Raw genomic sequence first — 72089 nt, forward strand, 5'->3', positions numbered from 1 at the left:
ACCACCAAGTCGTTGTTTGCATATGTTGTTCCATCGCGTTGCTGCCCTTGTTGCGGTGTTAATGCTTTTCCCATGCGACCGCCGTTCCACTGCCGCTGTTCGCGTACTGCCAAGACCGAGCGGTCTCATCTTGGCACCCCATGGCACGCTCCTTCTAAGCCTCACTGTGCGGATGCTCCCGCTCATTTAACATAGCCTTGGTCGAGGTTGTCCAAGCCTTGAGGCCGCTGCCCCGTCTGCCTTGCCACCAATGGAGCCGCGCCGCTTTGCAAGCCTATACGTGTGGTTTGTGATACCTCGCCTCGATTCAGTGCTCTAGCAGCTAGGATTAGAGACTTGCTAGCAGCTTGACCCTCACTTTAGCACAATCAAGCACTACTGGCCACCAATTTGGTGTTTTCTCGCCGCCGGCCAGGTGCGCCGCCGTGCCAGTGAAATTGGGGTAAGGTCCGAATGGGTTCAATTGTTTGTATCCATGAGCATGCTTTGACCTCCTCTATCTGGTGCTCACGCCATTTGGCCAGGGTGCTTGCTGGAGATGTGGTGACACATGGGTGTCCATCCTGGAGCACCGTCGCCCTGGTGGCTCACACGTGGCCAGACCGGCACAACACTCCCTGGCTTCAATCGTCACTATAGCGTACACCACGGTGAGCTGCTAATGCTTCTTTGCCATCTCTAACTTTCCGTGAGGGCATAGGCTCGCCAGAACACTCGTGTCGCCATACGGATCCACCATCATCGAGGCTAGGATTGAGTAGCACACCGTTGGACTTTCCGTTGTATCTCACCATTGCGCGTTGCCCCGTGGGTCCTAGTAGGTCCGATGGATGCGCCGATTTGGCCCTCGGTAGGCTGGCGTGGCCGTGCTATGCCGGCCAGAGCCATGCCGTCGCGCGCGGGGTTTCCAGGGACCTTCCCATGGTAAAGGTAAAAACATCTGAGGGTTTTGTTGTAAGATTACCGATGGTAGGAATAGTACGTATAGTAGTCATGTTATTATCTAAAAGTACGGGGGCTTTTCTATAAAGCCGCCGTCGTGCGCGGGCACCCCTGGCCCTGTCCATACTGGGCCGCCACAATGCGCGCGCAGCCGCGCCGCGCTGGGCTGCCAGGCTAGATAGGGTTGCTGCCGGCCCTTTTCCTTTTCTAAGTATTTTCTAATTTAGTTTCTAAGATAAACTTATAAATTCAATATAAATTTGTGTAGTTGGCCAAAAATTGTGAAACTAATTTTGTTAGATTTCTAAAATCATGATCTACCTACTAGTATATTTTGTTCACATAGTTTTATAATAGTTTGAGAAGTGAGCTAGTTAATTTGAGATGCTTAATATTATAAGGTATAAACTTGTAGGATTCTTTATGATAAATTGGTGATAGTGTTGACTCTGAAACTTTCACAGTAAATTCCTTAGATTATTAGGTGCTCACGGTAATTTTGTAGCTCTATAATAATTAGTTTGCTAAGGTAGCTAAATGAACCATAGTTCGAAAATATATATTTAATCAATAAAATAACAAAACACATTGGGATTTTAGAACTAAAACATTTTTCCAGAGGCGAAGCCTTGCCTGATGACGTGGATATGTAGCCTAGTACATTAGTCATTAAAGTTAGCTCGTTAGCTTGCGAAGCGTAATAGTATATTTAAGAGGTGTGGTTACCGTTGATTAACTGCATCTCTGGGTTGCATCCACGTATATCATAATAGGAACAACAATAGATCATAGAGTCGATTGAAGTAGCAGAACTATGATGGAATGCTAACTTTTGGTTATATCTTACCTAGGCAAGCCCCGATGCATAACCCCTATTATTTCTATACTTTATTTTATGCTTGTGCATTAAATTTTAAGGAGTTGAATGAAAACCACTTACACATATATATATATATCCTTATTCTCTGAGTCCTACTAGTATGTCAGGATCGTGTAGATTGCTATGTTATAGGTCCCGGTAGAAGTCGAGTGATTACCTATTACTCGCAAGAGATAGGAAATATATCATTGTTGTTATTACATTACTATCACATGGAATATATATAAATAATAATTGGTGACTGGGCGGAATGGTACTTTGGATCTGGACTTAGTTAGGCATTCGAGCGAGGCTTGGATTACACTTATTCCACCTATGTCGATTGAGGACCGTCTGTTGCTATGGATGGTAGTCAGGTCATAAACTTATTATCCTGAGCACATACTTGCTTATAGGAGCAGGAAGGCTCGTTACACTCTTGTCGAGGGTTCTGGCTCTTTCCGAACCGACTAATTGGAGGCGGGGAAAGGTGGAGATCTAAGCACCATACTGAGATCGGGTCTCAAGTGTGGGGGCTTGGAGTCCAAGTTTGGACGAGGACCTAGACCCCTTGATAGGAGTGGAATGGGCTGGTCTTATTTGTGCCTGGGGTATAAATGGAGCATGTGTTTTGGGGTACCCAGCTGGGATACATTGATTCGTGAATCGTCATTTCTGTGAGATGGTATGACTTGGCTATGGTCTAGCACCATAGTAAAAACTAGAACTATGAAAGATGGTAAAATAGTTCTGATTGCTCACCACTTGCTTGAAAGTAGCATAGGTCCTTAAATAGAATGGTTAGTAATGAACTAATAATGACTGCAAAAGATTGAATATAAGGATGCACGTTTAGTAATGCTTCCACAGATGCAATAATCCACAAGCCAAATAAGCCTTGTATATCCTTGGAGTCTTTTATTTTTCTCCTGTCGGGTAAGTCTTGCTGAGTATAATCGAGTATTTATAGTTTTATTCCCCCTGTTGTAGGTAATCGAAGGATATATAGAGCTGACTCTTATGTGTAGAAACCTCCTGGTGGGCTTAGAGAGGATTCCTTTCACGCTACGACCGTAGTATTTATTTATAACCCTCAATAAAGATTTTTATAAGAAAAGATATAAAATCTGCTAGCATCTCTTGTATAAAAATATCCACTATGTTAATGCTCCACCACCCATCGACCATCCCCACTGCCTTATCTACCTGCCTCCACCTGGCCAACCATTCTATACCCCGCCAGAGTTAGAGAAGAAGGGAGAGAGAGCTCATCGGAACCCTAAAAGCCAGATCCAATAGAAGGAGGAGGAGGAGGACGACGAGGGGCCTACCTGGCGGTGGATCCGCCAGCACCACCACCGGATCCGATGGATCCACCACCGCTGCTAGATCCACCATGGCCGCACGCAGGGGAGGCGATGGGGCGCAGGAAGGTGGTTGGGCGGACGCGAGGAGGCTGCACAGCACGGGGAGGAGGCCACCGATGAGAGAGAGGGGGACAGGGAGGGGGAAAGGTTGAAGATGAGTCACGGGTGTGCGTGTGTGGGTCATGGGTGTGCGGGCGGCGTCCTCATAGCGTGCACGCTTTCTTATTAGCATTTCCATTTAAAAAAAATAAAAACTTTGCTTAAGAGTGACAATGACATTGTTTAATGGTTTTGTGAGTATTCACAGGTGCTAAGGAGCCCTGATGCACTGCTGAGCATGGACGTCATAGCGTGTCATGCATGTGCTCCTGCATTGTGCGTGTCGCGTGGCCACTGGCCACCATGTGGTGTCGCCGTCTTCGGCTGCCACTGCTACGCGTTGTAGGCCTCCTGTGCCCGAGCGATGACTCTGCCAACCAACCACACCCTATCTAGGCATTTGCACTCGTCATCGTCACCTCGCATGCCCCACTCGTTGTCGCTTCGGTGTTGTTGCGCTTTCCCTAGGTAAAGCCACTAGCCTAGCGAGCTCTGCCATGCTCATTGTGCCATCCAGTCCCAGCGTCACCTGTTGCCACAGGCCATCCCGCTACCACCATTGCCACGCTGATCGTGCCCATGATAGCGGCACGCCATCCATCGCCAGCTCGACTCTTTGGTCGGCGACCTTGGCCAAACTGTAGGGCTAAATGTGGGCATAGCCACATAGCCCGCCTCGTCACCCACGCAACACACAAGCAACACAGTACCCCAACGAACTTCCTCATAGCAAGGCTAATAATACAGCCAACAAGCCAGCTGTAAGGCTCTTTGTAGCCTTCTCTCAGCCCATCCATATAGTAGTTAGTTTTTCACTATCAATATATGGCCCACTTGTCTATCTCACATAGTTTCTTGTTTCTTATGCCTAAGCCGGCTATAAGCTTATAGCCCGCTTATCCTCTCTCTCCTCTTCTCTCTTCTCTACCTCATCATTTAGCCAGCTTACAATCCTCTTATTATACTTGCTCTCAGACGCTGCCATGCAGCCACGATGCTTGACATGTCACGATTGAGCCGCATTACTGCCTATGCGCCTTGCTACACGCCACGACCTCGTTCACTCACAGCCGATCTCGGTGCTTGCCCTGAACCACCAATATGGAAGCTACTTTCCCCTCTTCCTCTTCTGAGCTTACCTTGTCCCAATGGCGTGACCGTCCGATTACTTATTCGCGCACACTCTAAGTCAATGTATGCGATCTGCCATGCCCTATCCCATTGCTATGCATAGGCATGGACATGTATAGACCTAGTACTGGATGGAAATTAAATTCAATCAAAGCAATCCAACTAGCGTCCAACCAAAATAAGCTCCCATCCAATCGAATTCTAATGATTTGCCTCCAGCATTCAATCCAGTCCAATCCAACACATCTTAGATATACAAATTCACCCAACACAATCCAACAAATCAAGGCTGGTCCATGATGACGGTGCAACAAGGTAGGGCATAGGGGTTGGGTGCACAACACTTCAGTAGTTTTTGTAGTTGTGGCCGCCTGTGGTGGGCGCAAGGTGACGAAATGGGGAATGGTTTATGTTGTCAACTTGTTGTGCACGTGCTCACTCTCACGCAATCACACTCTGGCCGCCCCTATGTCATCTTCTTCAAGGGTGGTGCCACACCCATCTTCAGCTTCCTTTCAGGCGCCGCATGCGTCTTCTCTACCAAGTCCTCGATGTCATGCCTTGCTCTCCTTCTGGATCAACAAGTTCAGACCAAGTGTCCCTTCTCTACACCACGTAATGGAGGTTGTTCATCACGAAGATGTTCTGTAGCCTAGAACCGGCTTGGTCGTAGAGCCAGGACTTGTCATCAATCTTATGCAGTAAGAGACGGAGGTTTGGAGGCAATGTCTCAATCCACGATAGAAATCGAATATCCAATTGGATTGTCATGAATTCCTGATGTTTTGTTTAGCAGAATCTAACGACATTGGATGTATAGATGATGGATGTTTACATTTAGAGTTTTGTTAAGTAGAATCCAACGACGTTGGATATATATAGAAGGTGGATGTCCTCATTTAGCTCAGTTTAAATTCAATAATAAAGTCTAGATTAAAATTTAGCTTATGTTGTTGTTTATGCTGATTTGTTGTGAGAGAAAAACACTGTTCGTTCTGATGAAGTAGTTCAAGTAAACGGGACAATAGATGTTGGATTAAACCCAATCCAATATCAGGTATATTGGTCTAAACACGTGTATGGATTGTTTTGGATGGACGTAAGTGCACGTAAAATCGTGACAAATGACCACCCCAATTGGACGGGCAGAGGAATACAGGATGTGATCGGGTCCCGATATAGCAAAACGGTAAAAAGTATGGCAACATATCAGGTGCAAACCAACTAACCTGTGTAAACTTGAAAACTACCGATTAGGACCACTAGATACTAATCTAATAGATGAGGTGAGGGGGCTTACGCAAAAAAAAAAAAAAGATCAACAAATAGAGGACTTAAACATAAAAAAATCTCATCTCTCGTCCTATCCATTGCATCAGCATGGCTAGAGTCCGGCGGGCAGACACCAAACACCCACCCACCCACCCACCAGCCCACCACCGTCGTGCGCCGCACGGAATCGGCGGCGCAAGTCCGGCCTCGCCGTTGTGCGATTCCAAACAAAACGCCGGGGCCCAGGCCATCCGCGCACGCCCGAAGCCGCGTCGCCATCGCCTCCCCAACTTCATCACCAGTCCTCCCTTCCCCAACTTCATTTACCAAAACTCCCGCCGCCGGCGCGCCGCGATCCGACTCCGGGATGCTCGCGCCGCTTCCGCGCCTGACGAGCGCGCTCCGTGGCCACTACGACGCCGATCAGGCCTACCTCCTCCGCAAGAGCGCCCTCCAGGCCCTCACCCTCCCCAGGTTCCACTCCCTCCCCCTCCGCCAATGCGCTGGTGCCTCACCGTCCCCCAACCCAATCGGAAAACCTGACGATTTCATACTGTTCATTATTCCCGCAGGCCGCATGACGAGTGGAAGCTTGCGCGGAAAATCGTGCCTGGCTGGGACGATGGTAAGGTTTCCAAACCCCTCGAGCTCCCTCACTAGAGCCTAGAGCTGTGATGTTTTGGCCTTCCCCACCCTTTCCTTCTGGGTGTCTGCGTGCTTGCCTGTGATTCTGATTTTTGTTTCATTGATCGAAATTGCAACTTGTGTTGCAGCTTCCAGCGAAGTGCGCCAGGCGTATAAGCAATTTATCGGGGCCATTGTGGAGTTGTTGAGCGGAGAGGCAGTGTCTGAAGAACTCTATGAAATTGCTCAAATTGTGTATGCCCTATTTGGTGGCAATGACACGGAATATGTTGCTGCCGAAAGAGCCCTTTCGAAAAGGTAGCAAACAAATATGCCACGTCTCTTTTTTTTAGGGGCTCATAAACTTGGTAATTCGTTTGGCTTTTGTGCTATTAAACGAGGTTCAATTCTATGCATTGGAACTTGGAAGCTCTTAAAGCATTGGAATTTTAAAATGAAAAGCTCACTCACACACTGCTAGTAGTAAATTACGAGGTCTAGATGGCAGATGGCTATAATCTCCTGGGCAATAGGCCGATTGCATCAATTGTTTGCTAATCCTTTGAGCTGTGTTACATCATTTTTTTCAGAATACTATCTTTCTGCCTGATTTTCTGTATACTGTGGATGCTGTAAGTTTAAGTTCTTTTTGCTGGATTTGCACTACTTACATGGTTTATATCTCATCAGGAATGAGTTGGAGAGCCTTGTGGGCTACACTGTACAAGACTCAGTTTTGAAAAAGCTAGCTCAGTTAGCTCAGAAGCTCGGTTCCCTTCAACGAGCAAGTGCCCATGAATCTGTACACAGAATAGCGGATGATGTAAATGAAAATGATAGAATTGAATTTGGAGCAGACTTCGATTTCAAGCCACCTGCCCGTTTCATTGTTGATGTTTCTCTTGACGTACCCTTAGAAAGTACTGAATTGGGCAGTGGTCCATTTGAAAAAGGGCAGTATGATGCTTGGAGCACATCCACAACTAGTCATTCAACTGCTGTTAGGGATTCTGTGAGTTTGAGGGGGCTGAAAGATCAGTGTGCTTTGATAACTAAAAGTGGTGGCTCGATGCTCTCAGGAGATGAACTTGCAATGACCTTGTGCAGAGTGCTCCTATCAAATAAAGCAGGCGATGAGGTTTTTAACATTCTACTGAAAATTGCCTTTGTTTTAATTTTTGTTGATGCAATCGTCTTATGATCCCATGTTGCAGATAGCTGGTGAACTGTTGGACCTGGTTGGCGACACTGCTTTTGAAATAGTTCAGGATCTTCTTTTGGTAAGGGGCCTTGTTGTCTTCTCTTTAAAGTTTATTCTGCATATATTTCTTTCATACTCTTCACTGTACAGTTGTGTTGCTCCTCATAGTCCTGCATGTTTGTAACTTGTTTCTGGCACACAAACAAGGCCTAGGAGACTCAATTATTGGTAGACATGACACGATAACTTACAGAAAATCCTATAAGCCATCCGCTTGTTCAAATGTTACAGTATGGCCAGGATTCGAGTATCAGATAGGCCGGGGAAGAAATCAGAAATTTATAGGAGAGCACCAGAATCAGTACAGCTTCTTGTACCAATTAGAAGAAAAGCTTATCTGTTTCATAAATGCTGCTAATTTCCTCTCTCCTTTTTTCATTGAACATGCTTAGAACTGTATGTCATTGTATTAAAGATAGAAAGCTGTCAACTACATGCTGACTCCACGGCAGGGGGTTATTTTTTTTTCCAGATTTTCTCTGATAATTCTTTTTTTGTTAGAGGATTCAGACTTTAACTCTGATCCTTTGTTGCTTTGGTTCTTCATTAGTTTGCATGCTTCTGCTTTTACCATGATAAGGATCCAAAGAACTACAGTTAACCTGGAATTATATTTGAGGGTGAGGCTCAAACTGGAGCTCACTATGAGATAGTTCAATTATGACATCCTTCTTCCAGAAAGTTGAAACACATGACCGATTAATAGAACAGCACTGTTATTTCTTTGTGCAATGACATGGTAATGAAGTCCGCCTCATTGCTGCGTTATTTAAGAATTTATTTATGTGCTTTCTGTACATGACACTAATGGAATAATTGTTCAAGAAAAAAACAATAATTGTATATAATCTGATTATGTCATGCTCTGCAGCACAGGAAAGAGCTAGTAGATGCAATTCAACATGGATTGTCGATACTGAAATCTGAGAAAATGACCTCAGGTAATCAACCAAAGATGCCAACTTATGGCACACAGGTATGGCAACTTCGTAGTGTTGGCTATCTCTTCATGCATTGTGGATACCTAGCTAGATTATGAAATGAAGTCTCATCTTATATGCCTGCAGGTAACTGTACAAACAGAGTCTGAACGCCAGCTTGATAAGATTAGGAGGAAAGAGGAAAAACGCAGCAAGCGTGGTGCAGACAGTGGCAATAGCGATATTGGTGTTGATGATTTTTCATCCCTTCTTTTGGCAAGTGAACGAAAGAAACCATTTGATGACGTGATTGGTACTGGAGAAGGGTCGGATAGTTTTACAGTAACTTCCCTTCCTCAAGGAACCACAAGGAAACACATGAAGGGGTATGAAGAAGTGAAGATTCCACCAACTCCAACAGCATCACTGAAACCCAATGAGAAGCTGGTAGGCATATGGTCTCATCCCTTATCTCCTCTGTATATGTAGCTTATATCTCTAAAATTGATTCAATGGGAGTGGGACATGATAAGTCCTGCATTATATTAATTTTAAGATGATTTTCCTTACTTCAATGGACCTCTTTTTTCTAATTTGAGATCTCTTTAATATACTCAGTGACCTTAGAACGTGGAATGGTGAAACCTAGTACCAATGATCAATTTGCATAACATTTTTCTGTTTCACTATATTGATTTTATCTGTGGATATAAAAACATCGCATTTGCATACATATAATATTATAACTACCCTCTTTCCAACTTTCCAATCTTTCTCTTTCTTGATATAGTTGGTAAAATGACTGCATCTGTACCAGTTCTATTTACTTTAGCATTAACAGGTTTGTGACATCGGACTGACTCAGCTGTGCCTGTTCATCATTAGTTCGTTACTTGGATTTTTTTTTTGTTGATAACTGTGGAGTTCTCTTTGTTTTTTCCAGATTGAAATAAGAGAATTAGATGAGTTCGCCCAAGCTGCCTTTCAGGGATACAAGTCACTCAATCGTGTGCAGAGTCGTATTTTCCAAGCTACATACTACACCAATGAGAATATTTTAGTGTGTAACTGGATCCATATCTATGCAATATTTCCTCACTCACCCCCTCTTTTTAACTACTGTCTTCTGCTATCATAGCTAACTTGGATAAATTTTCAGGTTTGTGCCCCAACAGGTGCTGGGAAAACAAATATTGCAATGATTGCAGTTCTTCATGAGGTATACCAACACCATGAACAAGCTCTACCAAAGCCTAAAAGTTACAATTTTTTACAAGTTTATATTTTTTTTCTTGAGATTTTTGTTTATTATTGATAAAATCATCAGGATAGAATCTTGGATAGTGGATCAACACATTTCTTTTACAGGTTAAACAGCACTTCAGGGATGGCATTTTACATAAAAATGAGTTTAAGATAGTCTATGTTGCTCCAATGAAGGTATTCTTCTCCCTTACATTACCTTTTTGCATCTGTAATGTTTGGATGTTTTGGGAACCATTGCATTTTACACACACACACAAAATGTTATTTAGGCCTTGGCTGCAGAGGTAACAGCAACATTCAGTCGCCGATTATCTCCATTGAACCTGGTTGTTAGAGAACTTACAGGAGATATGCAGTTGACCAGAAATGAGATTGAAGAAACTCAGGTATGCTCTACCTCGTTTTATTCTTTTCTGTGATCTTATTCTTTAACTTGGTGACTCTGAGTTGTGCTTATTTCGTGCATCAAGCAGATGATAGTGACTACTCCTGAGAAGTGGGATGTTATTACACGCAAAAGCAGTGACATGTCACTTTCAATGCTGGTTAAGCTGATAATCATTGATGAAGTACACCTTTTAAATGACGATAGAGGTTCAGTAATTGAGGCGCTAGTAGCTCGGACTCTCCGCCAGGTAAGTTCTTACACAAAAAGGGAACAACTTCTCTCTGCCTTGGTGTTGGCAGAATTCACAGTTTAATAATTTGTAAAGATGAGATGAAATATAGGTGGGTATGCTTCAAATTATATGTCTGTAGGCACTGATAACACTATGTTTATCCTTGTTTTACATCTTACTTATATATGTAGTTTCCTGTGCATTAATGATCTCAAGAATCATGGCAGAATAATTTATATAAAAAATGAAGAAGTAAAGACGTGTTTACCTTTACATGTTGCTTTTGTTACCTATGGTCCATATTTATGAATTGATTGAATGCAACAGGTTGAGTCTATGCAATCAATGATTCGCATTGTTGGCCTATCTGCTACCCTGCCTACCTACTTAGAGGTCTGTTACCTACTTACCTTAACTATCATGTATATACGATTATCTCAACATTCAACTTTGATTAAATAATATCATGGAACTTCACATCTTTCAGGTTGCACAATTTTTGCGGGTTAATCCAGACACTGGCCTTTTCTTTTTCGACTCAAGCTATCGTCCAGTTCCTCTTGCTCAGCAGTACATTGGGATCAGTGAAAGGGATTACACAAAGAGAAGTGAACTATTCAATACTTTGTGTTATGAGAAGGTCATTTCTCTTTGAATAGTATGGTTCTCTTGTTTTCTGCATCTGTACCTTCATATGACTCTTACATCAAATTGACAGGTTGTTGAGTCCATTAAGCAAGGTCACCAAGCATTGGTTTTTGTTCATACCCGCAAGGATACCGGGAAAACTGCTAGAACCCTGGTAAGTCTTATACCTTCCATGTGAGAAGCATTGCGTAATTGCTCGATAGTAGTAGAATTACAATATTGGTTTCCTATTGTTCACTGTTTATGTCATGTCTCGTGAGTCTTACTGTTTATCAGGATTCTTATGCCATGTGAACAGGGCTGTAGCCTAGTTGGTCACAGGAGCCTTTGTAAGTTTAACCACTTGAGCCACTTTCAGCGAGATGCACATGGCTGCAGGCATGTGTTTTAGGCGCTCGGTGGCACGTCCAGGGTAGCCGGCCTTCGGGGTGTTTCTCATCCTGCGTGCCACGGGGGTGGTCTTTCCCCTGCAGGTCGAGTTTTTTAAGGATTCTTATGCCCCATACCTGATACCTGTATATATCCAAGAACCCCCTTGTATCTTTTTTTTTTCCGAACACGCAGGAGAGCTACATGCCTACATGCCATTTGATAAAGAAAAACCCAAATGTACAACACCGCACACAACACATACAGACCTGAGTAATAAATGCCTTGAATTTTCTTATTTTCTTTTTTATTTAAAAATTATATCTAGAAAGTGTGTTGGTACTCTTGGTTAGAAATATCTGATCGGCTGAGCTACTCCCTTCGCTTTGCTATATTTGTTAATGGCCTTGGAGGAAAACATTTCAAAATGTTTGTCCATTGAGGAAATCAAGAGTATGGTTGTTATTATGGGCAAACAGACACAAGTGGAGGGAGATATATTATCCCATGTTAATGTACCTCCATTTCACAATCCACAACCGTCATGTGCAGAAACCAAGGAGGCACTAGGTATAATGGACCTCATATGCCTCTTTTAAATAGCATGCCACAGCTAACTTGTATTTTGAAAGGACAACTCCCCAGTAATAGGACATACAAGGTGAAATGGCAATATGATCTTAGATTAAGCTGATGGATTTTGTTTCATAAGACATCGTTCAGGATTTGAGGTCCTTTCATGGGTATATTTTTCATGATGTGGATATATGTCTTAACTAATTAGATAATCTCTAGTTTCTCATTATTATTATTTTCATGCTGCTCAGATTGACCTAGCAGCAAAATCAGGTGAATTGGAATTATTTTCAAGTGCAGATCATCCTCAATTTCCATTAATCAAGGTATAAGGTTACCCAATGGTTTCATTTTTACCTTTGATGTAGTGATTTACTTATTCTTAATGGGTGCAGAAAGATGTTAGTAAAGCAAAAAGTCGTGAAGTTGTTGAATTTTTTGAATCTGGATTTGGTATACACAATGCTGGAATGATGCGTTCTGACAGAAGTTTGATGGAGCGCTTGTTTGGTGACGGGCTTTTGAAAGTAAGTATCTCTGCATGCTCGAGTATTCTCTAGTCTTGTGCTAACTTCTTTCAATTTAGGTCCTTAGTTTGTACAGCAACTTTGGCTTGGGGAGTAAACTTACCAGCTCATACAGTTGTTATAAAGGTTAGTATATGTCTATGCTTTCTTTTTTGCTCTATTTTAAAAAAATTCTAAACATAAGTGTATAATTGATGGTGCATCTAGACAATACTGGATAATTGAAAGAAATAAACACTTGCAGTTTATCGTAACTTATCACTTGACTTAATATTTTTAGGATGAAATTAATATATGTCCATGTATCAGGATTCTATGCTGTTTAGTTCAATCTAGCAACTACTCCTTTTGTAGTTTGGCCTTAATACAGACACATCTTGGTATTCAGTGTTGTTTAGTTCAATCTAGTTACCACTTGTTTTGAAGATAGTTTGGGATCAACATTGGCATGTAATAATCTCATCTGGATGGGCATACTGAAAGCCTCAAGTTTTGTGTGAATTACTTTAGTTTATCTTACTGGTTTGATAAGATGGATGAGCATCGCAACCCTTATGTTTGTTGGATACATCATTGGTTGTTCCACCGATTCCAAAACATGCATGTTTCCAATTGTCTGTACCTCTTTTATGCACTGCACATTGCTGAATAAATAATATATTCCCATTTCCCAACAACAGGGCACACAGCTATATGATCCTAAAGCTGGTGGGTGGCGAGATCTGGGGATGCTTGATGTGATGCAGGTGCCTATCTGAACCTTTCATAATTATGTGCTATTATTTTTTTAAGTAAAATTTCTGTGCTATTATGTTCATTTCTTCAGCCAAACAGTCTTATGTTTATGATGTTCATGCATTCGTTTTCTTTTTTGTGCTAGATCTTTGGACGTGCTGGAAGGCCACAGTTTGATAAAAGTGGCGAAGGAATTATTATCACAACACATGACAAATTGGCTTATTACTTGAGGTTATTGACAAGTCAGCTTCCAATAGAGAGCCAGGTTAGCATACCAGGACGCTATGCTAACATAATAATGGAACTTGTTCGGCTATGGGGTAAATTAAGATCATAATCCAGGGGTGATCCTAACATTAGGTTGTTGTATGATGGAGCAAGTTTCATATGACCTAATAGTTTTATGTTATTTTACTATTGTAGCCCTTCTTATGACTCAGGTCTTGAAAAAAAAGCTCTTATATATTCTTTTGATCCACAATTTAATATGTTGTATTGTTGTTATATATAATCTTGCAGTTCCTTGGATCTCTGAAAGATAATTTAAATGCTGAGGTTGCCTTGGGCACTGTAACAAATGTCAGGGAGGCTTGTACCTGGCTTGGTTATACATACTTATTTATAAGGATGAAGACTAATCCTCTGGTGTATGGGATAACTTGGGAAGAGGTAATTTTTCCTCCCACCATTCACACCTATGGGACGTTAACTTATCTAAGAAGGATGCATCTTTTAGTATGAGATTTTTGACATTCACTAAAAAAAGTGGCAAACAGTATATATGGAAGTATCACAGGCCTTCTGTATTTTGCTAATAAATGTTGTTTTATCATGTCACAAATGAGATTTTGTTTTGAGTTCTAATCTCTATCTCGTATTTTTATTAAGGTCATGGGAGATCCTTCTATGGGTGCGAAGCAAAGAACATTTATTATTGATGCTGCACGTGCACTGGACAAAGCTAAGATGATGCGCTTTGATGAAAAGAGTGGTAACTTCTACTGCACCGAACTTGGTCGAATTGCAAGCCACTTTTACCTTCAGTACTCCAGTGTCGAGACTTACAATGAGATGCTTCGACGTCACATGAGTGAAAGTGAGGTATGTCTTTGGTTTACCCCCTTTCATATGTTTGTTCAGAGCTTGTGATGCTTGCGACATTTTACTGACCTGCCTGGGTACAACCTCAGTTGATTACTATGGTGGCACATTCCTCTGAATTTGAGAATATCGTAGTAAGAGAAGAAGAACAGGATGAATTAGAAGCCCTTGCCAGGAAAGCATGTCCTTTGGAAATTAAGGGTGGGACGACTGACAAACATGGGAAAATTTCAATTCTCATACAGGTTACTCCTGAGGACTGAAACTCCCCATTAAATTTTAACTAAGAAGATTTTAATTTGGGTATTTGATCAATTTTCAGGTTTATATTTCCCGTGCTCCAATCGATAGCTCCTCTTTACATTCTGATGCTCAATACATTAGTCAAAGTTTGGCACGTATTATGAGAGCACTATTTGAGATTTGTCTGCATCGGGGATGGTCTGAGATGTCATCCTTATTATTACAATATTGCAAGGCCGTGGACCGCAAGATATGGCCCCATCTTCATCCACTTAGGCAGTTTGATAAGGATCTTTCTCCTCAGGTTTGCTACCAATTATCACTACTTGTGTTTCCATTGTTTTCGAAATGTAATCGTTCCTCTTTGAATTAGATATTGTGGAAACTCGAGGAAAGAAATGTTGATCTGGATCATCTTTATGAGATGGAGGAAAGTGAAATTGGAGCTCTGATCCGGTTTTCTCATCAGGGAAAGGTATGCCTTGGCTTAACAGGTGTTTTTATAATGGTTGTTCAGTATTTTTTTCTACTTGTTACTAATGAGATTAACATCCTCTTGCTGAAGTTGGTTAAGCAATACGTTGGATACTTCCCATATGTCAACCTATCTGCAACCGTGAGCCCAATCACTAGGACAGTTCTTAAAGTAAGAGCTTTGTTCCAGTTAAGTATTGTGTGCCAATTTAGGATTTTCCACGATATACTCTTACGCAACCACTTATTATATTGCTGTAGGTGGACCTGCATATAACTCCTGAATTTGTGTGGAAAGATCGTTATCATGGCATGTCAGAACGGTGGTGGATCATTGTTGAGGTGTGTGAGTGTACATGTATTGTTGTTATGTCAGAAAGATCGGGGAAAATTTATTTCATCTGTCTTTCACCATATTTATTTTCTTGTTGCCATGACTTTTTTTTTTGTCAAGAGACTGTTTCCTCTTCTTATCTTTTTTTTTTTGAGGGTCTGTACACTGCAATTATATTTGCTTTGCTTCTAACTTTTTGAGGAGACACACTTATACCACCTTGAAAGATTGGTAGCAAATGCATAGAAATGTCATCTTCAGGAACCTCTTACATAAAGTGCAATGTGCATGCAAATGGTCATATAAATTTACACCTTCTCTTTAAAGATTTCAAATTTAAACTTTTTGTACTCGATTCCTATTGCAGGCATGCATTGGTCAGTAACAATAACATTTTATTTTCCAGGATTCTGAAAATGATACCATTTATCATTCAGAGCTATTCACATTAACTAAGAAGATGGCAAGAGGAACACCTACAAAGATATCTTTTAACGTACCAATATTTGAACCTCATCCGCCACAGTACTATATACGTGCCATCTCAGACTCATGGTTACATGCTGAAACACTCTTCACCGTTTCTTTTCATAATCTGACATTGCCACAGGTGAATTGAACAATTGCTTACTGATGCTCCATAATGCTTATTTTCATTATTATATACTGAATGCTGCACCTGTTGCCCATGCAGACGCAAATAACACACACTGAACTTTTGGACTTGAAGCCTCTTCCACTGAGTGCTCTTGGCAACAAAACGTACGAGGATCTGTACAGATTTTCCCATTTCAATCCGATACAAACTCAGGTGCCTTTGGAACCCAGCTATCTTTCATTCTAGTGCCAATGCCATTATCTGCATGATAGGGATTGTAATTAAGCTTTTAAAACTATTCCAACCAAATTGTTTTTTGTTGTGCAACTGCTCCAGGGATTATCAGTTTTTTTTATAGTTATAGTAGTCAGTTGTTTGTGGGAAAACATGTATTCTTGATTGAACATAAATTAGAGAATCAAGTAAAAGTTACCAGATGCTCAACATATGCATCCATTTTTTTGAAGTTTACAGGATGCTTATTGTATGCATCTCTTGTGTTGTATAATATCCAAACACATCTAGTACCATTGCTGAATTGTTTGCTCTTTGTATGCAAACTATTAAATTTCTACGTAATTTCTTCTTTCAGGCTTTTCATGTTCTTTATCACACTGATAACAATGTACTCTTGGGAGCTCCAACTGGAAGTGGCAAAACAATTTCGGCAGAACTTGCAATGCTCCATCTTTTCAATACACAACCAGACATGAAGGTTTGTTTATTAAGTTCCAAAAAATCTGAAACCTTTTTTTTTTTTGGCATGCTGGCAATTTAATGCCTTTTCAATACCTGTTTTAGGTAGTTTACATTGCTCCTCTAAAGGCTATAGTACGAGAAAGAATGAATGATTGGAGAAAACGTCTTGTAACTCAGCTTGGGAAGAAGATGGTAAAGAGCACTCCATAGCTTTTATTTCTCTGGTACATTAAAAGTAAACAGTCATCTTAACTGAAGTAACATTTTTCATAATTCATGATAGGTTGAGATGACTGGTGACTTCACTCCAGATTTGATGGCCCTATTATCAGCTGACATCATCATTTCTACCCCTGAAAAATGGGATGGGATTAGTCGAAATTGGCATAGCAGAAGTTACGTTATGAAGGTCTAGACCTGTCCTTCATATATTAGCCATTTAGTTTTATCCCTCATTCTGTAGATTATCATAGGTTAATTTCATTTTAGTTGTTGGATATATTTTACATGATTATTGACAGGTTGGGCTCATGATATTGGATGAGATACATCTTCTGGGAGCTGACCGTGGACCCATCCTTGAGGTAACCCTTCTGGCACTTATATATAGAAGAATAATATTCTTTGCTTATACTGTGTCAGTATGACATGATATATCATTTTGTCCACTGAATACATCATTAAATATGTTTTTGCTGTATTTGTTATTTTTTATTTTAACTTTGATCTCTCTATCAATGTTTAGCATAATGGGTTTTTTGTTTTTCAGGTCATTGTATCAAGAATGCGATACATATCATCACAAACAGAACGTTCAATTCGGTTTGTTGGTTTATCAACGGCATTAGCAAATGCTCGGTATGCTTTGAAGTGATGCTTTTGCATGCAGTTTTTTTCTAACTATATATCCAACACCTTGATAATTTTTTAGAGCTATGTTGTGTGCATCATAGCATTAGCATCAATTTTTTTTGGCCCACGAACCACATGCAGAGTCATGACAGTTAGCATGAGCGGTCACTGCTGGTGGATTATCACTGGCCGTTGGATACACGCAAATCCTGATCAGTGCTGTATCAGTATAGATATTGATTCTTGCGCTTAATCTCTTTAAATAAAGTGCAAAATATTTCCCTAGCATATGAATGGAAGCACTATTCTCACATAATGTATTTGAGAATAGTAGGTGTTATCACGGTACTGTGTGTACCTACATTACCACTGTAGCACTTTTGCTCTATTAGCTGACATCTTCCATCTTTCACATGTATTTCAGTGATTTAGCTGATTGGTTGGGCGTTACAGATGATGGTTTATTCAATTTCAAGCCTAGTGTGAGGCCTGTACCTCTTGAAGTGCATATCCAGGTAAGCAGGATTTCTGTTTTTGCTGCAAATTCCTATTCAGGTTCATATTGCTGACCATTGCCCAGTAGAGCTAATTTCCTCAGATATTGGTTGCATTAACTAGTTTTGCTGGAAAAACTCTGCACCAGTACCTTATAGTGTTACATTTATTTCTCCTGAACAATTTACTTTTATGTCGGATGAGGTCACAAAGGAAATACGTGGTCTTTTCTGGCAATGTGGTGCTAGATGATGAGAGTAGGATGGGAGTTAATAAAAAATAGAGTTGTGGAGGCAAAACTTGGACTAGAAAGGTTTTAAACTAAGTAGAACCAAAACTGATCATATGAGTTGTGAATTGTGACTTCAGTGATACTAGACATGAAGGAGCAGTTAGTTTGGTAGGATAGGTAGTGCCCAAGATGGATACCTTTCGGTATTAGGATTGACGCTATATAGGGATGGTGATATCGATGAAGATTTTTGTCATCGAATCTAAAGTGAATGGATGAAAATGGCAGTAAGCTTCTAGCTTTCTCTGTGATAGAAGACATAGGCGGACTCACCTCCCGGCAACCCCGGCCAGCCGCCCGGGCTCCTCGACGAATACGCAATGAAACGCAACGAAGTTGTTATGCTATTTGAAGGATTGAAATATATTTTTCTGTAGCAAATACTCATCATCTTAAAATTTGCCCGGGCTCTAAAGTCTTCCTGGGTCCGCTACTGATAGAAGGTGCCACAAAAGGTAAAGAGTGCATTGGGAAAATACCATTGCAAAACAGCTTGAGTTGGTAAATACTATCACAAAAGTCGTGAGTTCAAAAATACCATTGTAAAACAAAGTGGGTGTTGGAAATTATTGCTGCCGCTCCTGACGTCTAACTCAGTTAATGACTTGAAAAGTCCATGATGCCTTTTTAAAGCTTTGGCCCTTGTACTCCTTTTGGCCAGTTGGCTCAGTGCCAAACTAAGGCCCTGTTTGGTTGCGAGAATCGGTTCCGTTTCTCGTAAGAATCACTAGAATCTGTGCCAAACAGGTATCTGGCAAAGTGATTCACCAGAGAAACGTTTCTCATTTTTGTACTAGGAATGAGAATCACCCAAATAGGTGTTTCTTGGTGATTCTAGTTCATTTCAGCGAGAATCTGGATCCGTAGCCAAACGGTTTCACTGATTCTCGCTGTTTCACTAGAGAAACGTTTCTATGGAGAATCTGGATATGAAACGTTTCTCCTAGAATCTGGATCCCTACCAAACGGGGCCTTAAGGAAAATATCCCCTTTCCGTCTATATTATACATGTTAAGTCTATCAAGGCCCATATGGCCCGTGATGTTCTCTATATTGCCATCTCCAAATCTCCATGGTTAGTAACAATAGCCTTGCATAACATCTATCCTCATCTAATCTCTCCTCTCTTCTCCTCTCATCTATACGAATCTATTATAAAACCGATTAATTGAGCCCTTTGCAAACTATAAGAACTAAAATATGCACACCCTTGGTTTCACAGATTATATCCGCGCCTGTGCTTAGAAGATATAACTCCCCATCAGAGAAAGACACTAACCACAGCATTTGGAGGAAAATGCTTGTTGGATCACAACATAAGAAAAAAATGCATCCTAACGCCATGTTTCCTCTTCTGTTTTGACAGGGATATCCTGGGAAATTCTATTGTCCAAGAATGAATAGCATGAACAAACCAGCTTATGCAGCCATATGCACTCATTCACCCAATAAACCAGTTCTCATTTTTGTGTCATCACGTCGACAGACACGACTTACAGCTCTTGATATCATTCAGGTGTAATTCTACTTTGGATCTATGCTACTAGATGGGTATAACTATAAACACTACTACTGCTGCTATCTTATCTGTTTAATGTGCTCTACGTGCAGCTTGCAGCATCAGATGAAAAACCAAGGCAGTTCCTGAGCATGGCGGACAACTCCCTAGACATGGTTCTTTCACAAGTTTCTGACAGTAATTTGAGGCATACTCTGCAATTTGGCATTGGTCTGCATCATGCAGGTTTAAATGACAGAGACAGATCCTTGGTTGAGGAGCTTTTTTCAAACAATAAGATTCAGGTGTGTTCTGCTTTGATAGCCTTCTCCTGTTACGCGTATTTCTAATATTTCAGCTTAGCTGGTTAAGTATTTCTCTTGTAAGCTATGCTAGTTGCATACTTGAGCAAAACTTAGACCTTTTTGCTTGACGTTTTTCCAGGTGCTGGTATGTACCAGCACATTGGCGTGGGGTGTCAATCTTCCAGCTCACCTGGTCATAATCAAGGTGACATAATGCCTTGCATTTTCTGTCTTCACTGGTGATTTATTTGTGAACTCATTTTATCTCTATCTTGTAGGGCACTGAATACTACGATGGGAAAACAAAAAGATACGTAGATTATGATATCACAGATATTCTGCAAATGATGGGTCGTGCAGGTCGGCCGCAATATGACCAACATGGCAAAGCTGTTATTCTTGTTCATGAACCAAAAAAGAGCTTTTACAAGAAGGTCACGATTTTTCCGTCTCTTCTAATGGACGATCTAAAGCATCTTTTATCTTGTGTTTAACAGTAAATAATATAATTTTCAGTTCCTCTACGAACCATTTCCTGTGGAAAGTAATCTGAGGGAGCACTTGCATGACCACATAAATGCAGAAATTGTTTCTGGCACCATCAGCAACAAGGAGGAGGCGATTATTTATCTCACCTGGACTTACCTATATCGCAGATTGGTATTTATCTTACAAAATTATTTTCAGTACTTCGTTTTATGTTCCTGCACTCAGCCGGCTAAAAGTTCTGGATATGTAATCTTCAACACACTTAAGATCCTTTTTCATCCTCACATGGTCTGTTTGGTTGGTGCATTTTCTAAATAATAAGGATCAAAATCAAGACTGTTATGACAAATGGCAAAAATTCAACAAGCAATGTATAAGTGTCTTACTGTTTTTCTGATTCAATTATGTGGCTTGTCAAAGTTATCTGCTAAGACGGCATGATGACATTTAGCTGGGACGAAAACATCTCGTAAAATCTATGTTTTTGTATTGTTCACCATGATTTATTGCTACATCTCAGGTTGTTAATCCAACCTATTATGGATTGGAGGATACTGAAACAAACACATTGAACTCTTATCTATCAAGGTGGGGAATGAGGAGTTCATTTAAGCATAGGTCTCGACCCTGTTTACAACAAATTGATGCTATGTCTTTCCCATTTTGCCCAAACAGGTTAGTCGAAACTACATTTGAAGATCTTGAGGACAGTGGATGCATAAAAGTGGATGACCGCTCTGTAAAGTACTTGATTTTGGGGAAAATAGCTTCACAGTATTACCTCAGCTACCTCACTGTTTCAATGTTTGGGTCAAATATTGGCCCCAACACATCATTGGAAGTAAGTTTTGACCTTAATTATTCCTGGGTTAATTGTTTATCAGTTAATTCGGAATGACAGATATTGAATAGCTTTGATTCTGTTGCTAGGTCTTTGTGCACATACTGTCGGCTGCGGCAGAATTTGATGAGCTTCCTGTACGGCACAATGAGGTGTTTTTCCCTCTTTTATTTATTATATTCAACTTCTGTTCATAGATAATTGAAGTCAAAACATTTTTTCTCCTTCCGAAGATGAGGTCACTGTATTGATTAAGGAGAGGAATTGAAATTCATACAGCTAATTCCTAAAATGCACTCTGACCTTAGTTCACCCTGAACTTGTTCTTGTCATGTTTTCATCTTTTTTGCACTTATGCTCTTTGCTGATTCAGGATAATTTGAATCGAATACTCAGCGGAAATGTCCCGTATCCAGTTGATCAACACCACCTTGATGATCCACATGTTAAAGCCAACTTACTCTTTCAGGTACAGGGAGCTGAACATATGATTGAAATGATCTTTCTTTAGCAGTATTTTCAGTTTGGTAGTATTTGATGCACAATGATGTGGTAATTATCATTTTTTTTTCTATTTCTGTCTTGCAGGCACATTTCTCCAGAGCAGAATTGCCAATAAGCGACTATATCACTGACTTGAAATCAGTTCTTGATCAGAGCATACGTATCATACAGGCAATGATTGATGTATGCGCCAATAGTGGATGGCTTTCGAGTGCATTGACTTGCATGCATCTCTTGCAGATGATCATACAGGTGAATTGCATTGGATCAGCTTTTCTTTTTCAAATATATAAAAACGAGTCTAAATCCTGTATTGGGGAGGATTGCATTGGTTCATCCTTTCTATTTTACCTTGCTAGGGTCTCTGGTTTGAGAGGGATTATGAATCCCTCTGGATGTTGCCATCCATGAATGATGATATATTAGATCATCTCAAGGGTAGAGGAGTCTCAACAGTCCCCTCCTTGCTGGATCTTTCCCGTGAAGAATTGCATAAGCTACTTCAACCATTTTCTGCGTCAGAGTTGTATCAGGTGCTACTTCCTCAGTTCTCACACTTAAATTTGTGAGCATAATTAACCTCATTTCTACATGGCACTTTCGATATCCTTTAAATTTCACTGTCTGATTCATTACCAGTATTTCCCGTTTCTACGTGTTAATTAACCTCATTATTAGTATTTTCCGTCGAACTTCTGAATGCATATGATCATTGCTTTATTACTCTCCTGACTACTATATTTCATTGTGCAGGATCTGCAACATTTCCCTCGTGTTGATGTGAAAGTTAAGCTTCATAATGAACAGGAGCGATCCAAACCTCCAACTTTAAACATCAGATTGCAATTGAAAAATTCACGACGTTCAGCATCAAGAGCATTTGCCCCTAGATTTCCCAAGGTTAGTATCTAAATAATTTTCATGAGAATAGATACATAGTAGGCTCATTATTTTAAGGTATTGCATAAATTTCCCAAGGTCAGTATCTAAATAATTTGCCATGAGAATAGATGCAATGATGAAATGTAACATAGTAGGCTCATTGTTTAATGTATTGCATAAAAAAATTGTTATAATGGATTCAAAATGAAGAAAACTTTTGCCCAGGTCTTGATAAGTTAGGAAGACCATTTGGGAACTGACTTGCCCAGGTCTTGATAAGTTAGGAAGACCATTTGGGAACTGACTTGAAACAATACGTGTTGTGTATCAGCATTCTAGGTTGACAGATAAATTGAAAAGGTCAACTGGTTGGACTGGTAAATGTGTCACCTTAAATCTGTTGGCAATTGGGTTGTGTAGGAGAGCTCTGGCTCCAATCATTCTTGGAGTTGGGGATAGACTGGGGATTTCGTGTGATCCATCAAGTCCTCATTCTTGTCTACATACTCTAGATCCTGCAAGAATCAAGGAGTTGAGCTCTTCCAAACAGGCCAACATTTCTGGAATAATCTTATGCACTGCAAAAGAAATTTGCACAAATTGATAAAACTATTTAGGTAGTGCAGATTTTTTTTATCCCAAAGGCGTGAATGTAACCTGAAAACTTGAGTGTGAGTGAGTCGGGGGGGCGGGGGCGGCTTATATAATATAATGCCAACTCTCCTGTAGATTCAAGGAAAAATGTTTGTCAAAGAATGTTTTGTAATGCTAGAAATCAGTTGAATCTCCCACTAGTAGTGATAATAGCCTTACTGGATGACTATACTGTACTTGGGTGGCACCTGTTCCCTGTATATGTTAGTAAATTCGAGTAGATATATGTTCCACAGTTGCTGGAACTTGCAATTATGTATGACCTTATTAATGTTGATTTCTTCAGCTTACTGGTTTGCTGTTTGACCTGTCCCAACTAATGTATCGTTGAACTTCAATAGTTGTGTTGCATTTAACCTTTTGGTTGTTTTCTGTAGGCAAAACAAGAAGCTTGGTGGCTGGTCCTGGGGAATGCTACAAGTTCAGAGCTGTATGGTCTGAAAAGAATTAGTTTTGCTGATCGGGTGGTTAATACTCGCATGGAATTGCCACAGATGTTCGATGTACAGGTAAATGATTTTTGTTAGGCTATATGCTATAGGCTGTGTTAAGATCTTCTGTGATTATTGGGTGACTTGACAGCCTGTGCAGTTGCGCCTGAGACATCTATTACTACACAGTTTATTATATTACTACACAGCTGACTTTTTACTTGTTGGGATACCGTTGAATCCTGTTAGTCTGCTGCATTAACAGTAAATATCATAAATATGTATGCTTGAGATGGCTTGTTTCAAGAATGAAACTGTGTGAGCTAACATGTCTTTTATGATTCTTGTTTCCCTCAGATGTGTGCATCGCTCTTTTATGTTCTGACGATGTAATTTTATTTCAGGAGACAAAGCTGATTTTGGTGTCGGATTGCTACCTAGGTTTTGACTTGGAGTATTCTCTTGAGCATCTCACCAAGGGTTGAGTGCTTTGTTCAGAGTTCAGAGCTGTTTGGGCTGTAACATTTTGTATGGGTTGAGCAACCAGCCCATCCTAGATTGATCTGTCATCATGAGCTCATTCCATGAATTTTGTTGGAATGACTACATCCCTTGTGCTCATGCTTATATAGCATTTAATAGCGATGTGATGGTTGTAGATCAACTCATTTCGTCCCCCTTACCAAACAAAAAGTAAGGATGAGCATTTCACCCATTTATCAAACCAAGAACACCTTGGTGGCACCGTGTAGCCATTCACAATATATAATATGGGAAGTAATAGAACATTCGGTCGTTGAGTGTCCAGATTAAGAATGCAGCAACTGTTCCCTGTCCCCTGGATCTAACTGATTCTTACAGGTATATAGGCTGACAGATCTTATCGCCTACTCCCTCCTGTCTCATTATTGTGGTACATAAGAAAAGAGAAATCTACATTGAAAAATGAAAATGGTAAAAAATTTGATACAACTGTAGAAGGCTACAACGACTCTTATTATGGAATGGGATGAAGTAACTGAGATCACAAATAGGCAGGCAGACAGTGGACTTGATAGATCATGAATCTGTAAATGTGCTGAATTTCCAACCAACTGCCTGGTTGCGTGTCAAGATGGGAGTTCAATTTGAAAGCGCAGCCGGTAACAGCAATTTACAGCTGATCGGTGCAAGCTGCTACCTCCGACTAATGGGATAACACGGGGCGCAACATCTTTCGTCTTTCGCTAGACTTCTGAAAGATGCCAGAATGAGTTACAGGGAATGCAAATAGAAATCTGATTATTCTACACCTGAAATTCTCCAGTAGCTTTTTTTTTTTTTTGAAATTCTCTAGTAGCTAGTTTCTTTCTTCCTCGCAAACTTACCGAGCCTCAAAACTAAATCGCAAACGAATTTTGACTGTATACTAGATACTGTATGGTCTATCATGAGTTCATTCCTCAAGGGACAAGGGGTAACTTTTCAGTGCCTCAGTGCTAGCGAAACTGAACACCGAAAGCTGCACGTGTCCCAGATTCAGTAAAATCCTCAGGAATATTGGCACTTCAAATCCTCAGTGCTAGCGAAACTGAACACCGAAAGCTGCACGTCTTCACACATTGACACAGCTGGAGACACTAGCCAATTTGCATGAAGTAAAATCCTCAGGAATATTGGCACTTTAAATTTACAGGAACCCGTTAGCGTTTAAACATCACGGGTATACAAGAATTTCCAAGCACTTTACCCGCCACTTGTTCCATGAATGCTTTCAGCACTACATAAAACTAGTACTTAACTGCTGACTAACAAGGGTGGTCAGTTAGACTGGACACACTAGCCAATTTGCATCCCATCCTAAAGGAACCAAAGAACCCAGAGAAAGGCTCACATTATTATTTCCACTCTAGCCTGCCAACACTCCATCATCATGGACTTCTTAGAGATTGACAAATAGCGAAGAAATCCGCTAGATGTACTAAGCTAGTAAGCATCGACTTCTCTAAAAAATTCTGAAGCTAATTACTCTTCATCGGAGAAAAATGATGGGAGATCCACAGTTTTTTTCCTTGACTTTCCACAATATACATGGACCTATACTTGATATAAGGGACAACAACAACAGCCAGCACTGAGTTGATCGGCCGGAACACGTCCCCCGGCCTGCCTCATCGTGGTATTGTGACGCTTCCGGTTCTCAAGTCACACCTTGATAATATGACTCTTCTGTTTGGCCATGCTTTGCATGGAATAAGGAGCACTGGGAATCACAGAGATGTATTATCTGAGCGGCTAGAAAATAATTGAAGATCATTCCACTAGAGTGACAAACAGTAGACTCCTTCAGGAAGATTTCCAGGGACTGCAAAAGACATGACATGTCTTTCAGGAAAAATTCTCCGAGGAGTCATTTCTGAAGCAGATGAACCCTCGACTGCTGCTGCATGGTTCCGGCCATGAAATCTTCCCAAACGATTTACAATAGAAATTCTCTCCAGATCTTGGCACTCCAGTTGCACATCTAGCATCGAGGCCCTCTTGTTCAAACTGTAACAAGAGGCAAATTGTGTTTCAGCCAAAAAGGAGGCAAATTGTGTTGATAAACAAATCGTGTTTGAGTTGAGCTTAATATAGATGTATTAGCACGAAACTAATTTAGGAATCCTCCTAGGATACAGGGCGTGATAGTTATTAGTTATCCAAATACAGGTGGGAACTGGTGTCAATGGCTCACGTGAAAATAAATATCATGACAAATGTAGCTGTAGGTGAAAATATAGTCAACACTGTTGGCTTGCACTTATACCAGCACTTTAAAATTCACTTCCAACTACAGGTGGAAACATGGGGAGAAAATTAGAAAGAAGAAAACATAGTTACAATTTCAAAATTATTTATTCAGCCATCCCCAGAGTACACTAGCAAACATATGAAGTGCAAACCTTTTGAGGTGCAAACAATGTCATTAAGCTTCAGATTTGGGTGCTAAACCAACAAGAACATTCTGGAGGAAAATTGACTTTTTAGTATGAGGTGCCGCAACATCCTTGGAAATTTCAGTTCAAAGCCAAAAATTTCTGTCTCATTTCCCTTTTCCTTTTGATTTATTATTTTCCAGAATTTTCTATTGGAACTTGAAACCCCATACATGGACATAGAGCCAAGAAGTGCATCTACTTCATAATGGTTTGGTGCCAAAACCAAAAGTGATAGCACAACAGCATCCTGAACAATAATTGTACTTTATTTCTTCCAAATTTCATTATAAAATTGTTAAGGCGTAAAAGTCAAGGGTACTAGTGTAATCTCCTAGTCTAGGATTTCCCTCTTGTGTCTCTCATGTACTATATATATAGTCTCCATTGGAATCCAATACAATTATCCAATTCAGTCTCTCTTATTTGTAACAAAAATAAATGGTGCTTCAACATTTCAAGGTCTCAGTCCAAGGTATGCTGGTGCTGCCAGAAATTCCAAGCAGTCAAAGGGATGTATTATAACAGCATTCTTAAACATAAATGCGTCAAAGCAGTAATGTTGCCAAAAATGTGTAAGGATTTTTTTTTTTTTTTTGGTTAGTAGTATCATTTCTGTCTCATTTCCCTTTTCCTTTTGATTTATTATTTTCCAGAATTTTCTATTGGAACTTGAAACCCCATACATGGACATAGAGCCAAGAAGTGCATCTACTTCATAATGGTTTGGTGCCAAAACCAAAAGTGATAGCACAACAGCATCCTGAACAATAATTGTACTTTATTTCTTCCAAATTTCATTATAAAATTGTTAAGGTGTAAAAGTCAAGGGTACTAGTGTAATCTCCTAGTCTAGGATTTCCCTCTTGTGTCTCTCATGTACTATATATATAGTCTCCATTGGGATCCAATACAATTATCCAATTCAGTCTCTCTTATTTGTAACAAAAATAAATGGTGCTTCAACATTTCAAGGTCTCAGTCCAAGGTATGCTGGTGCTGCCAGAAATTCCAAGCAGTCAAAGGGATGTATTATAACAGCATTCTAACATAAATGCGTCAAAGCAGTAATGTTGGGGAAGATAAAGAACCATATACCAATGAGAACCATTACAGCCATTAGCCATCGCATACCTTATAAAGTCATTTTCCATCTTCCGGATTCTTCCAACAAAGACTTCCACGGCCTTTGACACTTTGTCTTCCATTTTCTTAGCACTTGTTGTTTGTTCAGATGGGCTAGTCCATGATAGAGTAAAATGTTCAGATGGGCTAGTCCATGATAGAGTAAAATCAGGAAAATGAGCATTTGAACAATAAGGTGGTCCAGACAAGCATGTCCTTCATGCTCATATAAAATAATAAGCAAAAGCACATAACAATAATCATTTTTTTGGGAGACTTACTTATTTTCATCCTCCACGGGAGAGCAAGAGTTATATAATGATGATGATGCCATGCTGCACGCATCCCTTAGTGTCAGCATTGATAGAGTGTATGTCGCACTTTCGTAAGCAGACACAGCTTGTGCTCTCAGAATGGGTGCTGGTATAGCAGGGAGAAGTTGCTGAATCAACTGGGTTGTCAAAATTAGCCTCTTCCGCGGTAAATAATTTAAAGGAGCATCGTCTGGAGTTTCTGACTCATCCTGTTCCAGAATTTAGTTCAACGTCAAGATAAATCTCTTGAACCAATATGGACAAGAACTGAAATAGCAGAATCGTAAAGTTGTACTAACCTTCTCAATTAACCGATTAGCTGCCCAAGCCCAGTCCATCTCAAATGTGCTGTGAATAAAGTACAGGTTTTCATGTTTGTAAGCACATCAGAACCATATAAATGAAAACAATTCAATCAAGGAATAAAGATAAAGGAAAGTCACAGGAACTGGTGGTAGAACTTAATAACAACTTAAGCATAGAATGTGTCCACACATTACTGGAACCTGCAGCATGAGTTATAATGTTTACCTGATGTTCCTCAATTTTTGTGGGCTTTCAATTATTTTATGCCAAGAAACAAGTGCGGAGTCCATAGCTTTACGCTTCTTAGGCCTTCTCATCATTGAAGATACTTTTACATTGGAAGGAACCAAAGCTTCCATTCTTGTTGATGGGAGATGATGCCCAGGCCTAACAGATTGGCCAGATTCAACTCTATTTTCAGCAGGGTTATTATTTTCATTGTTCCAAGAAGCTTTCGGAAAATTATATGGCAAAGCCATGGGCTTCTGCGCGTTGAGCATAGCAACACTCTGACCATTTCTATAGTTTCCGTAATGTCCAAACCAAGAAGGTGCCATTTGAGGGTTTATCCTTGGCCTCTCACTTCTTTCAACAGAATTTGACGTTGCACTTGTGCCCATAGGCTGAACTTGATTCTGATTATCATTTTGTGCAGTAACCATACCAGGAGACGGGCACTCTCCAGAAGGAAGCTGAGAAGGTACATTAGGATTTCTCTCCTCACTCCTTGAAGCAAAACTCAGCATTTTCATGTCTGAAGTGAATGACCCTGGGACACCAGGGCTTCCAATGTTATCTGCAGACGATTTGGTTGAATTATTGGCTACATGAGCAAACCTCTGACCAGACTTCCAGTCAATCTGTGAAGCATCAGGACCAATATCAGGTCTTGTCATCTTTCCAGCTAAACTGCCTGGATCAATATCCGTATGCCTCAAGGCTTGCATTTGATGTAAAAGAGAGTAATTTTGCTGCTGAATGTTTGAAGGTGCTGGGCTTCCATGTAAAACAATGCCACCACTATTATTAGCACTATTGTGGGAAGCATTCATAGCCTGAAAATTAGCTCCTGGGATCTCCCCATGTTTAGCACCAAGGATGCCTTGCTGACGCAACTGTGCAAAGGATGAAACAGCATTGATGGAATTCCCATCTGAAGAAGGCTTCTGCAAGGATTCATTACCTCCTGTTACGGTAGTTCCTGCCGACTCTAGGTTTGCCTTCTGGGAAGATGCTAACACTGCATCACTATCAGCAGCTTGTTTTGGATCTTGATTCTGTGAGTTCGCCGAACTTGTTGCAATATCTGATGGAGTTGCTGCCCTCTGCCCTTGATCATCTGCCTTCTGAGAGCTCCATAAGTTGGAAGCTGCAGCATTATTTGGAAACATCATAGACTGAAGGATGTTGGGTGTAATCTTGTTAGCTTGCATACCAGCTAGGCGCTGTGCTGATATGTTTGTCCATACATTCTTGAACACTGTTGCGGAGTTGCTTTGCTGAGGCTGCTGCTGCACCATGGGTGCAGGACCAGATCTATCATCTGCCACAGGATACTGTTGGCCTGAACTTAATTGGGGGAAACGTGCAATTGGTTGCCCAGTATTTTCTGTTTCTGAACTGTGAAATGGTGAAGATTGAGAGTTTTGATGCTGAGGAGTCAATGACTGGCTAGGGGTGGAAGGTAGCTGTGTGCGGTCATCATCTTGTACTGAGTGGTCAGATTGCTTGCCATCAGCATTAGTCTGACTAGACCATAAATTACCCGAATTTGATTGGCGTTGGGATGGTGGAGCCAGTCTCAACCCAAATCCTTGCAAAGAGGAATGGTTAAGTTGTTGCTGGGCAGAAACAACGCCAAGGGAATTGTTGGGTATGTCAGCAACCACATTGCTATTTCTTGAGTTATCCACCTTATGAAGAAGCTGAAGCATATGTTGACTACAGAAAACATATATTCATCAGGCTCCTTATGAAAAAAAAAATAGCATGAGATGGCTACAGATGCTGGACGGACTACTTAAGTCAAGAAAGAACTCCCATAGAACAGAGCTACTGAACACTGCAAAACATCACAGTAGAATACAGAACATGAATATTTGAACATCCAGAAAGATTATGGACTGCTAGTTCAGCATACGGCAAAAGGTAACACACAGAGTGACAAGTACGGCAGACATTTAGGTAAACCTCTCCAGTACTAATGGAAATCAATAATGTAGCCTATGAACAGAAGCAGTTTCATCATGACAGAAAGAATTAAATGCAGCTGTGCAATAAATGAAGCAGGAACTGAAGCCTCACATTACCAACTAGATGTTAAAAAAACTATTATGGATTGACCTGGTTCAAAGCATTAAATGAAGTAGGGAGTACCTGTTTTGAACTGCTCTATTCTGAGACAGACCAGTATCAGCTCCTCCAAAAGGTAATGCACTGGAGCTGTTAGGAAGACCATGTCGAGATTGAAGTTGTTCCTGTGCCATCATCATTTTCTACAAATAAGGGAATTGCCTCATGAACAAGAATGTGTAATGATACAGAAGAGAATGAACAAAAAAATATCAAGCACAGCAGTCATGGAGATGAAATAGGAGCATACCTCACTAACTGAAGGCATATTATTGGAAACATGGGAGTTTGTGCCAAAATGATGCTGCAGATTATTCCGCATCCGAGGTGGAAACAGATTATTTGAAACTGGATTGCCTGGAGATGGGCCAATGTTCATTCCAGAGCTCCCCATAGCACGATTCTGCAACATGTAAGATCCCATTGCTTGCTGACTAGACTGACCTAAATTTTCGGATTCCTTCCCAGCAAATACAGAATGCCTTCTGGGAGCAGAATCACTTGTTATGTGTTGTCCATGGTTTAAAATGTGTGTTTGCCTTTCATTAGGGGTTGCATTTAGATATTCCTGGTTAAAATCACCTGGTCTTTGTTCTGCGCTTTTTCCTGGTGATTCAGAGGTCTCTGGAGCTCTATGTGCCATATTATGGTTCATGCCAATTTGCTCACCACTCCGACTAGTGACCATCTGATAATGATCTTGTGTCATCATTGGCATGCTTGAGCTCATCATGCTAATATTTTTACCATCTGAACTTTCATGAGTAGTGCTTACATCAGACTTCCTCTGCTGAAGTCTCTGGACTGAATTCGCATTACCTCCAGTTGACTTCCAAGAGTTCTCGTAGCTATTAAAGACATTTTGGCTATTGTGCATGTCTTGTCCAAGCGCATTGTTAGCTTTCCAGTCATTTTGGTTATTACTGGACTCTCTGTTGATATTGTGATCAGGCTGTATTTTGCTGTGACATCCAAAATCCATGTACACCAGGTGGCGTAGCATGCACACCAGTTGACTGCAAATTATTTCTGAGCAGTTCAGTCTTTTGATGCGGCCAAATTCCATTTGCTAGGTGCGCTTGTTCTTGCCTTCCATCAGACTGAATTTGTTTTAAGCCCTGCTGAAAGTACCCATTGTTCACTTCAGAAGTTGATTGATGATTGTTAACAAGAGCAGTAGGAGATTCATGAGCCATATGGTCCCTTCGCTCGAATGGAGGCCTTATGGCATGCTGAAAACTGGCAAGATTTGGGTTATTCATTGTTCCATCAGCATAGCTGGACGATGGCGAAGGACGTGCATTTTCTAGGTTTGCACTGCTTAGCCCAGTAAGCTTATTATCATCGCGGCCTGATAAAGTTGCATTGTTAGCCATCACCTGCTCACTTTTATGGAAACTCAAGCCACTCCACTCTTCTTTGGGACTATTTTCACTGGTTGTAGACTGGAGAGCTTCCTGCATAAGGGCACTCCAGCTACCGCTCTGTAGAGATGAGTAGCCACCACCATAATTATCATTGTCCAAAGAATTGCCATTATCATTGTCACCCCTCAACAAAGCTCCCCAGTTGCTATCCTCATCGCTCCCAAATAAGATTTTCTCCTCGGTAGGGTCAAGGCTAGCCCCACGACTTGTTTGCCCTACCTGCATTGCTGATTTCTCTTGCATGCCCACTTGAAGATCAACTTGGTTTGACCTACCATGAAAATCTTGGGTTTGAAAACCATGTTGTAGTTGATTCATTGTAACCGGACTGCCTGCCCTGATATTATCACCTTGACTTTGCATCAGACTGTTATTTAAGAAACCCCCTTTTCCACGAAAATTATGCATCAAACTGGCGGTACCTTGCATATGAAGACCATGTTCATTCATTGAAGAGTTGAATGGTCTGGATGTCTTTTCTGACTGATCTGAACCAACCCTTGCCAATGCACTCTGAGGATCAGCAGGAATCCCTAAAAATTGGGAATACTGGTTTCCAGGCCCTCTGCTGCTAGTAGCATGCATTGGATAAAAAGATTGATCCACTTGGTGGGTAGCTAATCCCATTGGTCTCATCGATTGATTCTGAGCATTCGCCAACATTGAACCATTCATGAAATTGCCCACACCGGGAGCACCAACAATCTGATCCCAATTTGTGCTACCATTATTCAACATTTGGGAGTTATTCGTCAAATTCGGATCACCACCGGTAAAATTATGTGGCCATGCAGAATTCATGGCCTCATTGTTGACCATTTCATTTGACATTGTCGACAATTGATCAGCAGGCAAAGGTTTTGCAGGAGCATGAAACTGTCCAAAAGAGGGCTGCATCCTGGCTCCATGATCAGACTGCTGTAGTTGTTGCTGCCTCTGAAACTCCTGCAACTGCTTGAACATCATCTGCTGCTGCCACATCTGAAAATCATTCTCACCCGCATGCTGTGTGGGGTGAAAATGTGACATTCCTGGAGCTGTCCCTAAGGGTCTAATGCCCGTGAAAGAGTGGCCAATTTGCAGTTGATAGTTCCCAAACTTTCATATCATATATAGAACTATAAGCAGCTTTCACAACTGTTTGCTTCTATGCTGAGGAAGATAAACCCACAACAAACTACACTACCCAGAAGTTCACCCTGGGCTGGAAAAATAAACTAGCTGCAAGCAATCTGAAATTGTGTCCGTCCTCTAATCCGCCAGAGACTGCAAATGTGGAAGAATCATTGTATCAAACGATTATTGATATATAAGTACGTAACAACCAAAGAAACAAGCCATATCCTAGCTGCATAAAATCATCTCAATTCAGGAGAATCCACAAGACCACAAGCTATACAAGCAAGCTACATTAGTATATTAAAGAAATTCATGAGCAACAGATGCATACAAGGTAATGGCAGAACACAGCATCTAAGTACAACAGATGTTCCCAAATTTGTGCCAGCACTATGTTATTGATTTATAAAAAGATTAATGCCATAACTTGAAGATAAATAATTAAGTTTCCAAACCAACAATGAATAGCAAAGTGGATCTCCTCTTGCTTAAAAGATAGAAGCATAGTTAATAAATGAGACACATGCTTTAATGCAGGTGTGCACAAAAGCACACACAGGTCAGACGAGAGCAGTCATAAAAATTCGCAGTGGTAGAACTCCAATTGAAAAAATGAGCTTATGATTTGATGTCTAAAAAGCCTTGATTGTAACTGATGATGTCAATTAAGCTTAACGTAGGTGGCAACTTGCAAGTGAAGTAAACTAGTGCAATCAGTGACAAGGAACAAGAGCTTCATACAATTCATGAGCAAGAACTTGAGTATCCTAGGGCTCCTCATCAATACTAGTGGCCATACTTTGACAGGCACAGGAATGAAGAATTATAAAAGCACAAAAAAAGATATAAAGGCTTTCACTATTAGCATAGGCTTCTCTCACTTCACAAAATGACAGGAAACTGAATTAGCAGCCAATACCCACCTATGACCTCAGCAAAAGAATAGAACACCCACACAGCACAATAACTACATCCGAGTGTTCACAAATGGAAACTACAAACGACAAGCTCGTTGGACTACACTTGAAAACCAGCTACAGTTCATAACACAGAACACTTGGGGCACAAAATCAAGCAAATACAAGAGGAAGTGTAGTTAAAAAATGTCAACAGTTGAAGAAGCACCACTCCATACACCTGTTGAGGCCAAAGATCCAGACTTTTGGCCCCTTAAACACGGGATGCAGCTGCCTAAGACTTTTAAGATGAAGAAGAAACAGAAAGGAAGCAGTTTTGAGCACTGCCGCGTCCACTAGACGAGACACTAAGAGCTCAAAGTTCTAAGGAGCCGTGAAAGCAAGAAGGCCGCTGAAAAAAAAAAGGGGGGGAGAAAACAGGAACAAAGCGTGCGGCATCTACAGAGGCATCCCTAAATCCCCACGCTTCTCCCCAACTAGGAGACGCCCAAATCCCAGCGCACGCGGCAAGGAGCAGCTCAAGCTAAGCAAGCCTAAACGCTCCAAGAGCCAGCTTGTAGCGAGAGCCTCAGCTCGGGTGACCTGAAACCCAAGCTTGAATCCACCAAACCCCAGCCCCGCACGCACAAATTACCCACTAAAACCTAAAATTTAGCATCCCGCCGAGCACCGGCGACCAAAACGCGGCGAGATCGAGCAGCACTGGGCTCCCAATTTCCCCAACCGCACAGATCCCCCGGAGAAAAAGCCCGCACCATTATCCCCCTCAAAAAATCCCCAAACCCGATCACGTCACGGACCCTCCGGGCGAGGCCCCGCCCGCCCGATTCACCACCCTGCAGACGCACACCCGGGGAGAGACCCCGCGAATTCCGGCCCGATTCGGGCGAGACCTACCTCGATCAGCGCGGCTCGGCGCGACGGCGTCTGGATCGGGATCGGCGGCGCGGCGCGACCCGGGCTTCTCCCGCAGCCTCCCGCGGCGGTGCGAGGGCTAGGGTTAGGGTTTCCCGCGGCGGAATGGCGAGGGTCTCGAGCTCCACAGCGCGAGCGAGCCAGGAGAAAGAGAGAGAGGGCGCAGGCGAGGCGAGCGAGCGAGCCAGGAGAGAGAGCGCTACAGAGCTGTAGCTCGTGGAGAGGGGGGGGTGCAAGATAAAGCGTGGCGTACTGGCCCTGCGAAGGTTTCAACGAAGGCGCGTCCGGTCCGGCTCGCCCGATGGGCCCGGTTCGGCCTGGACCGGAAGCGGGTGATCCCGGCCGTCCATCTGCGGTCGGCGCAGGGGCGTGGGTTGTTGGATCGAGAGCGTGGGTGACGGCGCGGGGCTGACGGCGTTAGGGGAGAAAAGGGACCGGGTGGAGGGGGGTGGTGGGGGTAGGAAAGAGAGGTGTGAAAGAGCCATCGGGATGGGAGCCCGCCAGTAAAGTGGCGAGTATAAATGAGGGGATAGGTTGGTTTTAACTTTTAAAGAGGGAGGTTGTTTGATGGTGTTGAGCGTGTAGTAAAACATTAATTTTTACTTCACCCCGTGTATATACAGATATTTGGCGAAGACATAGGGCTTGTTTGGTTGATGATTTGTCTAAGTTGTCTGGCCCAAGCATCACTCTATAGAGTTGGATTTTTGCTGCCAGGGGTTCAGGCCATATCTAATTGGCTCAGGATCCCAACCAAACACGCCCATACTCCTTGGTAAAGAAAAGATTTGGTGTGTGGGCATGATGGACTCTAGAGATATACACATGGTTTAACCATAAATTATATATTTATATTATTACATGTAGGCGTAATCATTTTTTGTTTATTTGAAAAATCATGAAAGTATAGTTCAATATAAACTTTCATGTTTCTAAACTATATATTTTTTGTGATTTATTGATCATGAAAAAGATTTAAAATTTCAATTGCACCTTAAAGGTCTAGAGAAAGTATGCAAATGAATTGTAGAACTTTTTTTGTTACTCACTCCTATTACAAAAGTATTTTATTTTAGGTTTTCTAGTGGTCAGTTCTTTTTAACAATGACTATGGATACATAACGAAATACACTTATTGGCGGTGTAGGACAGACTCTGCTACTTTGCTAGATTCATAAAAATGCTTTAAAAATATTTATGTCATTTTTATTTGAAATGTCATTTTATCATAGAAATTACTAGTAAAAATATAGGTGTTTTGTGGTCTATTGATCCCTAAACATCATGTGGTCGAATGTAATAATTTGATATAAATTCAAGCACTTATGCTGATTCGGGAGTCAATGAAATTGGGCCGGCAGAAACCACCACAAGGGAATCAATGAAAACAAATAGTTAGGATGCCTCACATACGTCCAGTACTCACTCCATTCCAATAGTTCATCTATGACCTTGGGAGAATACGTCTCACCATGTTTGTCCATTGGGGAACATCATGAATGTATCTATTGCAATGTTTCTATCCTATACCTCCAATCAAGTTATCTGAAAGAAGAGAAGTTGTTAAATCGTACAATCTTTATACCCTGACTACACTCAATGATTATTAGTACTGATCTTTTGTCAGCAAGCAAAACATGCAAGTACATTTAGGGGGGGGGGGGGGGACAATTAATGTCCTTGAATTGGTGTGCACTATAAAAGAAACCTAAAGTGATCCTAAGAACTACAACAACTTACATAAATATATATTTGTATGTGTAGTAACTATATGAAGTAGGGAATCATAACGACATTACGACTTCTATCATGTAGTAGAAAGACGTGCACATAAGCATGGGTATAAATGGACAGAAGACTCCACAATTGAGATATGGAGTAGATGCCTTCTCGTGGTTACTACACTATGAATATGGCACATGAAGTATCTTTGCTCCCAAACACTAAGAATGTACATCAAATGTCACTGTATCTTTATAGGTACTGTACTAGCTAAGGTAATATAGGACCTAGTAAGTTTCCCCCCCCCCTGCATACATTAGAATCTAGCTAGCAAAATGCCTTAAATAGACTCCCTTCTATTATATAACACACCAAAGCGGTAGGCGAGCTTCTGCTGAGTGACTCGCAGTCACTAAAAATAAGCCGGCCGGTAAACCAGTTTACTCAGTTGGTTACTCACATCCGGGAGCACATACTCCAAATGATTGAAAGGTCAGACGGACCTAGAGTACCTCTCTTACTCCTGTCTTATTATCCAAAGTGAAAAGGTGAAAACAAAAGCTGGTCTTGACCTCATCCCTATGATAGATACTCCCAGCAGTAGCCGTATGCAATCTGTCAAAGAAGGAAGCAGTCAGCCAATGGGAGAGGTTATTATTATCATACTCCACGACACTCCACGACCACATCTGTCTGCTGTTCTGTTCACGGCGGTTGCTGCTGCCCCCACTGCTAAAGTACAACGCTTTTTCCATCTCGTCATCAAATCTCACACGGTCACATGACCTTGGGACTTGGGGAGCTTGTAGTAGGCCTGTACTGGCCTGTACCGACTCGGAACATTCCCTGGACGCCAGAGGCCAGGGCCATGCCGTGCCAAAGCATCTGCACCTGTGTGCAGTTACTAACAGTTACCAGCAGTAGTGGCGGCAGCCGGCCGGAAGCAGTACTAGATAGGGCACTGCTACGAGACAGGCCGGCATGCATGCATGCCGACGCCAGGATGTGGTAGGAAGGGGGGGGGGGGGGGGGGGGGGGGGGGGGGGGGGGGCTGTTTCTGTAATTCTGTTGCATCCCCGCAACTGCCGAGCTTAATTGCATGCACTGTCCGTGTCCGGCTCCGGCGCCCACAGACAAAAGCGGCGGCACGCCACGCGGGTGCACGGGCACGGGACAAACCCCGTGCGCACGCACGCGCTGCGCTGCAGTGCTGCAGCACACCGGCTGGCCGCCGTCTGGCAGATCGGCGTCTGCATGCAGCAGTGCACAGCAGTCAGCGGCCACCAGTCACCAGGCAGTGGCGCGTTCCATTTCCCAACGCCCGGCCGCGACGCCTAGCCGCCGAGCCGTGCGCGTCCGCGTCACACGCCACTGGATCGATCTCCACGTACTCGCTCCAAGATTCCTGGGCAAAGCGACACCTCTGCCGCCTACGCTACGCGTCCCTTTCCCATCCCGTGGCCGTGGGGAAAAAAACATGGGCGACCTCACCTCACCCAGCAGCCACACATCTGCATGCGTGCGTGTAGTCAAGTGTATGTACTAGATGCCGGCCGGCCCTTTTCTTTCTGTCTGCCTTTTTCCGTTGCTCGTGCGAGAGCATTAAAAATGCTGACCCGAGAGTGAAGGAGATCTGCAAAGTGGACGGGAATTGATAATCTTGTCACGTCATGTGTCATGGCGCCAGCCATTTCCCCAGCCCTTTTTGTTGTACTTTGCGCAAGTGACGAGAGGATCTAGGAGAATAATATCCGCTTATCCATCTATTCCCGGCCTCTGATTGGGGAAGGCAAGGGCAGCCAGCCAGCCAGCACACCCTTTCCTTTCATAGTTCACAAGTTGCCTTGCCTCCAAAATCCAAAATAAAAAAAAAACCGCGTCTGAGGTTGACTTGCCGATCGAGCTACCTTTTTCATCAGAAACTGAAAAGCTTGCTGATTTGGACACCAGACCAGAGACAGAGATCCTGGCCTCCTGGCAACTGGCATTTTAGTCCTTGTAGCACCACTGCACCAGTCAGTACGCAAGCAAAGGAACACGGGACCTTTCCAGTTTTAAAGCCCCCACCTGGGCGCCATAATTAACAAAGGGATTCTCGTAGCTGCAGCAGCCAACAGCAGCACCCCGTGCGTGCGTGCACGAGACCACAGACCAGCCGGACTTTGATTGCGCTTTCCGACGACGACGACGACGTGGCCACCAGTTGCTGGGGATCCGGGAACCCTGACGACCCTGCCTGCCTGACCCTGACGGCGACACGGCGACGCAGGCAGGTGGTGCCTGCTGGCTGCTGCCCCCGTGTGTCATCGGCAGGCAGAGGCAGATGAGATCGGCACGCATGACCGCAGAGTCCCACAGCAGACAGCACCTGCAGGTTGTTTTCTTCGAAAACAACATTGAAAAAGGGCCACAAGTGGAGGCCGAGGCGGACAGGCAGCAGGAACATTCCGGCATTGATTACTGCAGGGTACGGCTGCGATTGACCTGCTCTGCTCGTGATGGGGCCCTCCCTGCATCTGCATGCCGCTGGTCGCCGCGTCGCTTGGCCGGCATCATTCCATTCCATATTCCCCCTCGGACAGAGAGCGATAGATGCGTCACTGCGTGTGCGTGTGGTCGCAACGGTGGTCTTGGTCATACTCATGTCATGACATGTGAGCCCGGGAAAAACTATGCCTTGTGGTGGTACTCCTATTTGTTTATAGCAGCAGCCAACAGGCCAGCAGCGTCACCCTCTCCTAGTCTCCCTCTGTGCCTCGCAGTCTGATTAGTCATCACGGGGAGACAGACAGGCAGATCGGGTAGAGAGAGACACTGCATTGGCCGGTCAGTGCTAGACTCACCTAGTCACCTGACCGGTACCGGCTGACCTGCCCAGAATCGGTTTCGTTACTCGCACAAATTAATTATCAATGCAGGGCTGACGGACAGGTCGTCTGGACTCTGAAGCAAGGATCAGCAGCACTGCTGCTAGTGAGCTAGTGAGCACATGTTCGTTAGTTTGACTGGTGTCCTGGGTACGTGAGGGAATATTGTACCGGTATAATAATCCTACAAGTCGTTTTGAAAGGAACAGAGATAACGATAATGGAAGCATCTGGTCCACACCCTGGGGCCTGGCCCATGTTTTTTCTTAATTCGCATCATCCGTCCCTTTATGAATCTTCCACCTAAGTTCCCAATCATTGGAAATGGATATCGGATATGGCATGCTTCTTTGCTTGGGTCCCCTAGTGCTAGTGGAACGAGGCTCTCCTATCCTCTCCTCCATCAAGTGTTCGCTTGGAATTTGTGGCGGCAGCAGCACTGCAGCAGTCAGCAGAAGAGCTATTGCCTCAATGGCTCTCCTCTCGCCAGATCTCCCTAGGAATATGGGCGAGAGATGGATCATGCCTATGGCAACAACAGAATGACTAGAAAACAACGCAGATATTCCTTCTAAAAAGGAGAAGAAAACCACACAGATATTTGGCCCAAGACTTGGCTGTTCGTTGGCTATGGAAGAGGACATGATTTTTTTTCCTCCAGATACGTAGAGCATGCTGTACGTTGTAGTGTAAGTAAGAGCGCATATTGTATATCTAATAAAATTAGCGGTGCACATTATCCCTTGTTGTGCCATCCAAGACGGTAACAGAAAAGGAGGCAAAAGCCTTTCTTTTTCCTCCGAACAAAATAAAGTGAAAGTTTTTGGATCTAGGGACATTGATGGGCTGACAGGCCCAGCCTGGGTATAGGACATAGCGGGCCAAGGCAACTGGACAGTACAGCCTAGCAGCACTGTGCTTGCCTTTTCCCACACAGGCTACCAGTCCCAAGTACCCAGTACCCACTAATCCTTCCAGCACCAAAGGACAACAACATACATCATGTACATGCATGGATTAATCCACAGCTTACTTTCTCTGGGTTCGTAATAATAATAATAATAATAATAACCAGAAAATCTACAATCCATAAACCTAATGAAAACCACCAAAAGCAATATGTACTTTCGACAAGAATGTCACCAATATCTGTAACGCATGCGAATGAAGCAAATATTGCACATCTACATTATCTCAGAACAAACTTGAAGCTAGGTGAATGATCCGTAACTCTCCCAATATGTTTCCAGGGTGACCATTGGGTAAATAGCATGGGTTTGTACTGGCTTAGATCTGTATGTGCATTTCGAGAGCAGTACTATATTCTAAGAGCATAGCTAAGCTCTCAAGACTTCTACTAAGGCAAAGAAAGACACTGGATAGAGAAACCTGGTGAATAGTGAACTGATTGCTCTTTCTTTTCCATTTCTTCTTACTTGATGATTAGCCCAACAAAATGAATCAGAATCTTCAAGACAGTTTAATCTCCATCTCCTCCTTAACAAGCTCAAATATTTCATCAATTCTGATATAATGTAAGAAATCATCATTGTTATCACAACCAAATTCAAGGTGCAAATTCTATTTGTTAACATATAAAATCCAAAAGTTAAAAGATAACAAAATATGGTTTACCTACTCAGCTTGATGTTCATATTAGTATGCCAAGTGGTTAAATAAAGGCAAAATTTGCTACAGGACATGCTAAGTGACCCCTCTTTGCCAGCAGACATGCAAAATTTGGTGATTTGCTGGTGGACACTCTGGTTCCTTACAAATTTGCTGGTGGACACCCCATCCAATAAAATATTACTTTCTAGCTGCTGTGGAGAGAGAATGGCGGTAAAATGTCCAATTTGCCCCTGCCCTTTCTTCTACACCTCTTTCTTCTTCCCCATCTGCTCCGAGCAACACCGCGTCCTCCCTTCTCCCTCTCCGAGCAGCACCTCGGCCCCACAACGCCACCGTCGACGGCGGCTGCGCCCCTCCTCCGAGCCACACCTCTTCCTCCCTCCTCCCTCCCCCTCCGAGCAGCACCATGGCCAAGCAGGGCCACCACCGTCATGGCCACCGTGGCTGCTGTAGCTGGGGGCGCTGCTCGGGCGGCGCGGCCACCCAGGCTTCCTCCCCGCGTCCACCACACCCGTGTGGACCGAGCCTACACCCACCAGCCGCACCCGCCCTCGCTCGATCTGTCCATCCCGCACGCGTCGTGTCAGAGTTGCGGCGCCATTGACGGCTTGCACGTGAAGCTCGCGACCCGGCTCTCTCCTCCTCTCCTCGACCCCTATAAAGAGCGCCCTCGGACTCCTCTCTGCTCGCCGCGTCTGCCTCGCCCTCCCGAGCTCCCTTCTGCACCGCAGCGACCACACTTGCCACCGCGGCCGCCATTGACGACCCCTTTTAAGTTCCACGACCCGGCCATCCTTCCCCTCTCCGCCCTATTTAAGGGAAGCACCGGCACCGCGATCGCACGCCGCCACCACGCCTCCCCTCCTCGAGCCTCCTCTCTTGCTGCAGTGCCTCGAATCGCCGCCGCCGCCATGGCCAACCACAGCTCGAGATCATCGATCTCCCCGTGCACACCTCCTTTCGCCACCCCGTTTCCTCCATTGGAACCGCAGTGGCATGGCACGTCCGCCCAACCCCTCAAAGGCCTCGATTCAAAGCCACGGCACCTTCCCCTGTCCTCGCCGGAGCTCCAAGCCGAGCCATCGCAGTTGCTTCTGTCTTCCTGGACATGAAGGCAGCGAACCACGACCGTCCGATCTGAGATGGGCAGTTCAGATCCTATTTTGACCACCGGTCAACCAGTCAAAGGTGAGGCCACATCACCTATATGAGCCAATCCTATCACGCCACGTAGCCGTCAAATGCCACATCAGCTGAAGTCAAGCCCAGTGATCACAGTTTTACCGTGTGTGGGCCCTGCGCCGCCGTGGCCAGAGGAAGGAGACCGAGAAACAGCCAGGGGCAGAAAGGACATTTCCCATGCTTCTCTCTCCTCGAAAGCCTAGAAATGAATATTTTTTTCGGTCCGGTGTCCACCAGCAAATTTGTAAGGAACCAGAGTGTCCACCAGCAAATCGCCAAATTTTGCATGTCCGCTAGCAAAGAGGGGTCACTTTGCATGTCCTGTAGCAAATTTTGCCTTAAATAAACCTGTAAAATAGGAAGTTAACAAGATATATAACCTTGTTTGAGAAGCATGACAGCTTTAGCTAGCTAAATTTGATCTAATACAAAGATGATCCTTCTATAAATCATTTGTTTACACATTGACAACTTAGTATTCTATAAGCCTACCAAAAAGAGGATATCAGGAAAGAAACAGTTTGTTATATGAAATGCATGTGTCTAGATAAAGTGCAAGATTTCCGAAGGACCATAAGTGAACTTTTCAAACCATAAACAAGAACATGTAAAACTTCGTGCGAAGGGGTATTGCCAGGCCGCTGACTCCCTAAGATATCTGCACTCCAATTTTCAGGCAGTTGATAGGTATCTCCTGACTGAAGGCCAATACTCTGAAGTTCGTTTCATTCACCATCATATAGCTCATCATCCCAATCTAATGATGTCTGATGTTCTACACCTTCGTTTAAAGTAATCGAGAAAAATCCCAAGAGTAGCAGCCTCTACAGATACAAATGATTTACATTGTCAGGAGACTTCTCCAAAAGAGAAGAAGAACACACAACCTAAAACACAGATAGACTGAATAAAAAAACTTTTCTGTTATCAGCAAACATCACCATATAAAGAGGGATGATGTACCTTCAACTTTTGCTCTGAAACAAACATCTCAACAAGCTCCTGGGCAAGACTCTCTGAGGTGATTAAAGAAAACATAATATCTTTTTATCATGTGGACTCGAAATATGTAAACATAATCTGCACAGTGATCTCAGATATTGATTGGCATTTCTCAAACGTGAGAATATATATATTTAACCAGAAAAGTATAGTACTCTGAGTAGTCTTACTAAATCAAACTCATTTGACCTTTTGAAACTTTTCAAAGGCAATCAGATAGGTTAGGAGATCATTGGTACACCCAACAGACAAAAGATCTTAGTAGTGACTTAATCCAGAGAAGCAAGAGATGAGTAACCCACCAAATTCTAATATGGAGAACCATTTGAATACTGGCGCTCCTCCACCATCCCCTGAATCATTCAAATCATCTTGGCAGTCAGAAAACTGCATGATGGAACAATTTGGAGTCGCTTTGGAAAAACGGCGCATAGAATGGGAAGCTTTAACCAAGTAGGACAGCTGACGGACCTATGAACAGGGTAATGAAGAAAAATATTACTGGACATCAAACTACAATGCGCTATGGGGCCTGAATTTAAAATAACTGAATCAGCATAGCCTTGCAGTGGTAAATTACCATCTCCTTGTAGGCCGACAGAAGCATGCCACTGTATTGCTCCTAAACCAAGAAAGCAACAAAATCAAAGGATTAGTAGCATAATGGATAACTAAATCACGCTGTGAAGCAAATCTTACACTGAATTGGTGGCCAAGGTGTTACTACCTCTCTACGTGCCAACTTGGAGTTAGCTTTATCGCGGATCCCCGGCATGTCCTTGAGCACCCCCAAATCCGTCGCCGGCATGTTCCTGACAGCCAACCCCACACAACTCCGTCATCCATGGCCGTAATCTCAAACCCAGGAAGTACCCCCACGCAGAGAGAAAGCAAGCCTACCTGCGGGAGAGGTGGGTGTTGACGAGCGCGGAGGCGTGGGAGCGACCGTCAGCAACGGCGGCCAGCCACTAGGTCCTTGGCGGCCCTCAGATGCGACCACTGGTTGCGCACTTTGCGCTGCGCCACTGGCCTCCACAGCCTCAGCGACGACGAGGGCGACGGCGATGGGGAAGCGGCCGCCGGGTGGGGCGGCCGGGTCGGGGTTGCTGCGGAGGTCTCCATTGATTCGAAGGGTTTTTTGCGTTGCTTTGTCTGTTGGCCTGCCGCCAGGCTCGACCTCGATTCGGCTGAAGCTCGCCAAGGCAGCAAGGCTCGAGCTCGTCTCGAATAGGCTGGCTTCCTGCAATGAAGGAGCAATTAGACTAGAAGCTCTTCTAATGCTGGAATTTGGGAAGCAAAGGATGAAATGAAGGTCGCATTGCTGCTGCTGTTGCCGGCTTACTGCTATGGAAGAGGAAGGCGAACCTGTGTTCTGTGAGCTTTCAGGGCGGAGGGCGAGGTGTGGTGAGGGAGGGGAGAGGCTGGCAGCCGGCAGGCCGGCGGCCGGCGGCGGGCGGCGGGCGACGGAGAAGCAGATGGATTGGGGCGGGAGTCGCCTGGTCGCTTTGTGGGCTTTGTGTTCTGCTGGTTGCTTGGGCCCTGGGCCTTCTTCGGGCGCTGGGGCTGGGCAGCGGCCTGCGACCGGCCTAGGCGCAAGCAAGTCGCGGAGCGCAGAGGGTAAGGGGCGAGCCGGAGAGGGGCGGAGGAGGAGCGCAGAACGGAGGGGTCGACCGGCGACGGGCGGAGGTGCGTAGCGGCGTGCGGCGCGACTCCAGACGAGCGAAGGGGGCGCGACTCCGACGCGCGAGCGTTTCCATTGCGGAAACCGTCGCTGCCGACCAGTCGGACGCGATCCTCGCGCCGACCCCCCCAGCGCGCGCGTGCCTGACTCTCGCGAGCGGCCCAAAGAGCGTGTGGCTCAGGCCGCGGCCCACATACAGCATACGTTCCGCACCGTAATGGCCCCGGTCCGCACCATTGCCGCCTTCTTCGATCCGCGTCGTAGTTCTGTAGGTCCCTTCGGTAGGTGAGTTTCTCTTTTTATTTCTTTTCTTTTTTCTATTATTTCTTTTCTTTTTCCCTTTTTTCCTTTCTCTGTGCTGTTTTATCGTTCTTTTTATTTTTTACTTTTCTTTCATTTCCTTTGTGCGTTTTCTCCTTTATTTTTTCTTTCTTTTTTCTTTCTTTATATTTTTCTTTTATACGTGGCCTTTTGTTCTTCTTTTCATTTTTCTATTTTTTCTTTATTTTATTCATTTTTCTTTTGCCCTAATTAATTATTTTTAATTTCATTTTTTCACGTTCTTTATTTTTTTTCTATTTGCTTCTCTTTTTATGTTTCACTAGTGAAGGCCTGCCGATAAGGGAATAAGTTCAGGTTTTTGAATGTATAATTCTCATGCAGTATATGATTTACTGTCTTCCGGGATGTAATAAGTTGAGACTCACAGGATGCATATATTACATGCGAAAGGTCTGGTAAAGTTCATACACTTTTCACCGACTAACAAATCAGACACTGACAGGAACCATTTTACATGATAAGTTTGTGAAAACCGTCCACGCAGAGGTGAGAAAATGATGCCGTGGACATCTTGTTCGGTTGCAACACCTGGTGAGAGGAAAATTTTGGTTGAATCAATAGATGATAGATAAACATCAGCATGTGTATAGCAAACGAAGAAGTTCCTAAAATCTGGCACATGCATGGGACAATATATATTGGATCTGTAGGAAATTTTTAATATGTTCATGGAATAAAATGGAGTAACAAAGTCATTAAAATGTGGCTGTCATTAACTGATTTCAGAATTAGTAAATGGTTTTCTTTGGGTAGCTTTGGATAAGTAGCTTGTAGACTAATAATTACAAGACTTGTACATGAAAAGTAGGTTTATCTTTTGTAACCCAACTAAACTGAAAACTGAGCAGGCACCATGTATTTACCTATTTTGGGGGTCCCAGTTAGGGAGGCCCTATGAGTAGTTTCTGTCGGAGGATCCTTTGAAGATGTTGCCTTGCCTCTACAATTTGTATATGAACGGATGATCCTGTGCAATTGTCGAAGCATGTTAGACTTCTGTGGATATAATGTAGCAGTCCAAATGTTTTGTGGAAATGATGATTGACCTAAATTTTCGTAGTAGCCTGTTTGGTGACCTGTGGAAATGAGTGCATGAATGTACTGAGAGGAAGAAAGCCGTTGAAATGCGACACATAGCAAACTATCAAAGTTACAGATGTGGTACTCAAAGAAGAACAAAAATGACCAACTGAACCTATAAATTATTACAATGGAAAAATAGCAGGAATTTAGTGAATAAGAGTGGCTTTAGAAAGAAACAAAATGGCATTATCTGATCTCTTGTAGTTGGGCACAATGGAATGCACTGAGAAATACCATCCTTTGCAACAATCCAAATTGGGAGCACATACAACAAAGATGAAAAATTGTAGCCAAGCATTACTCATGCACAGAGCATAGGTCTTCCATAAATTTCGAGAAATATGTATGAAAAACAAAGGAAGTTGACTGATACTGAATGTAGTGAACATGTACAACGTGCGCAACTAACTGAACTGGGAAATTTTCCTAAACAAATCATACGGGGAAAGGAACATTATTTGTAGCAAGGACTAAAGTATATCCTTTGGCTGTGAAGGAATACATAGATAAGAAGATAATTATACATCTGTACACAGGTAATATGGTTGAGCATGACCCCTTACATTGCTAAATATTTGAATTTAGCAAAGTAACATACAGATGGCATGTATCATGACATATATCATCTTAACTAAATATCCGAATAATTCGACATGAACAAATGGACCTGAATAAATTCGAGCTCACAGCCTGTGATGGTACTGTCCATAGCACATAGCAGTAATCAAGAAGAGCTTACAACCAAGAAAATAGCAAAATACCTTAGACATACCTATGAATGTACCGTTGCACCCTTGTTGCTTGTTTTTTTTTTTTGAATCTGTCAACCTGTTAATTTCAGCGAAGGCACATCTTATTGAGCAATGCAATAGCATAGGGAACCATTCAGAAGGCATAGGAATACTTGCACCTGTTATTAGCACCATATTGTTTTTTAGTACCATAGGACTTATGGAAGCCTATAAATAATCACATCCAAATGTGATGGAAGCACTAAAATAGAGCAAATTGACACTACTAACTACAAAGGAATCATCAGTTCTATAGGAATCGACCTCAGGGCATCACATAAATAACCAAGTTGACTTTCGAGAAAGATTGGTATAAACCATTTTTTGAGGCAAACATGCTAAGAAGGGCAAGCAAAATATGACACAGTGCTCAGGCTGAAGATGCAAAGTCTCTTATATAAAATCTTGCCAATGCTCTATATCTTAATTGAAGGAACAGACTGAATATATACACAATAAACAAAAGGGTGTTATTTAAAAATAGTCTTTAATAGGGAACTAAGGACAAATTTGTCTGATACAGAAAGCAATGAAAGGGAAATATTTTCTAGTAACTCTAAAGCAAGTTAGGAAAAGATATGCTCAATGCCGTGGTTCATTTGGATCATCTAGTCCTACAGGTATCTAGATTGACGTTGCGAGATGGATCTCTGTCTAGATCAGGTAATTAATAATTTCAAATCTTAGGAAACCAGATAGTAGGATTAAGTATATCAATCCTCAACCATGGGAACAGGAACACTGGATGGAAGAAAAATCTCTGCATACTCAAAGAAAACTAACTATGGGCAACCTACTGGCCTTGTCCTCAATTTAAATTATGAAACATAGGGCTTTTTCACAGATGCACAGTAGCCTCACAGAGCCAAACTTTTGTTTTAAACTTAAAAAAAGTGTGCGATGTGGAATCTTTTTACTAATCTGTTGAACAATCTATCAATGGAAGAAACACCTAGTTGATGCTAGCTTTATAGAAGCAGTATACCCAATTTACTCATCGCTGTACTATTCTTATAAAATAGAACCACATTATATCTGAACCAACAAAGCTCTATTACAAGGCTGGAAGCTAAGCAAACGAAACCTTATCACAGATTAGGGGTCCTACCATTACCTCCAGTAAAAAAGAAACAAATTACAGCTAGTTTCATCTATCCTTGAACAGGCTGCGCTTTGTGAGGGATAACAGCACTACAATAAATCATGAATCGTGAAGCACACAAAGAAGAGAAGAAAATTTCACTTACAATGCAGACAGCCCCAAGTTTGACTGTCCGAACCAAGTGAGAAGCTTCAAAGACATGTGTTGACTTCAGTGGGTGTGCAAAATCTCCTTTTTGTTGTCGTCTTCATTATAGGCTTGGACGAGCTCCCTCAGGTGGCCTTAAGTTTTGGACCCACATGATGAAAGAGCAGTACTGAGTTGAGATGAACTGCATACCAAACGTATATTTGCTGAGAGCGAATAGGTCTCGGAAAATTGTGATAGATTGATATGGGTACAGGAAGTACATTATATAGGCAAGGATCAGGAAGGATTTATAGAAACACCCAATCAACGGTGATCCTTGCCTAATCAATAATCATCTACCATAATCCCTAGAGGCAGCCCAGCCAATAGGCTTGGGGCCCATAGGCGCCTATTCTAACACGTCCTCATAGTCGAATCGTCAGCCACTCTGCATGTTTAGACTGGACCTGAACTCCGTGAACACTAAAGAAGGCAGCCCTTTGGTGAAGATATCTGCATATTGTGAAAAAGTGGGAACATGCAGAACACGAAGATCACCAATGGCTACTCACTCTCGGACGAAGTGAAGATCAATCTCAATGTACTTGGTTCGTTGATGCTGTATCGGGTTGGAGGTCATGTAGACGACACTGATGTTGTCGCAATACATGAGTGTGGCACGCCGAAGAGGGGCATGTAGCTCTAGAAGAAGCTGGCGTAGCTAGGTGGCCTCAGCAACTCCATTGGCCACCGCACGATACTCGGCTTCAGCACTGGATCTTGACACCATGTTCTGGCGCTTGGAGGACCAGGAGACAAGATTGTCGCCAAAAAAACACAGCATAGCCCGAGGTGGACTTACGGGTGTCTGGACAACCAGCCCAATCAACATCGGTGTAGACGAGAAGATCAGCCAAAGTAGACGGTCACAGCAGGAGACCAAGGTGGAGAGTGCCTCGAACATAGCGCAAAATCCACTTTAGAGCTACAAGGTGAGGCTCATGAGTAGGGATGAAAACGGATCGGATACGAACGGATATCACTCATATTATATTTGTTTTCATATTTTTGTTCGGATTCGGATTCGGACACGGATAGTGTTCGGATACATATACGAATACGGATTGACTCGATTACGGATATGAATAATGAGTATCGAATACGGTATGAATCGGATTCGGAGAAGGTCGGATACAAATATCTATTCGGATATTGAGTAAAAGCAGCATATATATAGTTCATTTTTTCATTTGAGAAAGTTTGAACAAAATGTAGTTCAAATTTCATAAGTGTGTGACATGGTTTCAGAAAGTCTATATGAGATTCAAGAATTTGTGACTAGTGTTTGATAAAACTTTCTCAAATGGGAAAATGAGCTATGTAACAATTGTAGATCTTGCTGAGATGATCAAACTTGGTATTCAGAGTTTTTTCATCTGAAGTCATTTACTGTCTCATTTGAGCAAGTTTGACCAAGTCAAATTTGGTCAAATGAAAAAACAATACTTTGACTCTAGTATTATGAACTCTAAATGACTTCAAATTGAAAAGTTTTGAATACCAAGTTTGTTCAACTCCTCAAGATCTACAATTGTTGTTTTGGTCAACTTTCTATTTGAGATAGTTTGGACGGTTCAAATTTATAATTTTTAAATTTTGATGCCTACAAACTAGTTTTCAGAACCCTAGATTGTCTCAAATTAAAAAGTTTTGAATACCAAGTTTGTTCAGATAAATAAAGGTCTACAATCCTTATATAGGCCATTTTTTCATTTGAGAAAGTTTGAATAAAATGTAGTTCAAATTTCACAAGTGTGTGACATAGTTTTAGAAAGTCTATATGAGATTCAAGAATTTGTGACTAGTGTTTGATAAAACTTTCTCAAATGACAAAATGAGCTATATAACAATTGTAGATCTTGCTGAGATGATCAAACTTGGTATTCAGAGTTTTTTCATCTGAGGTCATTTAGTGTCTCATTTGAGCAAGTTTGACCAAGTCAAATTTGGTCAAATGAAAAAATAACACTTTGACTCTAGTATTATGAACTCTAAATGACTTCAAATTGAAACGTTTTGAATACCAAGTTTGTTCAACTCATTAAGATCTACAATTGTTGTTTTGGTCAACTTTCCATTTGAGATAGTTTGGACGGTTCAAATTTGTGATTTTTAAATTTTAACGCCTACAAACTAGTTTTCGAAAGCCTAGATTGTCTCAAATTGAAAAGTTTTGAATACCAAGTTTGTTAAGCTCATCAAGATCTACAATCCTTATATAGGACATTTTTTCATTTGAGAAAGTTTGAACAAAATGTAGTTCAAATTTCACAAGTGTGTAACATAGTTTTAGAAAGTCTATATGAGATTCAAGAATTTGTGACTAGTGTTTGATAAAACTTTCTCAAATGAGAAAATGACCTATGTAACAATTGTAGATCTTGCTGAGATGATCAAACTTGGTATTCAGAGTTTTTTCATCTGAGGTCATTTAGTGTCTCATTTGAGCAAGTTTGACCAAGTCAAATTTGGTCAAATAAAAAAACAACACTTTGACTCTAGTATTATGAACTCTAAATGACTTCAAATTGAAAAGTTTTGAATACCATGTTTGTTCAACTCATCAAGATCTACAATTGTTGTTTTGGTCAACTTTCCATTTGAGATAGTTTGAATGGTTCAAATTTGTGGTTTTTAAATTTTGACGCCTACAAACTAGTTTTTGGAACCCTAGATTGTCTCAAATTGAAAAGTTTTGAATACCAAGTTTGTTCAGCTCATCAAGATCTACAATCCTTATATACGTCATTTTTTCATTTGAGAAAGTTTGAACAAAATATAATTCAAATTTCACAAGTGTGTGACATAGTTTTAGAAAGTCTATATGAGATTCAAGAATTTATTACTAGTGTTTGATAAAACTTTCTCAAATAAGAAAATGAGCTATGTAACAATTGTAGATCTTGCTGAGATGATCAAACTTGGTATTCAGAGTTTTTTCATCTGAGGTCATTTAGTGTCTCATTTGAGCAAGTTTGACCAAGTCAAATTTGGTCAAATGAAAAAACAACACTTTGACTCTAGTATTATGAACTCTAAATGACTTCAAATTGAAACGTTTTGAATACCAAGTTTGTTCAACTCATTAAGATCTACAATTGTTGTTTTGGTCAACTTTCCATTTGAGATAGTTTGGACGGTTCAAATTTGTGATTTTTAAATTTTGACGCCTACAAACTAGTTTTCGAAAGCCTAGATTGTCTCAAATTGAAAAGTTTTGAATACCAAGTTTGTTAAGCTCATCAATATCTACAATCATTATATAGGACATTTTTTCATTTGAGAAAGTTTAAACAAAATGTAGTTCAAATTTCACAAGTATGTGACATGGTTTTAGAAAGTCTATATGAGATTCAAGAATTTGAGACTAGTGTTGGATAAAACTTTCTCAAATGAGAAAATGAGCTATATAAAAATTGTAGATCTTGCTGAGATGATCAAACTTGGTATTCAGAGTTTTTTCATCCGAGGTCATTTAGTGTCTCATTTGAGCAAGTTTGACCAAGTCAAATTTAGTCAAATAAAAAAATAACACTTTGACTCTAGTATTATGAACTCTAAATGACTTCAAATTGAAACGTTTTGAATACCAAGTTTGTTCAACTCATCAAGATCTACAATTGTTGTTTTGGTCAACTTTCCATTTGAGATAGTTTGGATGGTTCAAATTTGTGATTTTTAAATTTCGACGCCTACAAACTAGTTTTCAGAATCCTAGATTGTCTCAAATTGAAAAGTTTTGAATACCAAGTTTGTTCAGATCATCAAGATCTACAATCCTTATATAGGCCATTTTTTCATTTGAGAAAGTTTGAACAAAATGTAGTTCAAATTTCATAAGTGTGTGACATGGTTTTAGAAAGTCTATATGAGATTCAAGAATTTGTGACTAGTGTTTGATAAAACTTTCTCAAATGAGAAAATGAGCTATGTAACAATTGTAGATCTTGCTGAGATGATCAAACTTGGTATTCAGAGTTTTTTCATCTGAGGTCATTTAGTGTCTCATTTGAGCAAGTTTGACCAAGTCAAATTTGGTCAAATGAAAAAACAACACTTTGACTCTAGTATTATGAACTCTAAATGACTTCAAATTGAAAAGTTTTGAATACCATGTTTGTTCAACTCATCAAGATCTACAATTGTTGTTTTGGTCAACTTTCTATTTGAGATAGTTTGAACGGTTCAAATTTGTGGTTTTTAAATTTTGACGCCTACAAACTAGTTTTTGGAACCCTAGATTGTCTCAAATTAAAAAGTTTTGAATACCAAGTTTGTTCAGCTCATCAAGATCTACAATCCTTATATAGGCCATTTTTTCATTTGAGAAAGTTTGAACAAAATGTAATTCAAATTTCACAAGTGTGTGACATAGTTTTAGAAAGTCTATATGAGATTCAAGAATTTATGACTAGTGTTTGATAAAACTTTCTCAAATGACAAAATGAGCTATGTAACAATTGTAGATCTTGCTGAGATGATCAAACTTCGTATTCAGAGTTTTTTCATCTGAGGTCATTTAGTATCTCGTTTGAGCAAGTTTGACCAAGTCTAAATTTGGTCAAATGAAAAAACAACACTTTGACTCTAGTATTATGAACTCTAAATGACTTCAAATTGAAAAGTTTTGAATACCAAGTTTGTTTAACTCATCAAGATATACAATTGTTGTTTTGGTCAACTTTCCATTTGAGATAGTTTGGATGGTTCAAATTTATGATTTTTAAATTTTGACGCCTACAAACTAGTTTTCGGAACCCTAGATTGTCTCAAATTGAAAAGTTTTGAATACCAAGTTTGTTCAGCTCATCAAGACCTACAATCCTTATATAGGCCATTTTTTCATTTGAGAAAGTTTGAAAAATATCCGGATAATATCCGTTTTAATAATCCGGATATATCCGATACTTATCCGGATTATCCGATATCCGCCGGATATTGATGATATTACATCCGTATTTGATATCCGCCTAAGATATCCGTTTTATTATCCGTATCCGAAAAAAATTATGGATATCCGAGTAACTATCCAGATAAGTGTTCATATTTGTTCGGTCGAACGGACGGTCGAATAAATATCCGTATCGTTTTCATCCATACTCATGAGGGTCGTGCATATGAAGACAGACTTGCTGCACAGCATATGCAATATCTGGCCGGGTGAACGTTAGGTACTGTAAGGCTCCAGCGAGGCTGTGAAAGTCTAAAGGGTTAGAGACAGGGGTGCCATCTGCTGCAGCAATCTTCGGATTGGTGTCAACTGGAGTGGAACACGACTTACACTCTACCATCCTGGCGCAATCAAGAATGTCCAACATATATTGTCGCTGAGAAAGAAGAAGGCCATCACCACTGAGCTGAACATGCATACCGAGGAAGTAATGCAGTTCACCAAGGTCCTTCATAGCGAACTCCTGCTGAAGGACTGAGATGATCCGCCAAAGAAGGTCGGTTGAGGAGGTTGAGGACGATGTCATCAACATAGAGCAATAGGTAAGCTATGTCTGATCCGCGTTGGTAAATGAAGAGTGAAGTGCCTGACTTGGCTTCAGCAAACCCAAGGGACAATAAGTGTGTGGCCATGCGACTGTACCAAGCATGAGGGGCCTGCTTGAGGCCATATAGTGACTTCTTCAAGTGACAAACATAATCCAGATGAGCTAGATCTTCAAACCCAGACAGCTGCTGACAATAAACTGTCTCTGTCATGTTGCCATGAAGAAAGGCGTTCTTCACATCAAGCTGGTGGATGAGCCAGCAGCGAGAGAGAGCTAGGGAGAGCACCGTGTGAACTATAGCAGGCTTCACCATGGGACTGAATGTCTCATCAAAGTCCACACCAGGCCATTGGGTAAAGCCATAGAGAACCCAACGCGCCTTATGCCTTTCATGGGAGCCATCAGACTGAAACTTGTGCTTGAAGATCCACTTGTCGGCGACGACGTTGGCCCGAGGGGGGCAAGACACGAGATCCCAAGTGTGATTCTTTAGTAGGGCACTGTGTTCCTCTTCCATTGCAGCTCACCACATGGGGTCAGTAAGAGAGCTATGAAATGTCTTCGGTATTGGTGACATAGACGTAGCGTGGTACGCAGCAGGCATCTAAAAACCTCTCTTCGAATGTGTGCCCATGGCATGCTGGTTGGTCACAGGAGGGACAACAACAACCCCTTTGGGTAGTGGGAGCGGCGTGGCTAGTGCAGGTGCAGCTTGGGCGGCGGTGACAGGAGCAGTTGGAGCAGGCTATGGTCGAGGCCAGCGCGTGTTGTGGTAGGTGAAGGCGCGGTCTAGATGAAGAGGCGGGAACTCGAGCGGGGGCCCACGGGGTGCTTGAGGAGGTGACACCGACACTATGGAGCCCGCGGTCGGTGCTGGAGACGGTGAGCTTGCGCGAAGCGTTGGCGAGATGTACAGCTGGCGAGGTGCGCTTCCAGTCGTGTTGGGTGTGTCCTGAGCCGCACGTGGCACAGGAGGGGTCCCTAGCATTTGTAGTGCAGGTGGGATGTAGAGCACAGGCACCGAGGGATCAGCAGTGTCTACTAGGGGATCAGTAGCAGCCATCGGAGGCGTTGGGGGCGCCCCAGGCATAGTCTTAGAGGGACCGGTAGGGGCGCTGTTGACGTTAGAGGTGCTGGATGGTGTTCCTGCAGACAAAAACTTATGTAATGGTCCAATAGGAGTGGACACAACATCAGTAGCATCAAGAAACTCAAAGTCCTCCGGAATACTAGGACCATTACACTCAGCAAAGGGGAAGGCTGTTTCATCGAAGATGACGTGCCGAGAGATGATGACTCTATTGGTGGAGAGGTCAAGGCAGCGGTATCCTTTGTGGTGAGCAGAGTAGCCTAGGAAGACACAAGGCAGACCTAGGAGTGAGTTTATGAGGAGCGGTGGTGGACAGGTTTGGATAACACTTGTAGCCAAAGACTCGTAGGTGATCATATGCCGGTTGCGTGCCGTACAGGGCAAGGTGGGGCGTGGAGAACTATAGAGTCTTGGTGGGCAGTATGTTAAGCAGAAGGGTCACTGTGGAGAGGGCCTCCGCCTAGTAGGAGGGAGGCATAGATGCCTGAAAAAGCAGTGAGCGAATGACATTATTGATGGAGCGAATAATGCGTTCAACTTTACCATTTTGTGGCGAGGTGTAGGGGCAAGACATATGAAGATGGATGCCCTAGGTGAGGAAGAAGTGACGGATGTTAGAGTTGTCAAACTCTTTCCCATTGTCACACTGGACAGCCTTGACGTGGGTGCCAAATTGGGTGGAGGCATGGGCGATGAAGTGGGCAAGCGTACTATAAGTGTCAGATTTGAGTCGTAAAGGAAAAGTCCACTAGTGAGTGCAATCATCAAGTATGACCAAATAGTATTTGTAACCAGAAACACTAACAACTGGAGATGTCCATAAGTCATAATGAATAAGATCAAACTTGCTAGACGCACGAGAGGTGGATGAATGAAAGGGCAGACGAACATGATGCCCTAACTGACAAGCATGACATAGATCTGAACAGTCTTGAATGTGACAGGAAACACTAGAGGCAAGCTTCAACAACGCCTCATGACCGGGGTGATCGAGATGCTGATGCCACAGTGGGGAGGGAGCCTGAGCAACAAAGGAGTGTGCTGGGGGTAGGCGCAGTGGATATAGCGGCCCGGAGCTATTGCACCTGACGATCTCGGTCCGAGATGGAAGAACCTTCATAGAACAACTAGCAGGGTCAAACTCAATAGAACAATTGTTGTCGATAGTGAATTGGCGCACAGAGATGAGATTCTTAATAAGTTGTGGCGACATAAGAACATTATTAAGATGTAAAGTAGGGGACAGCACTATGGAGCCAGTGGTAGTAACAAGAAGCATGGAACCATTACCGACAACAATAGATGAAGGAGTAGGATACCACGGGAATAGAACATGTGAAAGGGAGGAAGACTGAGATGTCATATGTGAAGTAGCACCTGTGTCGAAGTACCACTCGTTGGACGAAGGAGGGGTCAGCGATGTCGTGCTAAAGGCGGGGGCGAGGGCCGTCTAGTTTCAAGAAGGGAGGCCGGCCATAGGATTGTAGTACCCCAGGGCGACCCACTGTCCTAAGCCATCAGAGGCAGTGACGGTAGCAGGCTGCTGATGGGCGACGAGTGCTGGCTGCTGCTGGGTGAGGAGGGCCTGCTACTGTGCATGCTGCTGTGCCTGTAGATGAGGAGGCACTGGGATGGGTGCTAGTGGAGGACGAGGACCCCCTGTCCACATCTGAATGGAACCCATCCATGGGTTGTAGACACTGGGCTAGGGGCGACCACCGATGGTAGGCTGCTGGGCGCCGGTCGTCTGCTACTGCTACTACTTGGTGCCAGAGGGAGGGCGATGGCCTCTAGTGCTATTGTTGCCACTAGGGCCCCCCTTTCCACTGTCGTTGGGCCTACGGCGGCGATTGCCGTTGGAGGACTTAGGCCCACCAACGCCCTTGGAGCCTGTGTTGGACATGAGTGAGGCAGCGCTGGAGGAGCCTGCTGCTGCGGTGGAGACAGCGAGAGCAGTGGTAGGGGACTCCTTGTTCTCCAATGTGAGTTCCTCGAGGATGAGGTCATCACGAGCCTCTAGGAAGGTGGGGAAGGGCTGGCTACGACATAGGCGGGCCTCGACGTGGCTGAAGCGCTCATTAAGGCCACGGATCACGTTAAGGACGAGGGTGCGGTCGGTGAGCACTTCACCAAGAGCCATGAGGTCATCAGCCATCTTCTTTAGTCGACGGTAGTAGTCGGTGATAGAGAGGTCACCCTGGATGAAGATGCAAAACCACGTCTCAAGGTGGATGGAGCGAGCCTCCCGATTGCCGAGGAACTGGGACTCGACGGTGAGCCAGGCATGCCGGGCCATGGAGCCCTGGGCGGAGATGATCTCGGCAAGGTCATCGGTGAGCGTGGCGTTGATCCAGGACTTGACGACACAGTCCATCTGAGCCTAGTCAGGGGAGATCAGGGCCGGAGGTTCCTCGTGGATGTGGTCCTGAAGAGAGAACTTGCTGAGGATGAGAAGGAACTGATCGCGCCAGCGGTTGAAGTTGCCAGAGTCAACATCGAGGATGGTGGTGACATGGTTCCGGATGTTGTTGACGGCGATGGCCTGGGCGTGCAGTTGCAGCAGTGCCATGGCCTCATGAAGGAGCATGGCTGAGGCGAGGTCGGGAGGAGACATGGAAGATGTGCTAGAGGAGGCGCCTCCAGGTGCACCGGGGGCGGTGGCGGCGGCAGCTGCGGCTACGCGCGCCAGGGCTTCGCTGGCACGGGCAGCAGCCACGTCGCGATCTTTGACGATGACTGCAGCCTCCTCCTCGACCTAGGCAGCGCGAGCCAGGGCGGCCTGGTGCTCCTTGTCGAGAAGTTGGGTGGCGGCGGCGGCGGTGTTCGCCTTCTCCTTGGCCTGGCGTGCTGCGATCTCTTCAGCGGTAACATCCCCAGACCTACGAGAGGGCAGGGGGGAGAGATGGCGCTGCCCGGTAGAGGCCGGTGCGTAGGGTTGTGTAGCGGAAGGGAAGACCTAAACCTAGGCAGCTGATACCATGAGAGCGAATAGGTCTCAGAAAATTGTGATAGATTGATATGGGTACAGAGAGTACATTATATAGGCAAGGATCAGGAAGGGTTTATAGAAACACCCAATCAACGGTGATCCTTGCCTAATCAATAATCATCTACCATAATCCCTAGAGGTAGCCCAGCCAATAGGCTTGGGCGCCAGGCCCATGGCCAGCCCTTAGGTGCCTATTCTAACATTTGCATGTGTCCTATGATCCATTTAGAAAAAAGCAAAACACAGCAGTGACAAATATGGAACTGGAAAAGTGACCAAAAAAAGATGCTGCTTTGAGGGGGAGGAAATAATCTTACCGGAAAGGACATTGGGAAGTGAGTTGGAAGGTGAAGGAGAGCCTTGTAGATTAGGTTTCAGTGTACAAACTGCATGGTATGGAGATGGAGGTGAGCTTTTTTCAACCTGGTTAACAATCTTGCGAAGTCCTTGAACTGTATCCACACCTGTGCCTATATATATAATTCAGTGTGTCTGTCAGACAGAGGAAATGCTGAAGACCTCCAATACCGATGACTTACAACATAAAAGGCATTTTATTTCTTGCCTTGCCAACTATATATAGCCTCAATGACCTTCTATGGCAATTTCAACTGAAATGATGCGGCGTGACACTATTTTTTTGAGAAAATAAACTTTTTGGAGGCACAAATGGCGTCACACAAACAACAAACAATGCGACTTAAGTTCTGTGTATGGCCTCTGAGGTAGTGAACATGAGATCAGCTCATCAAATGTGTCAGTGAAAACTTCTTTTACAAAATCAAGGATGGATTCTTGTTTGAATTTGTCTATCCTCTTTACACAAACCTAATCAGTTCACCAGATGTGTCAAAAGCAAGGTTCCTCCTAAGATTCAACTGGTTTTGATTACATAGTTTTTTTCTTTTCACACAGTGCATACTGGTCATCCAGTGGTTAGGAAGAGCGATTTATGCTTGGATCAGTATACAGTGCACTACTACTCATGTAACAATCAATCTAAAATCTTAAGTTTTGGCTTCCACATAGTTTGCCCGACATTTATGGTTCTCCAAGGTTTTCTACTTTGTATTGAGAAAAATCAATAAATAGCAGAGTTTGATGTTATGCTATTGTCATACGGAAAAGCAACCAAGTTTCAATCTGAAACTAAAATTAGAAAGAAAACACGAAACTTGTTGAACCTCTTTTAGACATTTGAAGCTGTACAACTATCTCGCTAAGTAATACAGTACTTTAACTTGTCAAACAGATTCCTTTTTTTCTATTATTTTGAAAGGCCAAAGAGGGGATTCCACTGATAGTGCGTTTGAAAAATCATATCATACCAAGTAGATGCAAATTTCATAAGGAGAATACCATAGGCGCTACAAGATAAATAATTAATTCTAGTGTGACCAAAAAAGTCATGCAATTTCTGATGTTGCAGTTGGCTATACAATATGTGACTTGTATATGTTGGTGGTATTATTTACACAGGCCAAATAGCATCTATTTTGATTTGTTTTAAATGGTAAGCAGATTGGTAAACAAATTCAGCTAAAAGAGACTACTCACCTGAAGAAGGCAGGAGCAAAAACAAATCTGTTAGGCAATAAACTCCCTTCAACAACAAAAACAACAACATAGCCTTTCAGTCCCAAGCAAGTTGGGGTAGGCTAGAGTTGAAACCCACCAAGAGCCCCAAGTCATGGTTCAGGAAATAAACTCCCTTCAATTACTCTTTTATTCTTCTCCTGTTGTAATGCACAAAGTGAGAACCTGCACTACATTCACACAATTCAACTAAGCAAGTCTATGTTACTAAAAGACGTCGGACTGTGTGAAAAAGCAATTGCCTACAGCCCATGTGAAAAGTTTAGACAAATAAAAGATAGCATGCGGCATCATGGAGTATTAAGTATCATCGGCCCTTGCAAGAAGAAGTACACATAATTTTTCATTGTAGGCAAAATTGGCTGTAAAAAAAACCACTGCCATGTTTGGATATCACATTTACAGCAGAAAGTAAAATGGATGTGCATACAGAGCGTACCATTGCAAAATACTCATCCATATGATAGTCGACTTCATGGAATCTGTATTCCCTCCTATCATACCGCCATTCTGAATGAGCCGTACATAACAAAGGCATAATAATATTTGATCATGAGGACCTGCAAATGTATATATATATGAATAAGACAACGGCTAACCATATATAAGCACGGGGTATATGAGTCCACATAGGTTACGACCATATTGAAATACCTGTAGAAGGCCAAAAATATATGAGGAGGGTGCTGCTCTAATAATCAAAAAAGGAGATAGACGAGCTGTTAACCTAGTTTATCTTCAAGGATGCCTGAAAGTAAAACACAGACGGGCCAACTACACCTTACGAAAGTAAGAGAGATATGTATACCATGAAGGGTTATCTTACCATTGGGAGCTGCAAAACCGGGAACAAAGAAACATTTATGATTCGAACTAAGGGTAGGTAGGGGCTATTTTAATGGGTTTGCAAAATTGGTAGATTTAACTAGGAATCGCAAGAAAGTGAAGATACATGGATGGGAATAGATACATCATTGGCAATGGGGTGTGCTCAGTAATAGAACCGCAATGAATCATGTGAAGTAAAGACATCATTGACAATGGACCTAAGCTCAATAATAAATGCACACAATGTAGCAACCAACGCAAACAGAAGAACACATGCAAAGGAGAATTAATAAGATATAATCACACTGTCATCTTGAAAAATAATGCAGATACCAAGAATCATGGATGGGTGAAATAGTTAATCATCATTGCACAAAACCGTTGTCTCAGTCTAAAAATAGTTCATCACTGCATAAGCCCAAAACTTCAGTAGATAACACGAAGAATGAGACAATTAATCATCACCGAAATCCGCTCCAACCAATCGCGGCCACACATAGGAAGATCCAACAACTGCAAACAATGGAGGCGATGTCGGCCAGGGGAATTTGGAGCGACATGGATAGGGCTTCTGCGCGAGAAGCTATCGCAATCTGTAGGGGAGAATGTGTTGTGCACATGATCCGCACATTTAAAAACAAGAGAAGCGACAGGAGCAAACAGACACCTAGGGGAGGAGGGCCAAATCATAGTGAGAGGGAGCTGAGGGAAGCGAAGGGGGGGGGAGAAGGAGAGGCAGCGCACCTCCGCCATGCGCAACAGGCCAGATGCACTGTTGTGGGGGCTCCTCCAGCTATGAAGGCTGGCGAGTCAAATCCACACACGTACCTGGGCCCGACACTTGCAAGGAGAGCACACACCATAGAGGAAAAAGGAGGAAAAGCGAGGCTGTCATGGAGAAAAGCACCCTCTCTTTTCTCAATGGAGCGGAGCAGGCGATGGACGTTTGGGCACCGTAGGTGGAACCTCTGTAATTCAAGCCAGCTGACATTACATAGGAGGAAGATCATATTTGAGACAGGAAAGCCATACTCGTTGTAAGAACCATAGAATAGGAACCAAAGAACGAAGGCAGTGTATAGGTATAGCCTAGAAATTTAAAGGAAAAAATGACCATGATTTTGCAGTTCACCAAGTAATAAATCATCTTGCTAGAAAGGCAACTGCAAATACATAATTGGCAATGGGGTATGCTCAGTATGAGAACAACCGGTAAATTGTATGAAGCAAAGACATCATTGACAATGGATGTATGTTGACCAACAAATGGATAAAATGTGCAACTAATATAACGACATTGTCACCACAAAGCCACGGAAAATAGCTAGATTCATGGAAGGATGCAATAATTATATAATCATAACTACACAATTCCATTGTGTCAGTATAAAAAAGATCATCATTGCACAATCCCCAAGGCTCAGTAGATAACATGAATGAAACAACTAATCATCACTGTATTCATGGAAAGATGCAATAATTATACAATCATCACTGCACAATTCCATTGTCTCAGTAAAAAAATATCATCATTGCACAATCCCCAAGCCACAGTAGATAACATGACTAAAATAATTAATCACCATTGTACAGGGAAGGATATCAGTTCAACAAAACCCATGAAGTAGCAAGAGAACAGCAGGAGACGATGGACACCGGGCGAGCTTGCTCGCTGCAGCAAAGAGGGAACGGGGGGGGGGCTAAGATTCCCGCAGTGACGGGAGGGAGTTTAGGGAAGGTGAGGGAGAAGGGGAGAGAGCGCACGCCGACATAGTACCTAGGGTTTCACTTACCAGAGGAGCGCACGCTCCTCGGCGAAGGCGGCATCGAGGAGCCCGTGCGGAGGATGGGGAGAGGGAGGGGGCTGCTGGGTTCCACCCGCACCGGCACGCCAGCGCAGGGGGCGCCGTCGCCTCGCCGTGCCCGCCGCCACCTCGGGAGGGAAGGGGAGAGAGGGAGAGGAAGGGGAGGGAGGGCGAAGGAGGAGGAGGGCCACCGCCACCCTGCTCACCCCAGGCGCCATCGCCCATAGCGTCGGGATAACGAGGGAGAGAGCGCGAAGAGAGGGAGGAGGGGGTGAGAAGAAGAATCTGGAATGAGAAGCTAAAGCTGTCATATATATTTGGTTGCCTGGATTCTGATGAGAAGCGTGAGAAGTAGAGGAGAAGCGAGAGAAGCTAACCAGAGACAGGAGAAGCTGGGCCGTCGCGAGAATCCGCTTCGAGCGATCTGGGCCGTCAAATGCGAGATCGAACGATGAGGGGAATTTGGAGCGACATGGATAGGGCTTCTATGCGGGGAGTCGATGGAGTCTGTAGTTTCTAATTTCTAACTAATATATATATACATGAGTTAAATGCATCGTAATTCTATTAATTTTTTATGGTGTGTCATTTAGGTCATTAACTTTTAAACTATATTTTTTGGTCCATTAACTTTTAGTGGTGTGTCATCCAGGTCCATCAACTTTCAAATTGCATTGTTGGGTTCATTAACTTTTAGTGATGTGTCATCCAGGTCCATCAACTTTTAAATTATATTTTTTGGTCCCTAAACTTTTTAACTAGTTCACCGTAGGTCCATACTCCTTCGTTTAACGAATGATTTGACATGGCATGTTAAATAAGTAGCCACCGTGTAGTAGGTGATGAGTCCATAGCTCCTCAAGATGTTCATAGAGACTTATCTAGCAATAATTCAAATGTAGGAGCTGGTAATTCGTTAATATCCTCTGGTCTTAAATTTGGAACTATTATTTTTAAGAATAAATATATTGTGGACATGGATAAATTTACAACTGCTGGACTGTCATCAAAGATATTTTATAGAGATACCTTATTATTGCGTGGAAAGGAGAAAATGAAGCCAACAAAATATATCAGTACTAATTCTAAAGATGTGGAGATCATCAATGGAATTTTTCCAACATGATTAGCATCCTTGCCGTAGTATTTTATTATTTCCATGCATTGATTTCCTATCCAGTTGTGATACACGATCTTTTATCTAGCATCTAGCTTTTAGTGCTTTGATAGGACCATGATGTCTAAGAGGGGGATGAATTAGGCAACTTAAAATTCTAACTCTAAACTATGACCTCTTTTTCTAACCTTAGCAAAACCTATGCAAAAGATAAACTATCTAAATGTGCAACTACAGTTTTACTAGTGTGTTGCTATCTCTACCGCAAAAGGAGTAAAGTAATCAATGTAAATACGAAAGCTAAAGAGTAAGGTAGAGATATGCAAACTCCCGTCGGTGACTCCGGTATTTTTACCGAGGTATCGAGAAGTGCTCAAGCTTCCCCCTAGTCCTTGTTGGAGCCCCTCGCAAGGAATCCTTTGCCAGGGTCAAGCTCCCAGTCGGGTAACTCCGTGGATAGCCTCGGGCCTTCCCCACGTGCAAGTGGGTCTCCGACGTGCCTTCCGGCAAGCATCTCCTAGATGCTCCCCGCCGTCTTCACTATCAAGCTTCTATCCGAAACGCCACTGGCCTTGTTCCCTTCAGTACACGGTGGCGGCCACACCTCAAACATGGTTGGTGTGATCTTGTAAGACTACAAGCCCCTTCGATGTACAACAATGGTGTGCACAAGCACTGAGTGGTAAGAGGTATACAAACCTCACTAAACACTAGGCCTAAACCTAGAGCAAGCGCATAAGTGATGGTCTAATCAACCTAAGCACTTCGCAAAAGCACCTACGCTAATCACCTAATGAATCACTAAGCACTATGTAAGTGGAGATCACTAAAATGGTGTACAAGCACCCTTGGTATGTTTCCTTAGCTCCACACTACTCATTTGGCGGGTTGGGGGTTGTATTTAAAAGCTCCGCTAAGAAAGTAGTCGTTGGGGATGAAATCCCGCTTTTCTGCTACTGATCGGACGCTAAGGTCATCCTGATCGGACATGTCCGGTCGTTCCGACCGTTGGAGCCACGATCTACTGATCGAACACTGCCAGTGTCCGGTCACATGCCACCTTACGCGTCCGGTCGCATTTTCGCCGCTCTAGAACCTCTCTATACTCGATCGGACTCTGCTATCCTACATCCGGTCGATCTACCACCAGTGTTCAGTCCAGCGTCCGATCGCGCCTATTGCTGAGCCTCTTGATCGGAGCGTCCGGTCACTTTCCTCTAGCATCCGGTCCAGCGTCCGATCACTTCTGTGAGCTCGTTTCTTCATGATCTTACATATGGCTTGTTTCCTATTTTCATGCTTGGACTTTGCTTGATATTTTGGGTCTTATCTTGTGCTTCTAAGGTCTTGCTTATGGTGTTGATCATCGGATCATCATGTCGCCTTCATCCAAGTCACGTCTTGCATCCTATTGAACTATAAAACAATCACTTGCAACTTCATTAGTCCAATTTGGTTGTGTTGATCATCAAACACCAAAATCCAAAGTAAATGGGTCAAGGGTCTATTTTCCTTACATGCCTGCATGCACCTATGTACGTGAATCAAATTGGTGGCTGCGTTTGGACGTGCCATGCATGTTAACCGAATTAGGGACTCAGGGTAAATCGATCCTAGTTGGGCTAGTGGAGTCCGAGTTTTGTTTGGGTCAGGTGGCTTGTGTGCCTATACCTATGGCCTTTGGCCTTGTACCAGGTAGATTCGACTGGATTTTATTGTGGAGTTTATTTCCCATCGAGCCACCGCTTGAGAAATCCTATATGGTGATCCCATCAAGTTCTTCGTATTGAAGATTGTCTTCAGATGGTGATCTCGTCCTGTACTTCATGGTGCCTGCTTTTTTGGCGTGCCATGTTAGATCTATTTGCTAAACAAAGGGGTATGGACCTATGGTGAACCAGTTCAAAAGTTTAGGGACTAAAAAATGCAATTTAAAAGTTGATGAACCTGGATGACACAACACCAAAAGTTAATGGACCCAAAAATATAGTTTAAAAGTTGATGGACCTGGATGACATACCACCAAAAGTTAATGGACCAAAAAATACAGTTTGAAAGTTGATAGACCTAAATGACACACCACTAAAAATTAATGGACGCAGCGTAAGTTAGTGTACCTGTAGAAGATTGATTAAATAAAACCAGTGCCACTATCCTAGATAGACCATATTACTAGGGCTTATACTTATTTACGTAATTTATTGCATCCTACTTTTTACAAAGCTTTTGTTGGTTAAATTTTAGATTTTGAAAAGTGAAAGGACCTAGGATGCCGCCTAGAGGGAGGTGAATAGACGTTTCTGAAAATTAACACCTTTAAATACAAAAACGATTAGTAAAGAGAGTTTCTAAAATGGAAACTCCAAATTAAGTGTAGTACCACCCCTCACAAGTTAGCCATAGAGTAAACAAGGTATAAAGAATATATATACAAGTTACAACCCTGCAATACAAAGTTAGAACATAAAATGAATATATTCAGCTCAGGCAAGAAAACCGGACATGTTCGGGTATGCACATGTTCTGTAGAACAGCCTATCACAGTGATCAATACCGGACGTGTCCGGTAGCTATACCGGACATGTCCGGTATACACAGTTTCAGTGGAACAGCCCTAAACTTGCTTCTTTCAATTTCTAACTTCAAATCAAATTGCATGTACCTACTAGATATGACAATATACATAGATAAGCTGCACAAGAGCAAGAGCAAAACAAATATCGAATGAAATGCGAATTGAGACATGATATTTGTTTTACCGAAATTCGGACTCGTTCGAGTCCTACTCTCCGTTGAGGGGGCTACGGGCAACCCAGTGAAGGTCAGCCCTAGAGGATACCATGAAGGCCACTCTAGCCGGAGTCATTTCCAACTCCTTTTCCTCCTTCCACTAGTTGATTCCGAGGTGGCGGAATCGACCATTATAAACTTTCTGAGGCACACCACAATCTCTCAGGGTGCTTTCCGGCGACGCCTAACCATCTAGGACCAAAGAGTCCAAGAGTAACAAATGCAAATCACGAAATAGACAATATGCACAAGTGCTCAAGTGGTGGCTTGCTCTCTTTTTCAAATTCTCTCTTAACCCACAAATGGATTTTGCTATTTGGATCACACACTCACCTAAGAGAGGGTTTGGGAGAGTTGGCAAGGCTCAAAACATGTATGTGTATCAGCAAAATCAACAGCCTCCAAATGTGGAGGCTTGGAGGTATTTATAGCCCCCTTGGAAAAATTAGTCGTTGCCATACCGGACATACCGGACACGTCCGGTATGACTTACACTACGCCAACAGTAACTAGGTTACAGTGTCAATGTGAGGCGTCAGAACTCTCAACCCTCAGCATATTTGAAAACTAAGTAACTAAGTTGAAGTTTGTGAGTTGTCGGAACTCCCAACTCATGCCGAACCTTCCGACCGTCGGAACTCCCGACTTACGTCGAAAATTCTTGACTCTCAAGGCATTTGAAAGCTAGCCGTTGGCCTCTGGTCGTCCAGTATGAATACCGAACACGTTTGGTATGACCACCATAGTGAACTCTCCAAGTCAGTTAAAGCGCGAGACGTCGGAACTCCTGATGAACTAACCTGAGAACAACATTTTTACCATTGCTGGGCAAATATCCGACACGTCCGATATGAATACTGGACACATCCGGTATTGCCAGACCAACAAGAAATCAGTTAGCTCTTTTGTCTCTCAAATACTCAAAACTCACATGGATTGGCTTGAGCACTTATGAAACATTATCTATCAACATGATGCATCCCTCGTAATAGTACGTCATACCTATTAAACTCAAGATTAAAGGAAAAACAAATTTATACCGCTTGAGTTGACCTCTTTTGAATTAATGCCGTCTCTTTCAATCTTCATCAAGTAAGGGTGCCAACATGTTGATATTGATCTTGTCACTTGAGCATAGCCATCTTGAGCACATGACTTGATTCCATTCATCAAATATGAGTAACTCCAAATGCATCAAGTCACTTCAAATACTTTGTCCAATATAGATTTGATCCTCCACATCAATATGACCATCATAGCTTGATTAGTACCTCAACTAAATACAAGTACTTCCTTCTTCACCCTAGCTAGGTTCTTTAGCCGCTAAGCTATCGCTTGCCCTTCACCCTTGCTTAGTACCTCAAAGCCTTTCCTTGCTATCTTCACAATCTCAAGCCATCAAGTCACATCTTGTGTTGAATCAACCATTCATTTGTATTGTTATCTTTTTTATTTCAATTTAGCAAGCTTCAAATATGAGACCATTCCATATGCAATCCCTTATGTCTCATTAATTAATTCTTACGAGCTTGCTTTCACATAGAACTTGGAAATCCCACAACAAATAAGCCTTTGCATGAATTCCATTTGCATTGTTGTCTTATGCTTGAACTAGATTGTTTTATACAACAATACATTATTTTGACTTTCATTAAATACCTATGAGATAACCTATTACCTGTCCACACTTAGCAAATGGGTCAGACTTTTAATCACGTTGTCATTCAACCATCCAAAACCCACTAAAAGGCTAGATGCACTTTCAATCTCCCCCTTTTTGGTGATTGATGACAACTTGATTAACGCTTATAAAAGAATATAAACATTTAAATTTTTGGGTTCAATGATTTATGAGAGGCTCCCCCTTAATATGTGCTTGTGATTAGAATTCATGAAATGACCTCAAATGTCAATTGCACATACTAAAACATATAGGAGACTCCCCCTAAATCATTGCATCTGTGGAGTGCATGTGTGTGTGACAAAGTAAAACCGTGATGCATATGTCAAGATATATCACACAAGAATAAATATAAAGACATCACATCAAATATTTTTATTCTAGCATGCATAGTCCTTATGAAAATAAATATAACATATGTATGTCACACATAACACTCATTACACATTTTCTCAAGTCCACATGCCACTAATATAATATAAATAAAGATCATGTCTCAAGAGATACAAAGATAAAATATAAGTAAGTCTTATCTCTCACATGATACAATCTATTTCAAACTCAAGATATACATCAATGAAGCTCACAAACTATAGCCTGTAGTACATATCTTCAGGTGCAAAGAAAAGCCAAAAGAGACAAATATCCTGAAGCTTTAATCAGTCTCTCTCGCCCTTTGTCATCTATCACCACAAAGGTCCAATAATGACATACTAAGGACAAAGGGGCTGCAAGCTGTCTCTAACAGTTGTGATCACTCATCATTATCTTCATCTCTACCAGCATCCTCATCATCTGAGCATGTAGCACCGGCTGGATGAGAACCCCCCGCACCAGACGGGTCATAGAAACTACCCATGAGGTCACTCCACTAGTCTGAAGCATACTCATCTACAGCACTAGGACATGGCTGAGAGTGAGTTGGCACCCGAGCCCATAGTGGTAAAGTGTTAGGGTGCCTTGGAGCCTGCTGCTGCTGCTGCTATCGCTGAAGGAACTCTGCAAACTCTACGTCGTAGCTGTCCTGCTACTCCTCCTTAGTCTCAGGCTCACTAGCTGCCTCATCTGATAGTGGAGACCTAGGAGGATCAAGCTCAAGTCTAAAAGCAATCTGCTTTAGAGTCCAAGTATCCTTCCTCCTAGCCTCTCTCTCCTTCTGCTGACAGGTCCGTATGTCCTTGCACATCCCAAAAATAGCACTGAACATCTTGCGAATAAGAGAAGGAGGACTGCAGTGATGTGGAGAAGTATGTGAAGGAGCATGTGGTAGAGGGGAAGCTTGTCCTGCTACACCACCACCTACAAGTGTGTCTGCCTCTAGTGCTACTACTGCTCCTCCTAGTCCTGCTAGAGGTACCCCAACCTCAGTCAAATCTGCAACAATCTTCAGGGCCTTATGTACCTTGTCATACTCAAAGGTATGCCCTATGACCTGCTCAATCATATGCATGATGTAGGGAGCAAAACCACAGCCCTTGAGGGGCCTCTCACCGACACTCCTGATCTCGCACCATATGAAATCAAAGACGCTAAAAGGTCATGCATCAGGTGCCATCCTATGGAGCAGGTTCCTGGAGTAATCTACAATGTTTCCCTTATCTCCACCCTTGCAATCAATGGTCTTCCTGAACATTTTGTCCTAGGTATCTATAAGTAGGATGAAGATCTAGAACCTTCCCCACTGCTCCTCTCTCACCCCCTGGTGGGTACATATAGGCAAGCTGCTCTAGAGGCAACACCTGCTCTGTGTGGATCCTATCTTTCTGAAGATCATCATTTGAGAAGCCAAGTAGAGATGCAAAAGCATCATAATCAACATTGTACCAATGGCACTCAAGCATCCAGTGCATACGCCTCTCATCCTTCTCAACATACAGGGTGGCATAGAACTGAGCTACCACCTCTGTGTTCTAATCATGCTGGAACTCCATAATCTCATAAACCCCTGTATGCTCACAAATGGTAATAGTGTGATCAATGGAGGCCTTCTGCAAATCTCTGGCGTACTGCTAGTCAATCCACTGAGATCTAGCAATCACTGGGTTCCTGGCGAGGATCACACTAGTGTAGAAGTCCATATGAAAGGCTATCTGAAATCGATGATCAAACTGAATCCTCGACAAGCCCCTTGGATCAATTCTTCTTTCATCTCTGTCCCTTCTGGTCATGCCTTTCTCTCGATAGTCAACTCTAGAAACATAAGAGGGTACACTAGGTGGATGTGGCTCAAGTAAACCATAATGCATACCTTGACCTGGCTGGTGCTAAGCTAGAAGTACTGTCCTGCTCCTCCTCAATCTATTGCTCATCATCTGAGCTGCCACCATCCGAACCTCTATCAGTGCTCTTCCTCTTTCTTGTACTGGGCTCCACTCTATACTCCTCTATATCTGTGTCAGAGGAAGAACTATTGTCTCCCTCTTTGTATTGTGAGCACCTCTAGTAGCCCTAGGAGAGTCCTCTACTACTCCCCTACTCCTACTGACTATATCTGGGATGCATTTCCTATCTTGCCTTCTTGTATTTCTCCAAAGCTAGATCATGCCTATGCTTAGACCTAGGCTCCTGTCTTCCACTCATAGCTGTTGTCCTGTATCCAAATATTTGCAAGAAATTTTATATACATGCCCAAATGATAGCTTATTTTAGTTGATATATAGAAATAAGAATAATTGTCCCATGCTTTGTAATCACCTCAACCAAACTAGGTCAAAAGGTTCACAAAACACAATAGACAATTAAACTTAGTCCTAAGAATCAACCACTGAGAAGATTGAAACAAGGAAGCAAAATCTGCTCTGCTGATCCATACCAAACATGTCTGGTATGCATATCGGACACGTCTGGTATGAGCGGACAGCAACCCTAGCCAGGGTCCTTGGCTCAATCTTTAACCAATCCAATCCAAACTCTGAGCATTGCTTCTATACACGTAATGTAGCATCTCTACCGAAGGGATTTCAAAATCATGCCCTAACTACTTAGATCAGATGAGGTCTAGGAATTAGGGTACCTTGAGAGAGTGAATGAAGATACGTTTAGAAATCCAAGTCCCAGAGCCTTCGATCTTGATGCAAATCTCCTCCGATCCAATCTCCCTCTCTTCCTTTACATGGTGGAAACTTGAAATCGCCAATGAAGGTCGAGGAGAGGTGACTGGGTTGACTGGAAGATGAATAATCTAACTTGGCCGAAGGGGTACCGGCTATTTTTATAATCCCGCTCCAGGTATTTGCGGGATGACCTGTTCTTTTTCCAAATTTTATTCACTTAATTCCAATCCCCTTCTCTATCATTTCTTGATCCAAAAATGTGTATGTCCTTGATCCAAATAAGGTGTAAATACTTTTCTTATCCAAATACCATGAGTATCACTTCTCTTTTCCAATTATTTAGCACAAATAGATTTTGATTACTTGAGAGAGATATTGTGAGACATAGTAGATTGTGGACTTAAGAAAGCCATGTCATGTATAATTAGCCAATCAAACAATCAATGAGAGCTATAATTATCACATGACAAGGCTAGGTCACAAAGACCAAGATTCAAATAGTTTTTCAAATTCACACCACCTACACATGCTAGTTATGGGTTTTGAAAAACATCTCTTCTATGTCACACAAATGCACATTCTAACATATAAAGGGCCTTAGATGCACTTACAATGCATGTATGTAAAGACATACCTTTGCCTTGAGCCCACAAGAATACCACTATGAAGATACATAGCATGATAATCTTTATGTTGACTTTAATTG

General features: G+C 42.6%; 1 protein-coding gene and 3 pseudogenes across 1 annotated transcript; 2 read left to right on the plus strand and 2 right to left on the minus strand.

Moving 5' to 3' along the window:
- Nucleotides 1-5830: 5830 nt before the first annotated feature.
- LOC136550118 (DExH-box ATP-dependent RNA helicase DExH14-like) lies at nt 5831-24711 on the plus strand (annotated as a pseudogene).
- An 827-nt stretch (nt 24712-25538) lies between these two features.
- Nucleotides 25539-35565, minus strand: LOC136550127 (uncharacterized; annotated as a pseudogene).
- A 5481-nt stretch (nt 35566-41046) lies between these two features.
- On the minus strand, nt 41047-45577 carry LOC136504080 (uncharacterized; annotated as a pseudogene).
- On the plus strand, nt 41996-42676 carry LOC136467797 (uncharacterized). Its single transcript, XM_066466585.1, has one exon. The coding sequence runs from the start codon at nt 41996-41998 to the stop codon at nt 42674-42676; it is 681 nt and encodes a 226-aa protein (XP_066322682.1).
- Nucleotides 45578-72089: the final 26512 nt, after the last annotated feature.

The sequence above is a fragment of the Miscanthus floridulus genome, chromosome 1 (genome assembly GCF_019320115.1).
Source record: "Miscanthus floridulus cultivar M001 chromosome 1, ASM1932011v1, whole genome shotgun sequence".
NCBI lineage: Eukaryota > Viridiplantae > Streptophyta > Magnoliopsida > Poales > Poaceae > Miscanthus > Miscanthus floridulus.

Bases quoted from the DNA above. Each gene is read 5' to 3' on its own strand.
- LOC136467797 (XM_066466585.1), top strand. From the start codon at position 41,996: ATGGCCACCGTGGCTGCTGTAGCTGGGGGCGCTGCTCGGGCGGCGCGG.